Source organism: Lytechinus pictus, chromosome 8, assembly GCF_037042905.1.
Source record: "Lytechinus pictus isolate F3 Inbred chromosome 8, Lp3.0, whole genome shotgun sequence".
Classification (NCBI taxonomy): domain Eukaryota; kingdom Metazoa; phylum Echinodermata; class Echinoidea; order Temnopleuroida; family Toxopneustidae; genus Lytechinus; species Lytechinus pictus.
The window spans coordinates 9,487,330-9,559,418 of NC_087252.1; the positions used below are offsets into that span (position 1 = coordinate 9,487,330).

The 72,089-nt window shown below is 35.9% G+C and overlaps 4 protein-coding genes across 11 annotated transcripts in view; 1 reads left to right on the forward strand and 3 right to left on the reverse strand.

Annotated features, from left to right (window-relative positions):
• Positions 1-3,573, reverse strand: part of LOC135155054 (protein maelstrom homolog) — a 10,471-nt gene extending 6,898 nt beyond the window's left edge. Inside the window, exon 1 of the mRNA XM_064103545.1 lies at positions 3,327-3,573. Within this exon, the coding sequence (XP_063959615.1) occupies positions 3,327-3,464 (138 nt within the window). The 5' untranslated portion in view covers positions 3,465-3,573. The remainder of the gene's footprint in view (positions 1-3,326) is intronic.
• A 5,648-nt stretch (positions 3,574-9,221) lies between these two features.
• Positions 9,222-24,244, forward strand: LOC129266346 (beta-secretase-like). Its single transcript, XM_054904190.2, has 11 exons — positions 9,222-9,696; positions 11,811-11,899; positions 12,924-13,140; positions 15,150-15,308; positions 16,009-16,143; positions 17,292-17,396; positions 18,487-18,648; positions 19,076-19,157; positions 19,812-19,904; positions 21,000-21,071; positions 21,561-24,244. The coding sequence occupies exons 1-11, from the start codon at positions 9,418-9,420 to the stop codon at positions 21,788-21,790; spliced, it is 1,623 nt and encodes a 540-aa protein (XP_054760165.2). The 5' UTR covers positions 9,222-9,417; the 3' UTR covers positions 21,791-24,244.
• Positions 24,245-24,649: 405 nt separating this feature from the next.
• On the reverse strand, positions 24,650-58,148 carry LOC129266345 (beta-galactosidase-1-like protein 2). 4 transcript variants are annotated; one of them, XR_010294402.1, is made up of 19 exons: positions 57,934-58,148; positions 56,526-56,680; positions 55,186-55,254; positions 48,893-48,988; positions 47,669-47,777; positions 46,108-46,200; positions 44,411-44,495; positions 43,885-43,949; positions 41,014-41,242; positions 39,596-39,688; positions 38,611-38,717; positions 37,486-37,638; positions 36,628-36,702; positions 35,250-35,340; positions 32,902-32,989; positions 31,885-32,002; positions 30,525-30,641; positions 28,346-29,766; positions 24,650-25,956 (listed from the first exon to the last, which is right to left on the reverse strand). XR_010294402.1 is itself a non-coding variant. In XM_064103547.1 (18 exons), exons 1-18 carry the CDS (start codon positions 57,937-57,939, stop codon positions 29,653-29,655), a joined length of 1,863 nt encoding a protein of 620 aa, XP_063959617.1. In that variant the 5' UTR covers positions 57,940-58,148; the 3' UTR covers positions 28,247-29,652. The 4 variants fall into 4 exon arrangements, 2 of the variants coding, with proteins under 2 accessions (XP_063959617.1, XP_063959616.1); XR_010294401.1 differs by lacking the exon at positions 57,934-58,148 and having other exon boundaries at positions 56,526-57,673; XM_064103547.1 differs by lacking the exon at positions 24,650-25,956 and having other exon boundaries at positions 28,247-29,766.
• Positions 58,149-63,244: 5,096 nt separating this feature from the next.
• Positions 63,245-72,089, reverse strand: part of LOC129266344 (zinc finger protein 135-like) — an 18,340-nt gene continuing 9,495 nt past the window's right edge. For all 5 annotated transcript variants that reach the window (XM_054904188.2, XM_064103550.1, XM_064103549.1 and 2 more), the window contains 2 exons: positions 66,759-67,011; positions 63,245-66,360 (listed from right to left, as the gene is read on the reverse strand). In XM_054904188.2, coding sequence (XP_054760163.2) covers positions 64,859-66,360; positions 66,759-67,011 — 1,755 coding nt within the window. In that variant the 3' untranslated portion in view covers positions 63,245-64,858. The remainder of the gene's footprint in view (positions 66,361-66,758; positions 67,012-72,089) is intronic.

Here is a 72,089-nt window from a genome sequence, read left to right on the forward strand (position 1 = left end):
AGTTCCGAAACTGATTTTTATCCATTTTGTGGTCGACGAAAAATTGAACGAAATGAATGCTGAATATATTTAGTGTCTAGTTGAATACGATCGTGATGTCAGGCCGGTCGCTAAATGCAAAATTTTAAGATATTCATTATTTGTTTTATTTTTTTATAACCAAATAAAAACATGAATAAAAATTATTCTCACGTGAAATATATTTTTTATTTTTATTTATAATTCAAATGGAATCAAAACTGACCAAATGTAATAAAAAGTATAATACTCTGTACATATTACGCTGATTGGCATCGATTTCAGCGTGGTGGAAAACTCAGTATCGCGAACCTCGCGCGAGCATGACTCTAAACCGGAAGTGGTGATGACGACCCAACATGTGAAAATTATCTCGTCTCGCGCATTATGAGATTTTTGTTCCTATTTGGGGTAGCGAGAATTTCAGAGACAGTCTCCAGTTTTGGAGACCAATTTCCTTTGTTTACATTTGCTGCAAAAGGATTACCTTGGCGGCAAATAAAAATGTGATAAGGAGATTCCTCATGAAAAATTACCCCTTTTCACTTTCTACTTTAAAAATTCACCGTCTACTTTTGTTTTGATAAGGATTTTTGTAGTCAATCACACACAAAACAAATGGGCTTCTGACCTCAGTGAGACAAAATTTTGGGTGGAAAAAATCATGCTTTTGTTCGTGTTGTTTCTTTTGTCCTTTTGCAAAGCAAGTCTCCAATGTGGGAGATTGTCTCCCCTATTGGAGAGTCTCCCATATTGGCCGTGCGCCTCTACTGTCCAAGAAAATATCTCATGTCCCATGCACTTGTTCACTGCAACCACCTTGCCTGTGGGGAATCTACAGGTTGGACTATGGCATGCCAATGCTATACAGAGCACACACTTTAAAAAATGATTAATATATCACTTTTGTGACCAAAATTACTTATTTCCATACAGTTGCAATTTATTTTTCATTAGTAACTTGGGAATAATTTTTGTATTCACTAGAGCGCTCAAAAACTTGAATTTTTGGCATATTTTGTGTACGCCCTCTATTGGTGGAAAATAATATGGCAAGAATTTTTTCATTTTTTTATCTCTATTTTTAATTAAGAAAAAATAATTTAAAGAATCAAATTTACTTAAGGGCCAAGGTATATGACGAATAGGTGTAATGGAAACTGTCAGTGTAAAAAAATCAAGCATTTGTCCCAAAGAAAAAGAGAAAATAAGCCAAACATTGCCATCCTTATTTTGCCACACATGGAGATATAACTGAGAGTGAGAACAAGGTTATATCATAACCTAGACCAAAAGCTTCAGTCTCTGTATTTTGGTTGTTCCGCTGAACTACGTTGGCTCCACTCACCATACATAGACTGAAGGGGATGGGGCCCCGTACCTACAGCCAACGTATAGTGAACTAGCGTTTTATAGATCGCGATTTAAAACTGTTTTTTAAGCAAAATTGAAAGTTTCATGGTTTCCATTATCAGGGAAATATATATAACTTAAGTAATTGCATACCTTGGGCCGGAGTTATTGAAAAAAATCCTCTGGATGATTGAGAAATCTGTCATCTAAGACATTTTCACCTGACCTGACGGTTTTTCTTGCAAGTTGCCATCTTGAATGACGTCATTGTCGTTATTAACTTAATGTCTCGAATCGATATATCGCGATTATAACTAGTACTCGTACTAGTATAACTAGTATCGTTTATCTTCGGTTTCGTTCGCATATGGAGCAGATCGTATAATATCGAAAGCAATATCGATATCACATTCGTGATTGTTGACGTTCGTTTGTAAATATTTTATAGTTTGGCTGCCATTTTGACCATTTTTATCGTGTTCAACCCAATTAAACATCGGTAAAGTATATTTTTCATGCCTTTTTCATCTATATCGTTTAAAGTATTGAAATGTTGGAATATCATCAATTAAAAGTTTGTTGTTTATACATCCTTAGATTGTAAATTCGATGTGTAAAATTACATCAAACTTTGGACTGTGAATTGACAAAAGGGAGGGAATGAGAACACATGCGAGCCCACACGTACACCCTACCGTCGGTAAATGGGGATTACAGTAAAATGTCAGAAATTGTTGAATAAATCCCCAGAAACGACGGTTATTCCTGTCTAATCATAACCTTGTTCATTGAATGAGTGGATATAATCAACTTTCATAAAAGCCTTGTATGAGGAGACTTTTCACTTATGTCGACTTTTCATTTTATGCATGTCCAAATCATGTAACGTGAGTAACCCACACATTCCAAAGATTTGCCAGGAGCATAATAAAATTTCCCAAGTTTTATTTTTATACAAAGTCAAAGGATAGCTAGTCAGACTGTGTAGTATGGTTGGAACTACCCCTTATCGACCACCTAATCTTCTCAGCATCGTATCTGCGAAAATATTCATCAATTTTACTCAGTTTTAGTCCCATTTGTGCAGAAAATTGAGCAGATCAGATTCCCATGTTTCGCTCGGCGACTCCGATTCAATCCGCGTATATATCGACGAACAACGAATACGACGATTTTACATTTGCTCATTTGCACCCGTCTTTTGAAACCGACCACCCGCGATACACTAAGTTTACGGCCGATTCTTGTCGCGGTGGCGAAATATTTTTATTCTTTCAAATCAGTTCTATGATGTCAACATGCTAAATGATCGTCTCACTACTTCCACTGCGAGCTCTGGCACATGATTCGACGATTGACGACGGATATTTGTTCTAAAGCCGTTTCCTATCGGATTTCTTGGTTTTTCAGCGGGAATTGGGTCTGGTCAATACAATTTTGATTAATTCTACTAAATTTTTACTTTTTGTTGCTTCTTTTTTCTCGTAAAATCGATTCTTACCGTTTCTATGGACACTGCGCCTACTCTCCCGCGCGTATCGTTTGTAATACGCAATAATTTTAACGCGCGCAGGATGAAAATGGCACAGAACTGGAAGCCTGACTGCTGGGATCCACAGCACTCTTCCAGAATCTCGGGTAAAGGTAAAGGGTAAAGGTGGTGGGTTTCAAAAGAGGTGGTCGATATGTGGTAGTCTCACCATACAGTGTACTTTGTTGTGACTGATAAGGAGATGTTTAGTTCCTATCAATAGTAATGGAGTTACAGCTCCAAGTATGAGTCAAGGTGTCTCCAAATGTAGCGTGAGTACCCGTGGAATAGCCCATGTGCATTTTGAACACCATTCATTGTCGGGCCTCGGAACAGCTCCAGGCCACCGCGGACTCACTCATCATTCCTGCCGGAACTACCCCGCTACTACTAATCCCCCATACCGTTACCAAATTATACTCACTCTCCACTCGGGATGCGCAATCGGGACCATGTCTTGCATCGAAACTTTACGGCCTTCCAAACGCATTTCTTCCTGTTTTTCCAGCATGAACATGTAGAACCCATTATACTGCTTCTTTGGCTTCTTTTTAGGAGGCATTTTACAATCAAAGATTTAGTTGACAGTTGAAGAAAATATCAGATTTACTGAAAATTCGGCAGCGTGATTTCCAAGATATCACGCAAGTTGTAGTGTACTATGAAGCGCCAAACTGCAAATAAGGAATTTTCGGACCATTGACATTGTTTTTTCTTTAAAGGAGAATGAAACTCTTGGAGCAAGTTAGCTTTTGTGAAAGCAGAAAAATCAAAGAATAAGATCAACAAAAGTTTGAGTAAAATAGGACTAGCAATAGAAGAGTTATGAGCATTTGAATGTCGAGATCACTAATGCTATGGAGATCCTCTCGTTGGCAACGCAACCAAGATCTATGATATCACAGATGAACAACTCTCCCCTTTTGGACACTGAAAATATACCCCAAAACATCTCTTTTTGCTCTTTCTAATCATATGACAAAAGATTCATCAATGATATAATGTTGTGAAACCTCTGTACTTGTCCTCTCATAAAGAGAACACCTCACCTTGTGATAGATTCTATAAAAGTGAGAATATAAGTGAAATAAGTACTAACCCAGAAGGAAAAACCAGTTCCACTGGACCAATTAGACCAGTAGAATTTTAACTGGTAACTCTGGAAATTGGAACATCGGTTTACTGGTCTAACTGGTCATACTGGTCCAGTTAAAATTTTACTGGTCCAGTTAAAATATAAACTGGTCTTGAATTACTGGAATTTTATATACTGGTTTTGTTTCTGGTGCTTGTTACTGGTCTCACTGGTCTTCATACTGGTCTTCACAGCTGGTCTTTTACTGGTATTTTATACTGGTCTTCGAACTGGTCCTCGAACTGGTCAAACTGGTCCTCGTACTGGTCTTACTGGATTAATTTATTACTTTCATTTGGTTTGTTATATACCATGGTCAGTGAAATGTGATGGAAAAGATGGTTAGTAAATTAATATTTCTGCTGTTATTTTAAATGTGATACATGAAATTACACATTTCCATTGTGAATTAGTTCACACACTTATTTGGAAAGTTTTTAAACAACAATGAGTGCCATTGCAAGGATATTCCATTCTAAATCCTGATTTTTCTTTTTAAAATAGGAAATATGCAAATGAGGTAAACCACGTGATCAGCATCATCAGAATTACTGGTATTACTGGTCTTGACCAGTTCAATTTCAAACAATGAATTACTTTAGACCAGTTGACTATATCAGAGGAATATATCTTGCTTTGATCTTTATCATAATTAAAGGAAATAATTATTTTAATGATAATGTTAATACTTGATAATTATGATAATATTAATAATAATAATTACAATATCGATAACAATGATAACAGTAATAAGAATAATAACAACAATGATCATAATAATAATAATTATGATAATTATAAGAAGAATGATGATAACAATGATAACGATAATAACTTTCTCTGAATTGCAAGATTCATTTTCCATAATTCGTCAAATGATCTGACTTGAAATAAAGTCATTATTTATTGGACCAGTAACACCAGTTTGATGAAAAACAATTTAACTGGTATTACTACATTGCTTCAACTGGAATGCAATTGTTTGAACTGGTCTCCAGTTGATTTTTACTGGTCCAGTTAAAAATCAACTGGTCCAGTAAACATATACTGGAAACCAGTAAAAATCTACTGGAAACCATTTATTGGACCAGTAACACCAGTTTGATGAAAAACAATTTAACTGGTATTACTACTTTGCTTTAACTGGAATGCAATTGTTTGAACTGGTCTCCAGTTGATTTTTACTGGTCCAGTTAAAAATCAACTGGCCCAGTAAAAATATACTGGAAACCAGTAAAATTCTACTGGAAACCAGTAAAAATTCTTACTGGTCTTACTGGTTTTTCCTTCTGGGAAAGCAATGAGGGAGTTGTACGTGTGTGACATCACAGATCTTGGTCGCATTGCCAATGGGAGGATCTACATGGCATTAGTGATCTCAATATTCAAATGCTCATAACTTTCTTATTATTCATTCAATCTTCCTCAAACTTTCAACAATATGTTTCTTTGATTTTTCTCTTTGATATGGATTCAGCTGGTTTCAAGGGTTTCATTCTCCTTTAATCTCCCCAGATTAATAAATATGGACGTAGGCTTGGATGTGCCATGACTTCTCCCTCTGTATAGTTGATAGAGAAAAGGCTCTTCTATGTTGCCCAAGTGGTTTCAAGAAAATAAAAGTGACTTTACGGTACAGCAGAACCCCTTTTCGCTACACTGTTGGAAAATGTAATAGAAGTTCCTGCAGCAGAGTCTCGAGAACCGCACAGCTGTAATCTTACCAGATTGCGTAATCTTAAAGGAAATTGGTATATAATTTGGTGTATGGAACCTTACAAATTTCCTTTAATAAAACACCCTTTCCCCTTTTTAAACAGACCTGTTCTGTTAAATTGCAGAAAAATTCCTGTTTTATGAATTTACAGAATGATTCTGTTATTTCTTTCTGCAAAATCTTCTTTTTTTAGTAAATACAGTGGAGAAAAGGGGTGGGGCCGGGGGGTGGGGTAACTTCAAGAGCCCATGCAGGATGGTAGGCTTTGATGTGCCAGGACGTAGCTCCCTATAGAGAAAAGCTATAGGCTCTTCTATCCTGTCCAAGTTGTTTCAAGAAAATAACTTTACGGTACAGCAGAAAGCCTTTCTGCCTCAATGGGAGCTTCAAAATGGTGAATTCTCCGATAAATAGGCAAATATATATATATATATAATGTCAGACGTTGGCATCGACGATTGAATTCCTATTTTAATAAGATAAATAAAAAAAATCGTACATACAAAAGAAAAATTACTGATAATATATAATCTGTTAATTCATCGTTTGCATAACGTTTGTTGGAATTTATAATCTAATGATGGCAATTTCAGCTTTCACCAAAAGTTTTTGCGTATAATAATTATGAATGCCTTCCTTTACGTAAAATAAATATTGGAAAGAAACGTAAAAACAAACCGTGGATTCATTATGAACTTTTACAAATTATTTTTAAAAATTTCGATTTAAAAAAAAAATCATTAGGAATCCAACAGAATTCAGACATTCAGTGTATTTAAACAGTTTAGAAATAGAGTCACTTGTGACATAAAAAGAGCTAAATATAATGAAAGCTATGAATCAATGAAGCATTAGGTGTTGATTTTAGATCAAAGCAGCGAGTTGGTAGAATATATTGATGGTCAGGATGTTACAAATAAAAACCTGAGATATCTGAAACATTTAATGATTACTTCGTGAATATTGGCTTTAATCTAACAAGTAATGATAAATATTGTAATACTACTTCCCAACACCAGGTAATTAAAAATCTGCCTCCCTATAATCTGTATATAGGGAAATCGTTAATAAGTCTGTTTTAAAGAATGGAACTACAGTATATAGCAGAATGTGATGGCATTGATATTCATATATTATAAAACGGATAATTAATTTAATTTCTGCACCCCTTTGTTTTATGTTTAATTTATCTATTACAATTGGTTTATTTCTTATTCCAGTATTAAAGAACGGCTATACCAGTGACATGACAAACTATCGACCTCTTTCTGTTCTTCCGTTATTTTCGAAGATATTTGGAGAAAAAAAATGTTAAACAAACGATAAATTATTTTTTTGTCTTCATGGAATATTTGGTGGGGATTTTTGTTTTACCTGATTGCTAAGAAAGCATGAATGCTTGTAATCAAGCAACCAGAGGACCGACGGCTTAAGGTCCTCTCCGAAGGACCTGGTAATGAGGATTAATGCCTTACCAAAGGGCACTAGCGCACCAAGTGGGAATCGAACCCGGGTCACCGGAATACGAATCCCCCGCTCTACCGACTGAGCTATCGCGCCTCCTTTTTATTTTGCAATCAATATGGATTTCGTTCGGGTCACTTTGCATCTTTGGCTCTTTTCTATTTTATTGATAAAGTTTCAGTCTATAGATTCTAAGGATTTCATGATTGGTTTGTTTTTAGATTTAAGTAAAGCGTGATTCTTTGGATCATAATATTTTGTTTACTAAATTAGAAATTTATGGTATTCGTGGTAATTTGTTATCCTTATTCAGAAATTATTTGTCTAATTGCTTTCAGTTTGTTAATTTCGATAGCCAAAAATCTTCATATAGGTTGATTCGATGCGGAGTGCCCCATGGTTCCATACTTGGCCCTTTCCTTTTTTAAATTTACATTAATGATATTATTAGTTCTTCCACACTTCTGCATTTTATTTTATTCGCAGACGACATCAGTGTATACTCATGCCAAGTCCAGATTTAAGTCTATTAATAAATACGTTTAATGATGATTCAATCAAAGTGAATTATTGGTTGATCAACATTAAACTAGTAGTTAATATATATATAAAAAACAATTTATCATATTTACAAAAAGAAATATTTACCTAAATGATATCATTCTACAATTCAATGGTTAGATCATATCCCGAATTTCTGTGGTTAAATTTCATGGTGTGTATCGACGATAAACCGACCGGCCATGATCACATTGGTGTCGTGTGCAATCGGCATTGCAAAATATACAGGTGCTCTCTACAGACTTAAGCATTCCTCAGTGTATTTTAGTTATGTTATTCAATGATTTTATCACACATAAACTAGTGTAATATTGCATGGGCTGGTGGGAATGATTATTTTATTTCCAAATTATTCATACTTCAGAAAAGGGCGATTCTAATGCCCACAATGCCCACTCATCTCCCCTTTTCCCTACTGTATACGAAACGAATTATTTTAATATTTCCGCTTTTATGTTTCTGTGTTAAAAAAGATTGTTTTTTTGTAATTCATGTTTTATTGATCCTTTTCATCAAAATATACATAACACTGAAACATTCATGATATAATGGATCACATATAAAAGTTCAGATGACGTTGGCATATAACTGAATAACATGTCTAACATACAAAATAGTATACGATAAGAAAACATATATGTTTGTTTACAACAACAAAAATTCAGGCACTTGGCCTATATAAAAAAATAAACATAACAAAAAACAGCCTTCTGCTTTATCGCCTCTTTAAAGTATTCAGAATGATAGCCCATGCACTTGTCATCATGTTTTCCTAATTTGCATTTCCTTTGTGCTATGGTATGTTCAACAGTTTCAAATGATAAAAGAAAGTTACAAAAATGGGGGAGAGTAGGTTTTGTTTCGTCACATCGACATCTAAAAATATATTGTTTACCTGACAATCAAAAAGATTGTTACCACCTTACATATTTTCAAAATTTTCCCTAAATAATACCTTAATGATTATAATACTCGTCTTGCCATCAATTTTAATTTTCCCTATAGAACCACTGTTTCAAAAAATTCAATTTATTTTAAAGATCGATAGTCTGGAATAATATCCCAATACATTTAAGAAATATTCCTTCTTTAAATAGTTTTTAAAAAATAAGTCCTATGTTTTAAGTTTGCGTGATCTTAATTAGTTTACTATACGTTGTTAAATTCATCTTTGTTTACGTGTCTTCACGTTTATTGTTTTCTTCTGTAATATTTCCTTTAACTTAAATGTAAAAGGGGTCGACGTTTATAAGGCTTCTTGCTCTTGTTGTTGTCCGCAATTCCCATGAAACCATTTATTATGTAATTGTATTTATTGTCTTTTCACCTTTAATTGTTTCTGATAATTCTCTTGTTTATGTACTCATGTTTTTATGGTGAATGAAATAAGTGAAATAAATGAATTGTTATAATGTTGTACCTATAGCTGGCGCTATAACTATAAACAAAACCCGGAAGGTAACGTAACAGCTGATTTGGCGATTGACATGTGAAACCACATTATTGGCACTTACCGGTACTACTATATTTTTATCGACATTATTTCGGGGGTTGAACATGTATTTCATCGCAAGAAATTTTCATAGAAAACAACGAAGGTTTACCTAGTCCTACCTAGTCTGCTATTAACCAGCAAAGATGTATTTATTTCAACCTCCATCGAGAACAATTTTGTCCGCTGTTGTGTGGATTGTGATTGAGGCTAGTTGTATCGTGGCAAACTCACAAGTTTACACGGTTCCTCTATTGAAAGGTAGTGGCAAAGAAATCAACCTTGCTGAAACTGTGTTAGGGCAGTCGCCGACGGATCGTGTAATTTTATTAAATGTGTCAGTGGATGACCAGAAAAACAACATTCGAGGAAGACCAGGTTTAGGGTACTACATCGAAGTAGATATAGGGACACCACCTCAAAAAGTGAGCAGTTATTCCTTCCAGTTCCACTGGTCATGTCCACTGTGGAGTGTGAATTCTACAGAGTACAGTCCTACTCTAGTCTAGGCCTAGCTAAGTAAAAGACCTTTAGTAAAAAGGAACCTCAAATTTAAAATGACTTTCATATAAGTTAGACTAAATAAATTGAGGCCTAAATTGATCGCTGAAATGAGTAACTTTATCTAGATCTTGGTTAGATCATGGGCATAAATCCATGACATCATACTATTCAGGGGGGGGGGGTGAAAGAATAGTTCATCCGCATGCATCCCCTTGAACAATACATGTAGCTTGTAGGTGTGTGTGACTGTGACTGCTTTGATTTACACAAGTGACATGGATGTCACTGTTAAGGATAATTATGAACAAATTATAATGATTGTCATGATTTGAGTGTTATGATTACCAACATGAATCATGTGAATGTGTTTATAAAATACCAGTTGTAGACTTTTTAGATTTTTATTTTATTTTTTTTAGAATTAAAAAAGTATGACAAAGGTAATGAAGACAATAGAATAATGATGGTTATCAAAGTCAGAGACTTGTCACATTGGTCTTGTTCATGATATTTGATATATACATGTGTTTATTTATATTATTGCCTCATCATTTTTTAAATGTTTAATTTGATTATAATTTTTAAAAAATGATTGTTTTCACTGGACATATGGTGTCCACTGACTGCCACTAAAAAAGAATGAATCCAGGTATACTTCAAAGTTAAAATTATGTTCATGTTTATAAAAATGCAGATGTAGAACTTAAAAAAATTAATGTTATAGATTTTCTAGTGCTTACTTAAAGGGGAATGAAAACTTTGGAACGTACAAAGTAGGCTTGTGTCGAATCAGAAATTTCAAAGAATATTAGAACAAAGAAAATTTCTGTTTCTTTGATTTTTTTTTTTTCACACAAGCTATCTTTTTTCAAAAGTTTCATTCTCCTTTAAGAAAATCATATGGATTAGGCCTTGCTTAGAAATAGAATATAATTTTTTTTTTCTCTTGCTGTTTTTATCTGTTAAATTGTATTTAATGAAATGAAAACAAATAAACACATATCATATGTATCTGGCCACAACAACTAATTCTTACCCTCTTCACATACTTCCACATGCTTTATTTTATAAGATTTTGATAATTCATTAATCCCTGGGATGGATAAATGTAAAAATAATTGCAAGTTAAAATGTTATATAATTACCAATTGACTTCCCAAATGACATACTGCAAGTTGCGACTACTTGTAATTAAAGGAGCATTTTTGTCAGAATTTTTCGGTACAAAATCCGCTATCAGCCAGCCCGATGTAAGGGTATCAGTTGGTTAGATTACAATAATTGTGTTTAAAATCACAATTAACTTCATGAAAATGCTTCCAGTATTCTTTTATTGTAAGCTTTATAGCTGAGGCTGAAACTCAAACACTGTTATGTGTACCTTTCTTTTACCGGATCTATTGAAAAAATGCAGGCAGTTAGGTAGTCTAGTATTCAAGGAACCCGTTTCATAAAACTTGTTATAATTTTAATTTTAATAACAGTTAAAAGCTACTGAAATCCTTCAATCTCATTGGCTGATAGTAATAAATATTGTGCATTTGCTATTTACAATTTAATAGTCTAAATGGAAACACACCCAGGTCTATCACCGTTGCTATCTCCATCTAACTAAAATTGTGCCAGTGTGATCATGTCCCCCCCCCTTCTTTTGAGAAGCAAAATTAAAATTTGTAATGTAGAAATGCCATTAAAAACAGGTGCGCCCTCTCTTTTGAAATTGAAGACCTTTTTTTTTTTTTTTCCTGTCAAATTTTTTCGGGTACAAAATATCCTTATTTTGTGATCGAAAACATTTTTTTTTTTTGCTTACAGTCAAAATTTTCCTCCTTTCGTTAAATCCTGGATCCAGAGTTCCTTATCTGTTGAACCTTTTCACCATCATATATGTATCAGTGGATCGATTTTCACTATTCATCTATAGAATTAGATAGAAAAATTCAAAGTCACAAAGTTATTCAGATGATTGTGATATTATATTTATAGACCTGACATTAATTTGCCTTTGATTCTCCTGCCCCCCTTCTCATTTCAGTTAAATGTACTAATAGATACAGGGAGCAGTAACTTCGCTGTAGCAGCAGCTTCCCATGATGCAATATCAACGTATTACAAAAGAAATGAGTAAGTACTTAAGATTGTTTATCATGGTTTCCTTAGATTGCCCCCCCCCCTTTGCTAGAGGGTCTTTTACTTTATTCTGTTTATTTTGGTTCAGTAACTTTCTTAAAAAGTTTCTTTCATTGATTATCTCTTTGGCACTATTCATGTCAAATTTGTACTGTGTCTGTGATGTTTAATTTCATATACCGGTATACACCCCCCACTTTTACCCCTAGTTAAATAAAATGGTTTATTCGACAAAGTGTGTTTGAACTAGAAAGACCAGTATTAAAGACTTACAAGATATTGATGATGATGATGATTTAGTAATTATAAGTAGTAGGAGAGAAATAACTACTCCTCCCACTACTACTACTACTACTATTACTATACTACTACTACTACTACTACTACTACTACTACTACTACTTCTATTACTATACTACTACTACTACTACTACTACTACTACTACTACTACTACTACTACTACACTACTACTACTACTACTATACTACTACTACTACTACTACTACTACTACTACTACTACTACTACTACTACTACTACTACTACTACTACTATACTACTACTACTACTACTACTACTACTACTACTACTACTACTACTACTACTACTACTACTACTACTACTACTACTACTACTACTACTACTACTACCACTACTACTACTACTACTACTACTACTACTACCACTACTACTACTACTACATGTACTACTACTACTACTACTACTACTACTAAAGTATACTACTTGTACTACCACTACTACTACTACTACTACTACTACCACTAGTACCACTACTACTACCACCACTATCACTACTACTACTACTACTACTACCGTTACTACTAGTACTACTACCTCTTTTACTACTTAGTTCTACAACTTCTTTTATAACCAGTAATACCTCGATCGTTTGATCTTATCACAAAATTCATGAAAAGGCACAAATCAGGATGTTAAACATGATGACTGCAATTGAATAAAAAAATAAACTTTGTATACATGTATTGGATTTCTGTAGATCATCAACTTATTTAGACCAGGGCACTCACGTGAAAGTGCCCTATACCCAGGGTGAATGGAGTGGAGATCTAGGCAGGGACATCGTCCGGATAGCATCGCTAGCAAACCACAGCTTTCAGGCCAACGTCGCTGGTATCACAGAATCGCAACAGTTCTTCCTCAATGGTTCCAGCTGGCAAGGCATTCTGGGATTGGCGTATGCACGCATTGCAAGGGTGAGGATAATGGCCAGGGCCTGTATTGCAATTTACTTAATTTACTTTACTTTTAATTCAATGATGCTTGTTTGGACTATAATGCCTATTGATCGGTCCAAGGAAATAAACTGTCTGCTCCACACTATCAGATCAATTAGTTGCATATAGCAAGTAGTTGCATGTGGCAAGATAGAAAAGAAAATCCAATGTTACTCAAAGTCTCTCTCTTAGCTGATCCCTCCACTATTTGGAGATTCCTAGGGTCCAAGGAAAACAGATTTGTTCCATATGCACTGTCATTCTGGCTTAGGAGATTTGAACCATATCAGAACGGAATACAATTTAAGCAACGTCCTTCCAGTGATTATCAAGCCGATTCTCTAAAGAATTTACAGAGGGTGCTGAATTCACATTTTCTGGTAGACTGTTCCAAGAACTTATTACTCGAAATTTGAAGGGGAATTTAACCACAGTTGACAGATGTTACGGTAATAGAAAAAAGAGAGAGAAAATTCAAAGAAACGGACAGATTTGATAATTTTAAAAACATAATTTTTACTGATGTAAAATGATGTGTTGAGAGTCCATGGCAGTGTTGCAGAAAAAAAACTCAAAAAAATCAACAGCAACTTAAAAAAAACCTTTTTAGCCTTCCAAAGGCCTTTTATTGAGTCAAATCATTTCAAAATATATACACTAGCAAAATTTGTTATGCAATCAATAAATGAACTCAAACAATAATAATACTTGAAATTTCTCTTTAGCAAATAAAGAATGAAATGGCATCTACATGTATTTAGTATTAAATTTGTTAAACAAACCCGGTGAAGAACTAATATATCTCTCACTTTCATAAAACTGAATCTTTTTTTTTCCTTTGCATATATGCAAACACAGGATTTTAACTATTTAACTTTTGTAGAAATAAATGTTTTATTTTAATGCATACCAAACAATTCAATGCATCATTTCTTTTCTCATCAAAACCAAAGCTTATATTTTTCAAACTAAACATGATATGTACATGAGAACCTTCATTTATGTAAAACAGCAACTTGATTTCCAACCAATTAAAAATAGTGCATTATAATAGTCAGATTTTTAACAAGATATTTTTAATGAAACTGATGATGTTGTAAATTGTAAAATTAGATTGATTAATATAATGAAAAAAAAATATAACTTTAACCCTATCAAGGCCGTGGGGTGGGGGAATTCGGAGGCCCCCCTCAACGATTTGCTCAATATTTTCGCCACGCGAAAAGTCTTGCGCATGTTTTGAGACCAATTTTGCGTCACCTGGGTACACGGTTCCGAAATTACGAAACATGTAAGTGCATGCCAGACCAATAATTGCTCAAAAACGTGATTTGTGTACAAAGTCAATGCAAATTGTGTTTTCAACCAAAAATCATAAATGTATGATTATTTTTAGATTTGCTGGTCTAAATGTATTTATTTCATACTGTTTATGATCCCAGAAGTGTCCCCAACAAATTTAATTAAAAAACAATGAAAAACAAAAGGTAAAAAAACAGGGAAATACATGAGAAATTGCAAAAAACAACATAAGAAAGTGATCTGATATCGCAATTTTGTTCATGTACACTTGCTAAGAACACCACAAAGAGTTTCTATACCAAAAATTAGAACATTTGGAGCTTTATTTAGGGAGTTAAGAGGAAAGAGTATGATTTCGCATACTACTTACGCATAAATTAGCATAATCACTTAATGGCAATTCGCATGAAATAAATCACTATACAATTTAGTAGATTTTGTCCCAGACAACCCGCGTGCCAATTTTCTGCACGATTGCACGGTCGACGGCTGAGATCTCAAGGAGGGGCCTAGGAGCCCGCCCTCCCCCCCCCCCCCCCCCGACCATATGAACTCCCAAAATACCCGGGCCTAGATAGGGTTGATAAAAGTCAAAATCCTGAACACAATAGTCCCACTGTACAGGCATGCCAATGCAGATGATACTTATTTTTTATTTTTTTTTCTCTCTCTCTGTGCTGCTCCAGCCTGACAGTACCGTGGAACCATTCTTTGATTCTCTCACCAGTCAGACCTCAATACAGGACATCTTTGCTCTGCAGATGTGTGGAGCCTTAGCCTCGAGAAATGATACCAGTCTTGAGAGCTCTCCTCATCAACCTATTGAGGAAATGAGAGGTAGCATGGTGAGTGGAGGAACACTTGCATTTTAGAAAAAAAAAGAAAAAAAAATATTTATTTGCTTTCTATATTCACTTGGTCTACAAGCGGTTGGTCGACTTCTTAAACTGCTCAAAACTGGTCTAAATTCAGCATTTGAAAGTGATTCAAATGCTGTATATGTTACTATAGATGATAGTCTAGTACAGTGCTAGAGATAGGCTTTGATTGAAATTTAATCATTTACCCACTCTTTGCTGCACTCAACCCAGGTGAGGTGAATGGGTATCCAGTAGAGAGAAATTCCCGAAATGCTTGAGCACCTAGTCAGCCCGGCTAAAGCTGGGGTAATGATAGCATTATTGTGTTAAGCAAGGCCCGCTGGGAGAACAGTTTTCGGAACTGGAGTGTCTACTCTGGAGTGGTGCTAATCAGTTGGTGAACCCCACCAGAAAATGAAGGTATTTGAAAGTGTTCAAATTCTACCATCTTTTCTTTGATTGTGAAGTCTAGTGGTAAAATATTACATTGAATATCGTTTGTTTCTCTGGGCTCGCTGGACATTGTAGGTTTTGTTGTCTATGTTCAACACTCGGCATGAAAGAATACATTTTCTGGTGGGATTCACTAACTTTTTAGCACCTCTGCATACTGTATATGACATTATTGTTATTATCATTACTGCTTGCATTTATTTGAAAAAAATATTGTTGTCTGTCTTCACAGAACATAGGTGGAATAGACTCTTCATTGTACAACGGCACCATGCAGTATAGCCCCCTGAGAGATGAATGGTTCTATGAGGTCATCATGACTGATATCAAAGTAGGCAACGATAGTCTGAATCTAGACTGTAAAGAGGTGAGATGTTGCTTTTAAATGTGTCCATGTGTTCTTACCTAGAGTGGCAAAAGTGGGGGAAGGCTATATTTGAGAGCAGAAAGGACTTGCACAGCCCCTCCTCCCTCAAGCTCCGGGGGGGGGGGGGGGGCACTCATTTTTTTATTTATTTGTATTTAACTTGGATATGCCACTGCCACTCATAAAACAGGAGGCTAAGGAGCTAAATCTGAAAGAAACACATTATTGAGGGTTCAGGAAGATAAAGGGCCAGGGGAAAAAATACATGGGGGCTGGGGGCGATTTAGCCCCCTCCCCCCCAAAAAAAAATAATAATAATAATAATTTTTTGCCTGGAAAGAGCTCATGGGCAGAATTGATTTTGGAGTTTTCCCGGAGCTAAAAAATTAATTGGCAAATCCCATTTTGGAGGTACATAACTAAGTTCTAAGTTTGTAATATGTATGACTGTAGGTATCTGATGCAGAATATTTTTTATTGGTTTGGACGACCATAATTATAATATATTGAAGTTTCTACCTACTTCAAATTTGTTGACAGAAGAAGGTTTTGATGTTAATGTTGGTTCCATGACAGTTGCTCCTATGGAAACTGCACACTCTAAGCCTGACATAATCCCAAGCTTCAAATCTTAATCTAAAAGAAATCATAATTCTCCCTTGATTCTGAACCAAAAAAACCCTCTCACCCCCTGACCCTCCCCCTCCCTTATTTTTTCTTTAGAGAAATTAGTGGAGCAGCAATTGTCGTGAGAACAAATGCTGCAATGCTGCATTACCTCTTCTTTTTCTTAATATTGAATGAATCTAAACTCATTGTGAATGTCATGCCTTCAGTAATTCACCAGGTGGGTATTTCACAAAGCTGTTCGTAGGTTAATAATGACTTTAAGAACAACTGATGTACCTTTCTTACGCGCTAAACCATCGCCAATGAACATTTTGGTGTGTAGCATTTACCATAAGAAAGGATCACCAGTCGTTCTTAAAGTCGCCCTTAACTTATGATCCGCTTTATGAAACACTCACCAGTAAATGTGAGAACAATACTGCATTTCCTCTTCAATATTTGATGAAATTCAACTTATAGTGATTGTCATGCCTTCAGTAATTCATCAATTAGGTGTTTCATTTTTGTGAATTTGACAGTATAACTTTGAGAAGACTATCGTGGATAGTGGAACAACAAATCTAAGGCTTCCAGAGAGAGTATTTGAAGCGACAAAGAATGCGATTAGAGCCCACACAGCCAAGGTAAGCACATTGATGGATTAATTTCTTTTAATTTACTTATTTATTTCTTCATTTATTGGTGTATATATATATATATATGCCTACATCCTACGAAAGGGCAATGTCAATGAATGGGTTTATTCCGTCATAATACACATATAGACGTAAAGACGAAGGTAGAGGGCTTTAAGGCGCATTACGAACAACGAAAAAAGACAAAAAAAATTGGCTTAAACACAGATGTAGAGAGATATATATATACACACACTTGAATATTGACTAGCAGCACACGCTGAAGGGGACAATTTACAAATTCACGAAATACAATATAATTACAAAGCAATAAAAGCATAATTTTCAAAGACATCACATAGATGGAACTTAAGATGACCATATAACCAAAAGATGAGGGGTAAAACATAAAGCACTATATAGAGTGGCAGAAAAGGCAAACAACCAGTGGGCTACTTCTGCAAGGATAAACTGTTCATGTAAAGTACATGTATTCAATTATCTTTCAATGTGCACTTATCATTATACTTCGCTTTGTTATACCACAACCGGCAGGGGGTGGGGGGGATAGAGAAAAACTCATATATTCATTTACTTATTTAACAGGAACATCTTATTTATTAGTCTTTGTTCATTGGCTTTGCAAATTGCAATTGAGTTTGCTTTTAAATTTTCTTTTGTATTGGTATTACCATGGTTTTGCTCAGCACACCCTGGTGTATAGTTAGGTAGACCCATGTTAGCAGTGTATACATGTAGATTCATGTCAATGGGGAATAGTGGCCATTCAAGTATACACAATTCTATGCACTTGTATGTACTTCTCTGCTAGGCCGGGTGGGTATTTCATAAAAAGCTGTTCGTAAGTTAAGAGTGACTTAAAGAACGACTGGTGAACCTTTCTTAGGTGCCAGATACAGGTAATCATCAGTGAACACTTAATGGGGAATGTCATTTACCACAAGAAAGGATCCCCAGTCGTTCTTAAGGTCACTCTTACCTTACGAACAGCTTTATGGAGCAGCCCTCTGGTGAGAAACTTCTGTCAGTTATATCATATCATATTATTTGATTTCCCTTTGTTTTATCCTGCCCATAGGATATGCCTGATGTTCCAGCAGATTTCTGGACAGGACTGGTCCTCATGTGTCCCACCGACAACACCTTGCCTTACGAGCCTTATCATTGGTTCCCTACATTGACCCTTGACCTCCAGTCAACCAATCAGGGACAGGCATTCTCATTAGTCGTGTCTCCGCAGGTAGGCAGCATTTTTATTGGTCAATGACCATAGAAAGGGGCAATGCCACTGTATTTTGAGGGGAAGGGGGGGGGGATAAAAGTGGGTTTGATCTTGTGAATCAATACATGGGAGAAGGATAAGTATGAATTTAGTGGTAAAATCTACTATATTTTCAATATCCCCCTGATTCATTCAATGATTTCTTGTGTAAATTATATAAAATCATTCCCTAAAAGATAAAGTTAAAGTTGGCAGGTCTACAGAATTGGCTGATCCCCAAACATGATGCTATAATGCATGCATGTATGGTGCTTTTCATAGAATGATATGGTATCTGCAAATCGCAATAATTTCCCATGTAAACTTATGACATACTCACCTTAAAGATGGTATTAGACTTTGTGAATGCTTAATTCCCCATTTTCTGTTTTATTCGCCCTTTCAGCAATATTTGAGACGGGATTATGATCACGAGGATAAAAAGAATTGTTTCAAGTTTTCCATTTCTCCTTCATCAAACAAAGCTGGTAAGACTTACTGTCAACATTTTTTTTAATGAAGTTATGGATGACTTCTTGATCAAAGAAAGTATGGAGAGCCATGTGTTATGCTATAAATATGAGCCGCTGTGAAAGGTGATGGTTCTTTTAGAGTGGAATCCCATTATTATGGTACATATTTTCACAGCAGCTTTTGTACATTCCTCATTGGTTTGTCTATGGTCAGTGTGAGGGTAAGAAAATAAAACAAAAAGGCTTTTGAGGTTTTCCTCTGCGACAGTTGCTGCTCTAAGTTTTTCGGGGGGGGGGGGGGGGTTAGACACCATATCCATGCTGTTTATATAATGGTTGGTATAGTGTAAGTGATTTGAATTTTAAGCCAAGACCAGTTTAGAGCATTTGAGTCGCATATACATTGTATATAAAATACTGTTTCATCGTTCGTGACATGCCATATGTAGCATGTACCCTACTCAAGAATTAGTATATGTGTTATCAAAAAATTATATTTGTTATATTTTCCTTGTTTTGCCGCTAACTTATTTCTATGACGCTTCAAATGACAGGATTAAACAAAATTGAAAACATTCTTTGAAAGTGATGTAAACCTCAGAATGAGTCAATTGATGCTTTTAGGAATACTTACCATCAAATTTGACATGTTTTCCCTGTTGCATGTAGGCGCAGTTATAGGAGCCATCGTGATGGAGGGCTTCTACGTAGTCTTTGACAGGGAGAAGAAACGGGTAGGATTTGCAAGGTCTACATGTCCTGGTAAGACACATGAATTTACACCCCTTTCATATGACTTGATTGTGTTTTAGGCCCATATTCTGAAGTCAGGTTTTACTTATACCATGATCTAACTCCGTACTAAAATTATGGGAAGCCAAAGATGTCAAAATTTTTATTAACTTGTATGTTTCTTATATTTACTGTGCTCTTTCCTGATTCATGGAAGGTGAAGACAATCATCTACTTATAATTCCCAGTCAATTATGAGTGATTTGAGGGCAAAATGAGCTGAAATATGATATCTCTACTGTTCATGATTTATTTAACAGTTGGCTGTCCATACTTAAACCACAACTTTAAACCTAAGTTTAAGTTAACCTTTACTTCAGAAAACGTGCCTTAGTGTATAAAACTAGAATTTGGTTGGTATTCGTTACATGAGGTTCCCCAACTGCTAAATTTTTGTTATATATTCATTTGATTCTTCTCAGATGTACATTGAAAAATTGCGGCATAAAAAACATTCTTATATATTTTCCCTTTTTATTTAAAATTTCCAATGAAGTTCTATGTTTCCAATTTTATTTACCATCTTTCATTCTGATCGTAAACAAATCTAAATTTTTTTTTTGAATTGTGGCGAGAAACATAATTCGCTTTGGATTTACACATGAATTCACTCCTTTTTTTTTTTATAGCAATTTGGGGTCTGGCATTACTTTAAAACTCTTGCACATTAACTTGGGAGCCTTGTACACACATGTCACAAATTTTGTCTCAAGAGTCATGTGAGACTTGACAAAAAGTCATGAAATGTTGTGGCTTGAGATTCTCACTTAAAGGATATATCAGTATGTCACAGAACATTCACTCACCCCCCCCCCCCAGCTATATTAGGTAAAACAAAAAAATGCTTTATTCTTTCTGAACTTTCCTCATTGGGAAGATAGGTTCTTATGAAAAGAAGGGAAAATGTCTGAAATTCCCCTCTTGTTTCTCAAGCCTTAGACTTGTTTGTGTTGTTTCAAGTTCCATCCCTTTCAAATCCCATGGGAAATAGTAATGCAAAATTCAGTTGTCAAAAATAGCAAAAAATTATTATCATTTTTATATTTGTTTTATCTTTAATTTCAGGTTCTTGTGAAAAGAAGGGAAAGTGCGTTGGAAATTCGCCCCGTGTTACGCAATCCTTTGACATTGATTTTGGTAAGTATTTCATATACTAGTAAGTAGGTTTTCAAGTTATGGGGAATTGAATATTGGCAAAAAGGAACAATAATACAAAGTAACAGAAATGTCAAAACTGTAAAATAATGTTCAAAACAGAGTGTGGACTGGTATTAAAGGTGTGATAATGTGGATCTTAGTTTTTCAAGCCAAGTAAATAAGATACAAGTCAAGGAAGGGATAGGACATACAAACACATGTAGAGAGGGAAAACTATCCTTTTTAAAGTGTTAATAAAATGTTTGCCTATACGTATAATGCCAAGAAGAATTACCTCTCATGTCTGGGATTTCTTCATTTTTTTAGCAAAAGCCTAATTATAAAACTCAACAATTATATCATTTTCATAGAAGAGTCCATGATATTTGTCTGCTTTTGTATTCCATGCATAGGTACAGAGTAATGTGAAGTTTTGGGGTGAACAAATTAAAATTTATTGAATATGTCCATTTTTCTTGACCATTTCAGATGCTTCCGACTGCGGCTTTGACCGGTCAAACTCCTATGACCCCGCCCTGACCATCACAGCCTACGTCCTGGCAGCCGTCTGCCTCGTGTGCCTCCTACCCGTCATCGTCTTCGCCGTCTCACACCAGTTCAACAAGCGGTGTAAAGGTCACGGAGGTCGCGGGGTCGTGAACCATCACCGATTAAATCAGGAAAGTCTGGCTGAAAATGATCTTGATACGGAACCTTGATAGCTTGCCTAAAAACAACCTTTATTTGAATAGTATTCCATGTGGTACCTTAAAAGAAAGTATTATTAAAGCCTTATGTTATAGGACCCTGTAAATTCCTATAACTTTCATTTTTACAATCTGCCTCATACATAACTCTGGGGGGGGGGGAGGGGGGGACAGGTGTATCACAAAGATTTAAATGCGAGTAAAGTTGCTGCAATTCCCACATTGGTCAAATCATTGGTAAGATCGGCACAATATTTCACATCTTTAGAGGGAATACTTTTGATTTGGATTTTGAATCATTTATCATGGAAAGAAATTAAATTATCATCTATATATATATATAGTGTTCTAGCGATGCATTAAAATTGTGTATTTCAGTCTGCATCACTTGCCCGGGCATTATCAGAGCGTGTCCATTGAATGACCGAAATCCGAAGAATATCCCATATGCTCCTGTACAAAGTTTGCCATTGAATATGAGAGCATATTCAACGACCAAATTTGATCTTATGAAGTGATGATGCCATTATGTGATAAGTGATATGACTTGTTCAATCAAAGTTCTCCCTCTTGATTGGTAGGGGTGGGATAGATGATGATAATTATATTGAATTGCTTCATTTCATGGAATACCAAAGATATTCCACTTGTTATGGCCAATATCCCACTCATCTGCAATTCATGGAATATTTGCCCAAACTCTCTGGTATTCCATTGTGAGCCATCCAATATAATAATTATTGATGAACTGCTTTATAAAGGGAAGTAGACACATATTTTGAAGGAAATCCAAATATAAAAATCAATAAAGAAAAAAGATAGATTTCATGGCTTTTCGTCAAAAATCAAAATGCAAAATGTTAAATATCATTTTGTGTCATAAATGAATTGTGAATAAAACAGGAGTGAGTTGTAACCCACATCTGTATACATGTTCTGTGTAATGTTTGGGTGATGCCATATTATTTTCTTCAAACTCTACATGTAAAGTGCAATATTATTATATCCTAAGATAAATGTTTTTTTTTCAGATGTTCCTGTGAATCATATTTGTGGTACAGAGGTATGGGCGAAAAAGCATGAACATCTTTTTTTTGGCATCTTTCTAAAGGACGAATGAAGATATCATTTTCTTGTGATCCAAGAAATTAGTCATCTCTACACTTGATTCATTGTACAAATGCATACATTTTCTCCCCCTACTGAAAATGTACCCGATCTAGCTGCATATCAGAAACAGCAGAGCAAAACATGCTAATTAAAAGAAGTATATAGCGGCAGCGATTGCATGAATGGCCTGCACGTCTATAGCCTCTTTGAGGCGTTCAAGTGCAGTATTTACAAGACAAGATGATTTTAATAGGAAATATGAAAGAATATGACAAATTTAGATGTAGATTTGCAGATCTGATAGAGTCATAAATCTTTCTTTTTTTCACACTTGGTGTTACCCCTTGCCACATTTTTTAGTCTAGACAATCGTATGTTTATTTTTTAAATATATTTATAAATTTTCTTTTTTGAATGTGATGAAATGAAATATACAATAATTGAGAGGCTGAACAATTGAACTGGCTTGCCAAATAGTTCATAAATTTTTTTTACACAGATTTTAATCAAAATTATGTATTGTGCATATTCCTCTATGGTAAATTGCCAATTCATCTACTGCCAACTTTTCCACTCACCACATCGGCCGAGCTTTGACCACTGCAATAAATAATTACTTTGAGTTTGCGTTTGACTAATTCTAGTCGAGACAAGCACATGCCCATAATAGAATACATCGTGTATCATTAAAGCCTAAACGTTGACTCTAATAAAAATAATAATGGGCATTTATATTGCGCCATATCAAGTAATCTGTTCAAAGGCCCATTGTTATTTTAATTAACCCAGCTTTAGCTAGAGCTGCCTTGCAGCGCTCAGTGCATTTCAAGCAATTAATCCTGCTGGGTACCCATTCACCTCACCTGGGTCAAGTGCAGCACAACGTGGGTAAATTTCTTGCTGAAGGAAAACATGCCATGGTTGTGATTCGAACCCACGTCCCTCAGATTGAAAGACGAGAGTCATAACCACCAGACCACGACGCCCAGACTCTAAAACACTTTGGCAGGTATTTTTATAGAGTCCCTGTTGAAATTCCCCAGAGTGAAACTACATGTAGTTCATAGAAATGCCAGATTTTGTTTTCTAGATAATGCACATTTTTTTCTTCATTTCGACACGCCTTCGTTTGAATTCAAATTTTGAAGTGTTCCATTTATCGATATCTAGTTGGAGTTCATCCAGATATTTAAAGAAAAGTTTAGTAAAAATATTGTCATTGTTATTTTTTTGTAGTTATTTATAGGATTGCTATATGTATATTTGGAACAATGGTGATTGTACTGTTAATATTTCCGGGTCAGAAAAATGATTATGTTCAAGAATGTACTTTACTTGAATAAATTTTGTAGAGTATTTGCTGATGAATGTTGTCATTTTTTTCTTGTTTTGTCGTCACAAGAAGGGAACTCACAAAAAATAATTAATAATTAACCCATCGATTACCGAGACTGGTTGATCCTTGTACAATGCATATTTGAATCTCAGAATTAAGAAGTCAACAAGTTAATGTCTGAAGCCTGGTAATGAAAGATCGATTCATGTGAATTTCATACAAATATCTTGCATTCCATTCTTACAAATTTGTGTAGATCATTTTTTTATCTTTCATTTACCTATGAAATTTTAATTTGGCAAGTTATTAGATTGAGGGGGGGGGGGAGGCTTGACAGTGCCTTTTTTTGTATTTTTTTTGGGGGGGAGGGGGTACCATATGTGCTTTTCATAATATAAATCATTACACAGACACAATTATACAAATTATTGAAAGCTATTTCTTTTATTAAAGATCATCAAATAAATTATGTTTTTATTCAGTATGAAAAGGTAAACAAACACACATATACAAACACAGTCGACAAAACGACCAGAAAAGTACCAGTGTGCTTTATACAAAAACAGTCTTATTACCCAAATTCACACAATCACATTTATAAATTTTGCTCTAAGTCAGGGTTGCCACATGAGATGATAATTACAGACTACTTTTTGTCTGAAAAGTGGCACAGCTGCAGAAAATGTGCATCAAAATTGACATTTCTCCTACGGTGGCCGAAAGGCAAGTCGAAAACGGCTGTTTTAACATTTTTGCACCAGCTACATATAGGTGGTTCGAATACATAAAACGGTCGTTTTCGACTTGGAGGGGAAACGTGACTGCACCATTACAACATAATATACATGTAACTTGTGGCTTTCGTAAAGGTGGGTGAAAATATATATATTTTTTTACCAATTGTTCATGTACTCATGGTATACCCAATTGGAAAATTTATGAATACCTCCATAAAACAAACACAGATTACAGTGAGTTGAAGGTTCCCTTAATAATCCCCCTCCCCCCTTTCCAAAGAAAAAAACAACTATGCAGCACTTCAGGCCCCCGTCTTACAAAGAGTTACGATTGATCCAGAGCTACGACTGATCTGATCAATCATAACTATGGAAATCCATCCGTGTCATAATTTTTTTCCAAAAAAAAACTTGCACAATGTCCTCTGTATGCAAAGAGAAGCGCAGTGAATTTTCAAGAAAACAATGAATGCATGAATATAGATCACAGCTAGAAAACACTTTGAACAAACATGCATAATAGATGTTGACGTTGCTGGCCATCCATAGTTAAGATTGATCGGATCAATCATAACTCTTTGCAAGACGGGGCCCTGATCTAATTCTTTTTTTTTTTTTAAGCTGCATTGTGCACAGAACAACAAAAAAGAATGGTGATAGGAAGGGAATGTTTTATACTTATACCATCACACACATAATTATATCCTAAATGTACCATTATATGGCCACGTATAATACAACCACTTACATGTACCGTCTAACTGCCTATTCTCATTTCAAGACTAGATCCTATTGCAACGTACTTAGTACTTGTTTTCTTCTCATTCTTCATTTTTATCCCCACTTATTTATTTTATTACATTTTCATTCATTCATTTTATTTTTATTTAATATCTACCTATTTATTTATTTGTTTACCTATTTATATTTTCTAAAACTTTTATTTCGTTTTACTTATTCATTAAAAATTTTTTTTTTTTTTGGGGGGGAGGGACCTCAAATTATTGGCTTGCATACAACTACATGTAGCATGCAAGTTGCCCGCTGTACACAGGATATACTTATGAAATCAATGGGCCGAGGGTGGGTGGAGTGGTACATGGAGGTTACCTAAAATTAGTTTTTACAAAAATAGCATGCACGTACCCCAAAATAGAATTATGCATGAATAAGGTACCCTTCATAATGCATTTAGATTCAAAACTTATTCAGTTTACATCTGTACATAAGAAATCATTTCATTTCACATGATTGCCATAAATTAAGCAAAGTTTTGAAGTATAGATAACAGTGTCAAATTTCTTCTATGATGGTACAGAATTTCAGTAACAGAGATATTTTGTAACTTGGCTTTGCCTTTATCAAATTACATGTACATTCTGTTGCCCAACATTGAAAATATAATTCAAATATTTATAACAAAATTCAGTTTGAACAAGTCTGATTGGAACGCTTATCTGCTCAGGCACAAATACCCAACAGTTTTTTTTTTAGCCTCACAAAAGAGATATTTATTCAAAGCGATTTTACTCACATGAGCTGCAGAATTAGAAGGGGGTGAGAACTACACACAAAATCTCATTCTAAATGAGAACTGAATCCATATATTATCTGTTACTAAAAAAAAAAAGCAGCATGAAAGTTGAATTACCGACTCATAACAAAAATCCTATTTCGAACTATTATTTTGTTGTGTCGGTGCAAGAATGCCCTTAGTAAAACGTTTTGGCGCACCACATTTGCGCAGAAAAGCCTTTACGCAATGTCCTTATGCATGCTTGCTAAGGGCCTTTTTTCGCGTCCTTTCAAAAAGTGCATGCGATGCGAATATCAAGTATGGTGTTATGGGCATTCTTGCACCAACACAACAATTTATGGCACCAAAATATTTCACATCCTTTCAAAATTCATAAGCACCTGAAAGACTTTTCAACCTAGTACTAAACTATGCATAATAATCACTCATTCATTCCTATGAAAATATAGGGATTTGAAAGTAAAATAATGAAGAGATGAGAAAAATATTGAATACACTGTAGTAGTAAAAACTATGTATCTTAAAGGAGAATGAAACCCTTGAAACCAGCTGAATCCATATCAAAGAGAAAAATCAAAGAAACATATTGTTGAAAGTTTGAGGAAGATTGAATGAATAATAAGAAATTTATGAGCATTTTAATATTGAGATCACTAATGCCATGTAGATCCTCCCATTGACAATGCGACCAAGATCTGTGATGTCACACACATACAACTCCCTCATTACTTTAGTACTTATTTCACTTATATTCTCACTTTTATAGAGTCTATCACAAGGTGAGGTGTTCTCTTTATGAGAGGACAAGTACAGAGGTTTCACAACATATATATTGATGAATCATTTGTCATATGATTAGAATAAGCAAAAAGATGTTTTGGGGTATATTTTCAGTGTCCAAAAGGGGAGAGTTGTTCATCTGTGACATCATAGATCTTGGTCGCATTGCCAACAGGAGGATCTCCATAGCATTAGTGATCTCGACATTCAAATGCTCATAACTCTTCTATTGCTAGTCCTATTTTACTCAAACTTTTGTTGATCTTATTCTTTGATTTTTCTGCTTTCACAAAAGCTAACTTGTTCAAAGAGCTTCATTCTCCTTTTATTCTAGTACGATGGCACAGACCTTTTTAAAAGCACCATCAAAAGACACGTCCCCCCCCCAAAAAAAAAAAAAAAAAAAAAAAAATACAATAAATAAATATACAAATAATAATAAATAAACAAAATAAATGAATAAAAATAAAATAAAATAAAACAACCCTGCACCCTTATCTGGACTTATAATAATAATAATAACGGTATATTTACCCAGTTTGTTTTGTAGTCTTATAAGATATACTCAGTACAATGATGACTAGTTAATTTCTAATATATACAACATTCAAACCTCGATACTGTCAAGATAAGATGTTGCTAGAATCCTTCCAGGCAATTCTTATATTCATTAGAGATCAAATGACCATCACATTTCAACAGAAATTACAGTACACTTAAGTTTGTTGGAAGGTTTTTTCATGGTGACTGGTGGACACCATTTTTCTTCATGTGACACTTGCTCCAGTCTTAATATTTCAGAGGGCATAGGGTTAAAGCAGCGCGCGACACTGGCACCGGTCTGACGGTCCCGGACCGGTAAAAATTGCTGCCGGGCCAGTAAGTATTCAGAATAGCCAGATTTACTGGTCTGATATAACCAGTAAAAAGTATATGAAACTGATAGAAATGATATTTTCTCCTCTTTTGTAAATTATAAAAATGACTCTAGCATCTTAAAAAAGGCTCTTATGAATTATGTTCCGTGCACTGTTTGTTTGTGCGTTTTTTGTTTTTTTTGGGGGGGCAATGAGAGCAATAAAAGACAGCAAAATAAACTAAAGTCTTGTTTTATTGCTTTTCTTTACATTTTGGGGACCAGTATATTTTAGGTTTGGACCATTTAAAAATGGAAAAACTACTGGTCCGACCTGAACAGGTTGGACTAGTCGAAAAAAGGGTTAGTGTGGAGGATTGTAATATAGTTTTGATTCAGAATAGTGTGAAGATAAGGATTAGGGTTTAATTAGTTTTGGAGGTTAGGTTTTTATGTTTGGCTTAGCGTGCAGATTTTTCATCAGAGCGACTGTCGCCGGAGCAAATGTCGTGGGACCGTTGACTATGCTAATGTACATGGGCCTATGGCCGGAGATTGACTTCATTTTGAGTTTGAAACCTCTTCATTTGATGATGACGAAAATGAATGAAGTTTTTAAAGGCAACTTGACAAAGGTCCAAGTCATTACTACTGCAGAAAACAGTAGACCTTGAGCGCATTAATTGGTACCACAAAATATACATCATAGGTCAATAAAATGTGTCCTGGCACCCCACAACCGACAATAGGACGTCCAAAATGATTAATTTCAGAAATTTTTTATTAGAATTTAAAAAGTACATCCAAAGATTTAAAATGACAAATAACTTGTCAAAATTAATCAAAAACAATCCTCAAAACTGCTTGAGTGAATGTAAAAGTTATTCAGTGAGATCTTTAAAGAATAACAAGAAAACAATGTGGATTTGCTGATGCAGGAGATAAGCATACCGTACAAATCTCTGATCACAAAAATTTCCAAGCAGTCCGGAAGAAAAAAAATGGTGTCAGATAAACTTTTATCTAATTTTTTTTAATCTAACTTTATTTGAACTTCAAAGTTTGACAGCAGAAAAAAGAAGAATGACTCTTTTGATCGGCTAATTTATTTCACTTTTACTCTCTGAAGACCAAACTACTATTATGACTATTTACAGAGGATCTTGCCTGGTGACGTATTGTTGCTTTCGAGGTGGCCGCCCACACACAGCCATAGAGTTGGAATTAATCAGGGCCCTATCTTACAAAGAGTTACGATTGATCCAATCAATCTTAACTCTATGGAAATCCATCAGTTTCATAATTTTGTCCACAGGAAATTCGCAAAAAGTCCTTTGTAAACAAAGGAGAACACACCAAATTGTCAAGAAATCAATGAATTTATGGATATACATTCATATCTATAATTTTTTTTGAACAAATATGTATTTTATATATTGACTTTGCTGGCTTTCCGTAATTGCGATTGATCGGATCAATTGCAACTTTTTGTAAGACAGGCCCCTTGTAATTTAGGGGCTAGAGCATAGGTTCTATATCATCCTCATTGTTTATCTGTTGTTCTTCACCTAAGTCTGCCTTATCATCAAAGCGTATCGTCCCGTCTGCTTTATGAAGCTCAAACATGATGATCTAAATGAGGAGGAAGAGGAGAAAAAAACAACAGTAAAAATTAATGTCCAGTTTGTATTTCCTTATAAAAAATGAAAACAAAAAATTCCTACAGCAAAATAAGCACACATGCAAAATCAAATTTGCTTTTGCTTTTAATATGAAGCTGAAATATTAAAATCCGCATGAAGAAAAAGACACACACAAAAAAAAAAACAATTATATGTAATGTCCAGTGTGTTTATTAACACTAAACCTATAGAATTCTAATATGATTTATAAAACACTCATATAATTAATTTTTGTTTTCTTTATAGTGGTCATATGATATTACCTGTGTTAGAATTCGAAAGTGAAAGACATAAACAAAGAAGGTAAAAATGAAGAATGTCTAGTTTGTTTTGTTTCACTAAAATGGCAAAATATAATTTATACGGCATGCATAATAATCACGTTTGCCTTTCCTTCATGACACTCATATATTGTGGTGGAGGAAGAGAAGGTGGGGGGGGGGGGATTAGCGGGGTGGAATTAACGACAAATTTCATACATGAACCAAAACTTGCTTTTAGAAATATAATTTAAAGTATTAAATCATTCAATATCAAGCTCCCTGCCCCCGATGCGGATCCAGCCAGGCTTGGACACAATCACCATTTCAGAGGCCATATTATTTTTGCACGATAGTAGGCCTCTCAAAACTATTGTCTCAAATTCACTACCCCCCCCCCCCCCGGAAAAACAATGCTTTGTCGCGATCACAATGAAGGAGTTCTTACCTCATTCTTTCCCTGTCTTAGCAATGGTCCTGGTAGATAATAATTCTTCTGAGGGCCAACGTTCCAGTAACGACCAAGATTGAAACCGTTGATGAAAATGACTCCCTTCTCCCAACCCTAGGTAGACCAAAAATTAGTATAGGAAGAAAAAAAAAGCAAGCTAGAATTTTTTTTAAAGTCCGCACATTGGTATTCGTAATACACATAGCATTTTCGTTTATTTGATGTACGATAAAACAGCAATGGGGATAAAATGCCTCGCTCAAGGGCATAAGTGCCATGCCGGGAATCAAACTCCCGATCCTTGGATCTGCAATCAAGTGCCGCGCCTTGGACCACTCGGCCGCGGCACCTCCTAAGCTAGACGTTGCATTCTTCAGTTGAAGGAAAAATCTACCTGTGCATCAAGCATATGTTTTGATAGGGGCAGACAAATGAGAGTCCACCTTGTCTCGATATACTGTATAAAGCTTTCATCATAATGGCAATGTATACACATAGATGTACTTTAATGGTAAAATAAATATCATGATTTACGTTTATTTCTTCAAAGTACAAGAACATAATATTGTGGTATTAAAATTTATGTGATAATATCTGTATCATATGGTGACTTGCTCTCTTTCATAATTTTGTGATTTTGTATGCTAACATTTTCTTTATCCCCCCCCCCCCTCTTTATCTAACTGCGCCAAGAGTGTCACCTTAGATAGACATGGTGCATTATAAAATAATGTACTCTAAATATTCATTTTTATCACATACATCTATACATGTATTAAATAAAAACAGTCAGGGCACTTAATGGTGATTTTGTTATCTTATGTATGACCTACTACCTTACACATTATGTGAATTAAACTATGCAAAGTGCCATTACTCAGAAAATGGTTAATACCCAAATGAGCATACAATATATCATCAGACACATTATCATCAAAGCTGCCAACCTGTAGCCTGTTGCATAAAACTTTTTACCTGAGAAAACTCTGGTAAAAACTGAAAACTAAGGTAAGTCTGATTTCTGCCATTGACTTTAACACAGGGCAAAAACTCAGCAAAAAAATACCTGAGTTTTCTCAGGTAAAAAGTTTTATGCAACAGGCCCCTGAATGAGAACATTTTATTATTCTAAAGGCTGAAAATCAGAATTTGGGTGAGAAAATCAGCATTTCCAAAGAAACACCAATATATAGATAACTCATAAAACTGAAACTTGGAATTTAGAAATCAGTATTTTGCATAGAACCATCAGTATTCTTCTCATTTTTCAGTACTCCTTGGCAGTTCTGTATCCTGATCTACAAAGTAAGATCCCTGTCACAGTTCTATTGTAGAATCAATCATCACTACAACTTACCTTCATATTTACAAAAGTGTCTTTGGGTTTGCTATCCTGAATTTCTAACGTTGCTCTATAGAGGGCTGGCTGCTTCTCACGCCCTTCGAATGCACTCCATTTCTTCGAAGTTGAAACACTGTCAAAGTGAAAGGAAAGAAGAGACTGTGATGCTTGATAGGATTTCAAAGTTTACATCGATTTTTAAAACAGTGGCATGCATTAGGTCTAGAATATTGTTATTACCACTCATTGTTTAATTGAAGCAAAGTCTTTACAAAGAGAAATGGAGTTGTGGGGAAGGATAAAATAACCATTGTTTCATACACTTCATTTGACTTTATAACATACACTTCATGTGACATATAAAGCGCCAAATCCACTCTGTAGGGTGCTCAGGGCGCATAAAAGAAATTAAGAAGTAAAAAGAAAGGTTTTAACCCTATCTAGGCCGGGGGTATTTTTGGACTCGGAGTTCATATGGCCGGGGGGGGGGGGCCTCCCAGCCCCCCCCCCCCCTTGAGATCTCGGCCATCGACCGCGCAATCGCTGATTTGTGCATACAACTGTTTGGGGAGAAATAAGCAAAACTTAAAAATGTCATAACCTTCTTATTTTACATCAGATTTTGATGAAATTTTCAGCATTATGCTTCTTTGATTTTTCTATATTCATTCGAATCAACATTTTTCTGGGGGTGGACTTGACCTTTAAGAACATTTTGGGAGGACTCTACAGAGTTATAATTTTTGATGTCTTCAGGAAGTCTGGTCTTCCTTTTAGGAAGAATATGAGAAAAAATTGGTCAACTGCAAGGATTGTTTTGCCAATCTTACCATGATATTCTTCCTTAATAAAATTTAAAAAGACTTACAAAGCTCAGAGCAAATTTTTCACCATTCCCCAAAGAGTAGCCCTTTAGTGAATTCCTTGGGGAAGAGGGGGAAGGAAAATAAAAACATGGCAAACATCGCTAATGTACTTTTACCAAACAATTAAAAAAATCTTGAAATGAAAATGAATTTTCAGGATACTTACGCTTCCATGAAGTGTTTTGTAAACTCCAACGGATACATCTCCCATTTTACTTGCTTTTTGTCATTGATCATTACATCCCCTAACAGACCTGAAACAGGGAGGCAAAAGAAACTGATCATGAGAGAATTCTGTCTTCAAAATAGTACTTTTCCTTCTGAAAGCCTTTCATGAGGAATGTGATCTCCAACATCATCATTACAAGATGGTATTCTTCATCTTGTCTCGTGCCTTCATTATTAGACTCGTTGAAAGTAAATGTGCAACGATCAAACAACATACAGGGTTCCCACAGATATTTGAAAACAGAATTCCGTGACTTTTCCATGACTAAATTGCTGCTTTCCATGACTTCCTGTGACGTCCCGAGAGTTAAGTAGAATTTGGGATGTCACAAAACTGGGAAAAATGGAAATCATGAACACCACTTATAATAGCAGTGTATGATCAAAAAGTATGAGAGTTGCGAGATATGACAAACTGGAAAGCTGCCATAGCCAAGAGGTAAATGCAATTCCACGACTTTTCACAAATTTTCCAAATTCCCTGACTTTCCATGACCACAATTTTTTCCAGGATTTTCCATGACTGTGGGAACCCTGAACATATCACTTATTAAGAATCAGAAGAGATAAAAAGAAGAGCGAATGAAAGCAAAAGAGGAAGAATGAAGGACAAGAAAAGGAACTAGATTTTAATTCGTGGTCTGTCCTTATTCTCGCCATCATGATCACTATCACCATGTTCATGCAGATCAATATGATCATCATGATGACAACTGAATGTTCATTATGGATAGAATACTTGTGAAAGATGGGAGATGATAAAGCACTGTGAAAAAGGTCTCTTTAATATATGACAATACATGTGATATGAAAAAAAGTAATTATAATGTGTTTTATCTTGCTAAATTTTAACTTTTATACCTTTTAATTGTCATAAAGGATCATGTACGAGGTGGTAAAAAGGAAAAAAAAAATCATCTTGTTCACCCCAGGACTTGAACCTGGGACCCCAAGGACGTAAGTCAAGTGCGTTATCCATTCGGCCACGATATTCCCCATAGAGATTACACGTAAGCAAATTTGAGAATTACAAATCCAATTTTGCAAGCGAAAAACGGGCATGATCCCGGCATCTGATCAAAAAATGGAGGGAACACTTCCGAAAGCTTAGAATCTCAGCTACAACACATCAGAGGCTCAGAGATAACTGACAAGAAAAAATGGAGATATCGCTCACGAAATAGAGGAATGTAAAATCTAGTTTTGAGAAATAGTCATGTCCCATAGAGATTACACGCAAAATGAGTAAAAATGACATGCCTTTATTATGTGCAATTTTTCAGGATGATCCGTTTACTGAAATGGAAAGTAAAGGTAATAACTCAGAAAGAGTAAGACCTAAGCTACATCATATTGAAAATTGGGCAAAAATTGACCAATATTCACAGAGTTAGAGTCAAATTTGCATAATTATTATGACGTCATAACAAGCAAAATTGATATTTTGACTTCCGACGCCATTTTGGTGACGTCATGATCAAATTGAGGGACAATGGTGACATGAAATCAAACTTACAACTCATACTCTATCAATATATGAAAAAAAAATGGGGGTCAACGGAATGTTTAAAGAGCTACAGTGAATTTTCAATAGGCATGTTTTTGCCCATATATGGCCTGTAGTGAGAGCTCGCGCGCACACGTGCTGCAAACTTTAACGGATTTTAATTTCGTTATTAATGGTCGTAGAAGGTTGATCAAGGTATGAAATTGTTCAGAATTATATCATCAATGCAATGATTAAAAAAACTGTGTTTCTGCGTTGCGTTATGGCGTTGAAATGCTTAAAATGACCTGAAACGTACCCAAAAATTTTTATAGGCCATTTTGAGGATTTTTTTTAGCTTTGACGCGCACGTCATGACCTTTACATGACCTTTGATGACATTAACAGATGACCTTTGACCTAAAGTTTATGTGATGTAAATATGGTTGATTATTGATGATGACGTTATGTTGATGATCAAATTGAGAATTTTACAAAATGGCGCGTAGATGACGTCATCATTATCAGATGACCTTGAAAAGCTTAGTATGCCGTCTCTATGATAGGCTCTATATTTGACAGAAAAATTAGCCAAATTGATTCAGCCAATTCGGAGAAAAGTTGGCGACAAACATAGGTGCGAAAAATAAATAAATAATAAATAATAAAGAAAATTCTGACGAAATTAAGAGGTGATCTATCATAGACAGAACATCTAAAAAGAGAGAGGGAAATGAGAGAGAGATAGAGGAAAAATGGGGGGAGGGTGACATGAATATATTTTTTTAATAATCACCCACCTTTTTTCTCGGTCTGGATATCCTTATCATAGTTGACTCTCCCAAGATTCTCAACCAGAATGTCAAGTACATTGTTGGCATCTTTTCCATTCTGTACAAGACAGAAAAAAAATTGTTTTCATAGAGGGCGGTATTCTGATAGCCATGGCTTAGTTAAACCTGGGATTGGTCCCTGGTCAGTATTTTAAACCTAATGCGCGTGTAACATTGATATTGATTTGTCAGTTCATTTAGCGATTGATCACTAATCTTTGTGTTACGGAGCCCTGGTTTAACTTAAAGCGTACTCCTACAGAGTGCCAGTTATCAAAGAAGTTATTCTTCAATTAAAAAGCATTCTTTTCCTGCAACAAAAAGTTGTTAAAAAAATGTATTGAATCATGAAATGGGAAGAATATGAACAAAATAAAATGAATTTTCATGAATTAATTGGTATATAACAATTTCCATGAATATGAAAGAATTATTAAGAAGCCCAGCATTCCATAGAACTGGTTTAAAATTCTAGTTCAGACTAGGTCTTGCCCCTAGGGCTAATTAGCAGAATACCAACAACAAAAAATGTTTCTTCTTCCATCCCATCATACAAAATACACAGTTCCTCTCAGGTCTGTACATGTAGCTCCAATTCAATGCAGTGTCAGCTGCCTGGGTTAATAATTGAAAAGTAATTTGCCAAGTCCGGCTCCAGCTGGCTTTGCAACCTCAATCCCCCTTTCAACCTAGCTGAATACTGAATGTATCCATTTAACGTCATCAGACTCTGGGAGTGGGGGGGATAAACCCGTTACATAAAAGCTCTTGTGCAACTGTTATGGTCAAAATAATACCCTCCCCCGGAACTAACAACGGAGAATACCCTTAACACTATTAGATTAATCATCTACGCACTCTTCCTTAGAAAAGCATCAGAAATTTAATCCATGTATTCTCACCCAGAGAGAGAAAAAAAAATTAAGCAATCATTTAATACCATCATATATTGTTTACAGAAATTTGGCTCAGATCTTCACAATTCAAACACACTAACAATGTGTATTGTGATAAAATAGCATTCAGATTTTTATTTTGAAACTACAAATCTTTCATACAACACTAAAACTCAATTGTAGAGAGAGAGAGAGAGAGAGAGAGAGAGGCTAATCAATATCTTTAACCAATTACCTACTGGAATCAGATTACCCCTGAACAAAGTCTTTGAGAACCAAAGAAAGGAGTAATGAACAAGGGAGCATTTCATGACACATTCAGTCAATGATTTTCACAGACACTAATGAAATAAGCTACTGAAATCCTTGCATCTGATTGGCTGAAAGCACATTAGCCAGTGAAAACCACTGACAAACCTTTAAATGAAACACTCCCCAGGTTAACTTACAGTGAGCTCAAGACTCCGATCCTCCTCTTCCGTCTTCCTCATCAAAACGCCGACCTCATCTCCATTCAAGAAAACCTATATGCAAACAAAGAAAGGTGATGGAACAAGTTTCCAAGATATGTGAGCCTCTCTCTGTTTTTGCAAGTATTTCCTAAAAACCTGAAAACTCTGCTTTTTAATCAATAACCTTTTCATGTATTGTCATCTTTGTATGTTCCGAACCACTGTGTAAACCCTGTGAAACAATGTTATTTCATATTAAGAGTGATATAAAAAAAACATATTAGTATTATTAAGTGTACATATATATTTGACAAAATATCATGTGGGCTGAATGTCAATTAGATCAAATTTATCCAAGAACAAGCTGGGTATAATCACAACGTAAACCTCTTCTCCAATTAAAAAGGTATAAACCATGCAATATGATCTTTTGACCCCTACATGACATTTGACCTTTTGACCCTAAGATGGCATTTGACCCCATCAATACACATGTGGTCTTATCCAAGGATCATATGTACCAAGTGTGAACATAACTGAAGCAGAAAAAGAAATGAGAGCAAGATGACCAAAAACTTGACCTTTTGACCCCTGACCCCATCATCCTTACGAGCACACATGTGGTATTACTCAAGGATCATATGCACCAAGTATGAATATAATTGATGCAGAAATAAAGAAATGAGAATAAGTTGAACAAAAGCTTTAACATTGTTATAACAGACCAACAGACTAATAGACCAACAGGAAAAGTGATCTCTAGGTCTCTGCCGAACTTCATTCAGGCGGAACAAAACCCTAGCCCAAACCCCTTGACCCAAATGAACCAGCTCTCTCAATGGATAGACACATTACCTGAGCTCTATCTCTTGGAGATCTTGACAAGGTCAGTTTGGTCGGTTTGGTATTAACTCTGCTCCTGTAAAGCAGGAATCCAAAACTCTGTCCACCCCCGTTGTTGATTGGAAGCTTCTCCATGGCAAGTATGTCATCATTATAAATGGGTTTCTGCATTGTCAAAAAGGGGAAGGGATGAAATGTGATATTTAATAGTTTAATCTTAAACATTAATTCAGATGTAATCATGTGACTTACACCGGTGTATTCATGTGACATACCCAACTGTAATCATATGACTACCGGTACTTGATAAATAATAACAAAAGTACTTGTACAGCGCATAGCATATTATGATTGTAATGCCTCTATGCACTCCCAAAGGACTTGGATATTATTACCCTAGTTTTATCTTGGTGGCCGTAATTACTTAAATGTATGCATTTCAAAGAATCAATTCCTGCCACGGAGTGACAACACAATACAAGGTGCAACCTGGGTTGAGTGCAGCACAATGTAAATCAATTTCTTACTGAAGAAAATCAAGGCCATGGCTGGGATTTGAACCCACATCCTTCTGTTTCAAAGTCCGAAGACTCTTCCACTGGGCCATAACAAGATCATGTGTCTTACCCCAGTGTGATCATGTGACTTACCCAATTAACTCTTTGTGCATTGACGTGTTACTTATCCAAGTGTGATGAATGGACTTACCCCACTTTGTGATCATGGGAAATGCCCACCTGTGTGATAAGGTGACTTGACCCACAGTATAATCATGTGACTTACACCACTCTTGAGATAATATGACTTAACAAATAGTGTGATCATGTGACTTACCCCACTGTGTGATCATGTGACTTATCCCACCAGGTAATCATGTGACTTACACCACTCTTGAGATAATATGACTTAACAAATAGTGTGATCATGTGACTTACCCCACTGTGTGATCATGTGACTTATCCCACCGAGTGATCATGTGACTTATCCCACCGGGTAATCATGTGACTTATCCCACTCTTGAGATAATATGACTTAACCAAATAGTGTGATCATGTGACTTATCCAACTGTGTGATCATGTGACTTACCCCACTGTGTGATCATGTGACTTATCCCAATGCGTGGTCATGTGACTTACCCCACTGATCTCTAGCAATGCAGCCAGTGACATGGTTTCTTGAACTTTGACTTCCGAGTATGCCACTTTACCTATAGCAACAGGAAGCTCTGGCAAGGTACTGGGAACTGAAGGAAACAGACAAGATTCAACATTATATCAGAGAGATCCACTTCTCAGTACTCTCCATCAGAGATGCAGTCAAGGCCATATTTTACCGCCTTCAGCCTCGACCCGAGTCACATGTACAAAATCCATGGGAGAACACTTTCCCCAATGGCCTTGTGACTCTGATCTACCAGCCTTTACTACATCCCTGCTCTCCATTATAACCAGCAATACTAACAACAATAACATGTTCTTAAAAACTACATTCATTTATCTACATTGTACTTATTTATTCATTTTAGGTTTTTCACCTCCGGTGCATAAAAATGGAACCATTATCAAGCTAAGGACGGGGTATTATGCTGCATTTGTTATAAAGGGCTTGGAGACCTGTGATAAGGGTCGAGCGATATGTAAGTAAAACAGAACAATTTGGATAAGCAATTGATAAATATTTTCCATACCAGTGATAATTTCATTTTAGCAGAACCTAATCATGGTCAGACTAGTATGGTAATCTTCAGTATTAGGATCTGACAAATATAACATGGATTTTTTTTTAAGTTCCTAACAATACAAATTAGACATGATCACGAAATTTCAATTAGTAAAAAGTAATAATGGAACTTTTTTTAGCTGCAAATTTTGTGACTCAACATTTTTTGGCCTGAAAAATTGAATTTTCCATGAATTTTTGTGCTCTTCCAAAATTCTGTGCAATTTTTTGCATTATCTGTATCGCAGAAGCCTAACAGACTTGGGAGATTTCCACTGGTAAATGGTTTGTTTTATTTGATTTTCCTTTGAATTTCATGAATTTTCAGTGTAAAGTTTTCATCAAAATTCCGTGAAATTTTTGCATTTTCTCTCCCGCGGAAAACTATGGACTCGATCCTACCTCTTCCCGTAGGAGTGTGCTTCTGGATGACTTCTTTGATCTTGAAAAATTTCTCTGTAGGCTCGCCAGACTCGGAGAGAGGCGCATCATAATCTGAAGTATGAAATGAAAAAATTTCCTGACGCGATTAATTGAAATTTAAAGACAAGAGAAATTCTCTTTTTTAATCCTGAAATTGGTATAATGAGATGCAGATTGGCCCTGAAAAGACTTGGGGTCTAATTAAATTCAATTCAATTCAATTTAATTTATTTGTAAACATAATCAAGAAGTTACAAAGTTAAATAACAGATACATAGGACTGAGCCAGGACCTATTAAATTCAGCCTGTGCTTATACTTGAGGCCCTAAATGACAATCAAGAAATACAATGAAATACAAAAAAAAATAACATTAACTTTGTTTAAAAAACATTATTTTTTTCATTTCTAAAATGTTACATTATGCTGACATGACTTTTTCTTTCACTCAATAAGTATCATGAAATAGGTCCCTACACTTTGGTAAAAGCTATGATGAAATTTAGAAAAATAATGCCTGGGTATTAAGATTTGGCCTATTAAACAGCACTTAGTCTACATATGATTTATAGATTAACTGAAGTTTCATTAGTAGAGGAAGTAAAAATAAGACCATCTGTGCATTAGACCATTTAACAATTGGATTAAGTGGTTATCAGACCAAGATAGTGTTGTGTAGACCGAGCGACAATATGACCAAATTGACAGTAGACCAAATGGAAATAGCCCATGCGGCATTGGACGAAGTAGACCAAGCGCTTGTAGAACAAGTGAATATGAAAATAAACCCCATAATTTCATTTCATTTCGTTAATTTCCATTTTCAACAATTACAGTTTGTTTTGTACATTTTGACATACAAATAACAAACCATATTACAAGCATCCCTGTACAAAAATTATATTCAAGATTATTTAATACATATCAGGTTGGAAATGAAGGAGGCTGCTGAAAATCGGAGCTTGTAGAGTGCAGCCTCCTAATAAATATTCTTGGAGTTACATAGCATATACAAATCAAAATAACAACTTGAGCATTAACCAATTAAATTAAAAAAATATAGGGGGAAATTAAAATAGAAAAGGAAATAAGAAAAAGATTAGAGGTCTCCAGAATCCAGCCCCAGTACTCACAAACAGACCTTGCTGATCAACAGGAAAACGAAAGAGATGGAAAAGTGTACGTCACACGATAATCATGTTTGTTTAAAAAAAATACAAGAGTTTGAGTGATGAAGATGTAATTCAATGGTTATTTAATTAGACCCAGCAATAAGACCAAAGTGATATTAGACCAAATAAGATTAAATAGCCCAGGTAGTACAAGTATTAAGCTTTATTTATGAGTAGACCAACTGCTTATAGGCGAAGTGGGTACAATCCCACATTAAGATCATACCATAGCTAGTTATGGTGGGTTTGTAGATGCCCTTATCTATGTTGCCTCCGTTCATAAACCCAAAGTTCGTCCCGCCGTGGTACATGTAGAAGTTAATGGACGCTCCCTTGACCAGGATACTCTTGGTCAGCTCGGCAATGCCATCGGCTGTGTAGATGTGATGCCTCTCACCCCAATGGTCAAACCAGCCCGACCAGAACTCCATGGTCATCAGTGGGAGATTGTCACCCTGATAAAATGAAGAGAGAAAGAGAGAGAGAGGGGGAGAGAGAGAGATGAGATATACATGTACATTTGTATGATGGTCCTGTGTTGATAAACAAATAATGAATGTTTATGACTGCAATGGACAAAATACTTCATGAGGTGAAAGATGAAAAGATCCATTCAAATGAGGCATAGCCGAGTTGAATGGATCATTCATTTCATTTTTAACCGAATGAAGTATTCTATCCATTGCACGAATGGAAATAACATTTATTATTCGGTTTACTGTATATGACACCTAAAAAATATTATTTTTCATATAAATTTTATGAATTTCGATGCAAAATATGCGAGCTCGGTCTTTTGATTGTCGCGTACATACAGCATGCCCGATGCAAACACGAGTGGTTTTACTTGTAGTGCCTGTAGTCTCAGTGCACGCGTGCAATGGACAAAATTGTATGGATCAAAAATTGCACGGTCGATGACGTCACTTTAAAATTGGCTGAATGATTGATATCAAACAACCAATAATCTATCTAGGTGTCATATAATTACAGTTGTATCAATACAAAAAGACAAAGGCCTGTATCCTGAAGTCAGGTTTAATTTAAACTCTGGTCTAAAATCGTGCCTTTTATACTATGGACAGCCAATCGTGACATAAATCGCAAACAGTAGAGGTTCAATGTACCAGCTACCTACTGTCTGGGAAGATTAAATAAGATAGTTGTCTTCACCATTAAATAATTCAGAAAGGGCACAGTAAAACTTACAATGTAAACAACATTTTGACACTTTTGGCTTCCCATAATTTTAGCACAGAGTTACACCATGGTCCAAGTTAAACCAGACATCAGAATACAGGCCCATGTATAAAGTAAATCAATTGTACACTGTCAGAGTGTTAAAACAAATGCAATTTTAGTTGAAGGAGTTTAGTGATTTACATTTTTTCAAGGTGTTTTCTAGTCACCAGCAATAGTATATAATATTCAACTAATGGGTGTAGAAAATGGTCTCTTTCTTCTGGGGAACATTAGAGGAGTATAAAGTCTGTGATTTTTTTTCACTGGCAGCTTGTTATAAGCTAATGAAGTCATTGCATCTGGTTGGCACAGAGCAAAATTGTCAGCAAAATTCACCGACAAACATGCTTTGTCAAACACTCCATGTAATTTGTATGATTAAAGGACTCTGTCTCAAGGCTTGTTGGGCCAAACTACACAATGTGGTCACTAAACAAAAGGTGAAGTAGCACGAAAATATTTGCAATAAAATGGAAATTTCTGTTGCAATTTTCAAATAGGGAGATGAATTTTAGCTGTTGCAAATCACTTAACTCTCTCTGTTGCAAGGCCTACAAAATTTTGCAAATTTGTGATTAAATGCAAGACATGTGTGATTTTTCACTGACAGTTTGTTATAAAAGCTCCTGACAACATTGCATCTAATTGGCAGAGATCAACATTGTCAACAAGTATCACTGATAAAATGGTTCATGAAGCACTTGAATGTAATTTGTGTGACTTAAAGGAGAATGAAACTCTTGGAGCAAGTTAGCTTTTGTGAAAGCAGAAAAATCAAAGAATAAGATCAACAAAAGTTTGAGTAAAATAGGACAAGCAATAGAAGAGTTATGAGCATTTGAATGTCGAGATCACTAATGCTATGGAGATCCTCCCATTGGCAATGCGACCAAGATCTATGATGTCACAGATGAACAACTCTCCCCTTTTGGACACTGAAAATATACCCCAAAACATCTCTTTTTGCTCATTCTAATCATATGACAAACGATTCATCAATGATTTAATGTTGTGAAACCTCTGTACTTGTCCTCTCATAAAGAGAACACCTCACCTTGTGATAGACTCTATAAAAGTGAGAATATAAGTGAAATAAGTACTAAAGTAATGAGGGAGTTGTACGTGTGTGACATCACAGATCTTGGTCGCATTGCCAATGGGAGGATCTACATGGCATTAGTGATCTCAATATTCAAATGCTCATAACTTTCTTATTATTCATTCAATCTTCCTCAAACTTTCAACAATATGTTTCTTTTATTTTTCTCTTTGATATGGATTCAGCTGGTTTCAAGGGTTTCATTCTCCTTTAAGGACTCTGTCTCATGCACATAGCTTGTTGGGCAATAACACAATGGGTGATTTCAAGTTCAGTGTTGACCTTTTGGTGTTGGTGTTAGGTCAATTTTTACACGATTATAACACCAAACATAAAATGAAGATGGTCCTGAAAAGTCAGTCACTAGTTGTTGAGATGTCAATAATGTGATCTGGATAAGTCTTACAAACTCTGAATAAGTTTTGGAGCTAGGGGAAGCGATTCAAATTTTTAACACGAACACCAACACCAAGGCCAACACCAGACTTGAAATCACCCAATGTGGTCACTTTATCGAAGGTGTTGCAAGAAAATCGATGCAATCAATTGTAAATTTCTGTTGCAATATTACAATAGAGAGATCAACTTTAGCTGTGGCAAATCTGTTAACACTCCGTGATGCGAGAGGAGATCAGTAATCGATTACAAATTTGTGATTAATTGCAAGACATATGATTGATTTGGATACCTACAATAAAGTTGCAATTGATCACACATTGATTGCAAACTCCTGAATTGGTTTCTATGAAAGCTTACCTGTAAAGCCTTCAAGTCTCCAAAATGCCTTTCCACGTTGTCCTGAAAGTTTGCTGTCATCAGAACTGAAAAAAAATACACAAAACTGGAATGTATCTTCTGCTTTATTATTATTTGTGGAGCAATGGCACTGTGGCCCAGTGGATTGGTCTACGGACTTTGAAACAGAGAGTCATAGGTTTAAATCCCTGCAATGGTGTAATTTCATTCGGCAAGAAATTGATCTAATTGTCCCAGTTCAAGCTCAGAGTCAAAACAACATGCTACCTGGTTTGAAATGCAGAAAGAAACATAGACCCTGTTATTAGATTATTTTATTTTTATCCCGGGTAGAAGTAATAGTACTAGTAGTAACAATTATAGGAGTGTTAGCGGTGGTGGGAGAGTTAAATTGCCATAATTAAATATACAGGTACATGTACATGAACATGTACGTAATACATACATGTACGAGTTGGAAGCTATTCATGCAAGGTCACATGACGACATGTGACCAATGAAATAACCTATATTTTTCATGACTTACCACCTGGCAATCGTCCCTTTTTCATAGCCTTCTTTGAGTTATCGGATGTAACTAGTAATTCTGTCACACCTTTCGTCACCATAGCCTGAAATGATCAAAAGCAAATGATTTTATTTTTCCAGAGAGAGGTGGAGGGAAGGGAAGGTCATACTTTAATACAAACAATTAATTGGAAAGAATACTATCTGAGAATGTCCGTCTCAAACAAGAAGATGCAAATTTCATATATACCATATCAAATTTGCATCTCCTTGTTTGAGATGGACATTTTGAAAAAGGATTCTTTGTAGTATGCCTAATAAAGAATTGGAACTCTTGTTGGAATGGTCCCCAGGGAGTGGAGAAAGTGCATACAATGGGTGCAGGCATGCCAGGATGCAATGACTGGGGTAATAATATCTACAATGTAAAGCACTATTAAGAAACATAAAGTATTAAAAGCACTATATAAATGTATTAAACTATTATTATCATGCTAATAAAATAATTAGAATTGAGAACCATTTAAAATCCTGCTTAAAATAAAGTTTGATAAACACACAAGAGAATGATGACTGTGCTGTAGATGCATGCATTAATTCTTACATGACATATTCAGGCAATAGATTTTAAATATTACGGCTATACAGTGTACATGTACATAACACTCTTTGAAGAAATACCTACATGTATACAGCTATTGTATTATCTCAGTCATCAGATTTGTCTAATGCAAATAATCCAAGCTATAAATATTTCCATTACATGTACATGTACATTGCATGAACAGCTGCTCCCAAATCAATAATTGTTTTCCCATTCACAAAACATTCTTGCCAACAGATTGCAAATAGAAGTTGGCAGCTCGGCTTCAATTCTCAATATCAAATTATTCATTGAAGATAATTTAACTACTTGGCTTTAAACATCATAATTCAAAATGCATTATTATATTAAAGTTAATTAACAATGATCAGAGAAATGAAACAGTGCCAATTTATCTTGGTACAAAATTTTCTGTCCTCCATGAATTACCAAATTTAGGGATTTTCAGCAAAATTCATCAAGAGATAACAAAATGAAAAAAAAAACTACATGTAAGGGGGAGTGAACTGATCAAAACATGTAGTCTATCCTTGACTGTATATAGGCTAGTCTTATTATATACCCTTGAAATAGTTATATAAAGAGAATAATTAGCCTATAATTTCATTTTTGCAGACACTAGAATGTTTTTTAGAGGAATTCAATACCTGTTCTCTCACTTGCTAACATAATCGTGCAATGTGATATGAATAAAGTAATGAATTAGTATGTTCTCATTCAAGTGAGTCTCTGTTACAAGACTACATTCCTCAGAATGTTCCTAACTTCCTATATGTGTTTGGAACCTGGCCAGATATGATTAGTAAAGGACCTGAGGTGGGGCTATTATCAAAGGCTGTTGGTTTGTACACCCTTTAATTATTTATTTATTAAAAACAACAAAGTTATATCGCGTTTATAAAAAAAATTACATAAAAATACATTCAACATCCAATCAAAAAGCTCAATTCACACAAATCCTACATCATAAGGAACAAAAAAAAAAAAAAAAAATGTTGTTTATCATGTTGGGGACGCACGTGTTTGATCACGATAAACCAAAATCTAAAATACATGCAGCTAAATAATATAAAAACAATGAATTCTGACTGATCAGATTAAATTTGACTCACCTCTTTAACAAACTCCATATATGCCGCGCTGTCACCATAGGACCCATATTCATTCTCCACCTGAAATGCTATAATAGGTCCACCCCTGTTGTACTAAATAAAATAAAACAATTATTTAATTTTTTTTTAAATTAAAATGATTGTAAAATGATTTTCTTACAATATGAAATATTTCCAGTGTTTGAATGGGTGGGGTGATAATCTGACAATAAATGGACAAAATTATCACTTCAAGTTAAACTTAAGACGTGACAAACTATTAAAGGATACTTTAATTCAAGAAAAATTAAGGAAACTATAATTTTTTTTTTAGGGGGGTGGGGGCCTGAGGGGTGATTAATTTTCACTGATTTTTCTCACAATCACGTGCTCAACAGCCATCACCTCTAAGGTAGGGGTGGACTTTGATATTTCACAACCCACCTCCCTCTCCCAATACAATTTCAATACAGCCCTGGGGCCCGTTGCAGAAAGAGTTGCAATCAATTGCAACTCTAAAAATCATGCGCAACTTGATTTTCAACAGCGCGCATTTGGGACTTGCGATTGATTTTTTGACTTGCGTTTAAACGCAACTCTTTCTGCAACGGACCCCTGGTGGGCGTTTCATAAAGCTGTTTGTAAAATACGAGTGACTTTACAAACATCTTGTGTTAAATGATATATCGTTATGTAATAGCACCAAAGAATTAGAATATGTTCCAGACTTCCAGTCACGTGTAAAGTCGTGAATAGCTTTACGAACAGCTTTAGAAAACACCCACCTGGGTCCTGTCTTACAAAGAGTCGCGATTGATCCCATCAACCACAACTATGGAAAGCTAGCAATTCCAACGTCTAAAAATGCATGTTTGTTCAAACAAATTTTGAGATATGATGTGTACTCATATATCCATCATTGTCTTGACGATTCAGTGTGGTCCTATGTCTTTACAATGTTTTTCCCCACTGCAACAAAGTAGGAAAAAAAAAATTATGACAATGATGGAATTCCATATAGTGGAGGTTGATATATAGGCCCTGTCTTACAAGGAGTTGTGATTGATCCAATCAACCGCAGCTACGAAAAGCCAGCAACGTCAACATCTAATTGATGTATATTCATACATTCACTTTTATTCTGGACAATTCAGCATGCTTCTCTTTGTTTTCAAAGGACATTGAGCCAATTTCCTGTACAAAAAAATTATGACATTGATGGATTTCCATAGTTACGATTGATGGGATCAATTGTAACTCTTTGTAAGACGGGGACCTGGATCCCATCTTACAAAGAGTTACAATTTATCTGATCAACCTCATTATGGAAATCCATCAATGTCATAATTTTTTCTACAGGAAATAATCACAATGTCCATTGTTAACAAAGAGAAACACATTGAATTATCAAGAAAACTATGAGGTACATGTATAAATATACATAATTTCAAGAAAAAAATTTTGAATGAATATATGCATGTTATACGTTGACATTGCTGGCTTTCCATAGTTGTGGTTGATTGGATCAATCTTTAACTCTTTGTAAGACAGGACCCTGTTAAAGGGCTAAGTGTTGACTTACTTGAAGTGGGACAACCTTTGGAATGAGGTGATCAAAGTACTTGGTGACTGCTTCGGTAAACAGGGGATAGGTCGTCCTTACTTTCATTTCATCATCTGCCAATAACCAGCTGTATCAAAGGTCAAAGGTCACAAATTAACAAATGTACAATGATTTTACATGCAGTACATGTAAACATGAATCTAAGTAATAATATTAATAATCATACTTGCTTATATCGCTCGACACTTACTTCATTAGAAGTCTCTATTAAAGGTAAATGCTAGCTTTGGTAACGATATCAAAATGAGTTCGTACAGAATCCAATGAAATGACCACCAAAGTGTCTGTTTGTATGAATAAAACGCATGTGCCAAAGGATTCTGGAAGAAATTGTGTAATTGCTGAGAAATCAGCAAATAAGCACAGGATTCGGGTAGAGCGTCGGGCCCGACGCTCAAAGCAATAATTATACACTGTCCCACGTGCGCTTATCTGTGTTGGGGAAGTTCAGTCTGAACATTATTCAGCGTAGATTTCAAGATTTCACAAAGTTCAGTTTATGTAACTGTACCAGATCTAGATCCTCGATGATATACTGACAATTAAGCCTGGTTTTACAGACTTTCTCATGAAATCAGTGTTTACTGCAACTACTGGAATTTCTCTTTAAGCGCTCTACTAAGTCAATAATACAGCATAATTACCCTGGCTTTAGCAGAGCAGCTGTTACGCGCACTGCCTTTCAAGGAATAAATTCCTACCAGGAAACATTCACCTCAACTCGGTTGCGTGAAGCACAATGTAATTTCTTGCTGAAGGAAAAGACACCATGGCTTGGAATCAAACCCACATCCCTCAGATTGAAAGACTGAAGTCATAACCACTAGACCACGATGCCCCCATAGTACTTTTCTACTCTTTCTTCTTTACCACCTTTATAGAATACAAAATGACAACAGTAGGCCTACTATGAAGTAGAAGAAAATAAATTTTTATAATATTATTTTCATTTTGCTCCTTTCGTTTAATTGTCATTGTAAGTATCATAATAATCACTACAGTTATACATTCTCATAATCATTAAAATTAAAAGTAATTTTCATGACTTCTGTGACCTTTATCGGTTGACCTGAAAAAAATGGGATGAAGAGACGGACAAATAGATGGACAGCCTCTCTGGCATACACCGTTAGTGGGCAAGCGAGCGGGGGCATAAACAGAGAAAATTGAAGGAAATCTTACCTTGGCAGACCACCAAGTTCCCATTCAGCACAAATGTAAGGACCTGGTCTAAAAATAACATATAGGCCAACCTTTTGGGCTATCTTCAAGAACTCTCTGAAAATTGAAGAAATATAAAAATTGCATTTTACAATAATGAGAAATACACAATTGAAAAAAAAACCATAGAACAAACATGACATACATGTACCCCCCCCCAAAAAAAAAGAGAAGCTCATTCTGATGATAATTTGTCTACCCTGCAAAGTTTCTTGTTTTGATGCAGGAAAACTTTCATTTGAAGGCACAAAAGTTTTAATCAAAATGATAAAAAAGATGATTATAATCCCATGGCACTCATTGAACATGTAAATGTGTACATTTTATGTTCATACTACCGGTATGTACAAGCATATCACGTTAAACAATGTTTCATTACAAAAATATATCAGCTCATATATTGAATTCCATTCAAGGGCAGATCCAAGCTATTTGACTTGTGATGTACCAGGACCTTTAGAGACTTAAAAGTTAACATTAAAAAAAAAAAAAAGAACAGGGAATCTTTTATGGATTTTGGAAGGCCAGATGTGACCTCTTTAATTAGTAAAAAAAAAAGTAATCTACAATTCCATTAATGATGAAATATTAAATTAATGTGCTCTTTAACATACCGGACGAGACAAAAACTGATTTCTTTTTTTAGCTTGTCATTAAAACTCTGTGAATTGGATTGGCCCAAAGCTGGAAATCTCTCATTATTTTCATCTGGTATCTTATGCCATAAATGAAATGATAGAACTCGTTATTATGCAATAGCTCAAAATGTAAACGTCCGCGCTGTGACGTACGGGACATTTGTCCAAAAACAAATGGGGAAAGTGAAATTTCATCAAAATTTATACTTGATGTATTAAAACCAAAGTAAGTTAAGTTTTACATAGATTATCATGATTGATATATATATATTTCTATAATAGTATACACAAAACATAGCAAACACTTTACGACCTTATAAATATTATGAAAGATGTCTTGCAAATATTTCCATGTGTTATTGAATGGGGAAAGTGAAATTTCATCAAAATTTATAATAAACTGGATATAAACCAAAGTTAGTACATTTAAAATGGACTATTATGATTGATATTTATGTCTCTTATGGTATGTGATGAAACAAAACATAAACACTTTTATATGAACTTATAATAATTTATGAAAGATTTAATTGATGACATAAGACCTACATGTATGTGAGCAAGGATGCTAATTATATATGCACCCTTGTTATTTATTACCAATCATAACTTTGTATCAACCTTTTACCAATACTCGACAATTGATATATTTCAATAAACTTTATCTTTGCTTCTAATTGAAAAATAACCCTAATAGGAAATACATAGAAATCATATACTGTGTGGTGTGTCCCGTACATGTACATTGTACGTCACACAATTGTCCCGTACGTCACAAAGCTTAATTAGCTGATATAATTACATGTATGAAATTAATTCAGTAAATTCACTTCCATTTTTGGATACAGAACTCTCCAAAGTGTGAAGAAAACTGTTTAACTTTAGTATCTAAATGCCTGTTGGACACCAGATAATTAACATAATTAATTAATTTTCAAAATCTTTTTTTTTTCTCAAATGTTTGCATTAACTTTTAGCACTACATGTACATGACCCCAAAGAAATATTTGCTAATTATAATTTGCATTATCTGCAGATAAAAAAATGTGATGTCCCGTACATCACGCTAATTCATGATTTCTTGGAATCATGACCTTGGCATTCATTATTAAACTTAACGTTTTCAGAAGCAAAAAAATTCAGAGTATACAGAAAGCTTAAAAATGATGTATGTTACAAGATAGGCAAAGATTTAATTTTGGCTTCAGAGAGAACAATAGCTTGGACCTGCCCTCAAACAATGCCTCTTAAATTTCAATTCATAATTGGGAGGGAGCCAAAAATAAAATATTAACATTTATTTACAGCACTTTGATGGGATCACAGGAAGGATTCAATTTCAATTAGAAGTTCGGGGAGACCGGGGTTAGTTGGAACGCGGGGTAAGTTGAAACATTGTAATTTTCTTTAACGCCTGTAAAATAAATTAATGCAATACTGCCCCCAATTTATTGCTATTAATAATACAACAATGTTGTATTATTAATAGTGCTAAGTTGAGGGCAGTATTGCATAAATTTATTTTACAGGCGTTAAAGAAAATTACAATGTTTCAACTTACCCCGCGTTCCAACTAACCCGGTCTACCCTACACATACATGTAGTTGTATGATTTTTCATTATACTTCAGAGTCAGTATGATGGTGGTCCCCAAGTCTGCGCACCTCACGATATGAGTTAAGATTTAACATGAATTTCTTTTTATTTCACCATATCTTTCAGTAAATAATGTTCCTTTATTATTATGATTAAATGTAACAAATATCTCATAAAAATTTGAAAGAAATATAGGATTTTCTTGGAAAAAACCTTGGGCAGTCATTTTCAGACTGGAAAAAAAAATGAAACCCCATGTCTGCGCACCATTCACTTTGCACAGGATTCAGGGATTTTGATGAGAAAGTCTGCATTTTGAGGCCGTCACATGAAATTCCCAAAATTCATCATTTTCCACCATTGTGAGTCAGATTTTTTAATGAATATATCTGTGTATATTGCATGTGTAAAGTTTGTGTTCGTCCACTTCGTCACGTATCTTCTTTTACTAGAATCGCGCATGTACGCAGACAAGGGAGACTGCACACTGAGAATTGGGGGAACTTGCCATAAATATTTTTAAGAGAGATGATGAAGGACAATGGACAAGTATTTCAATGGTTAGTTTTTACTTTACACATTTTTTCTCATAAAAATGAAAGTTAAAGCTATAATATAAAGCTTTTTTTAAATCTTTTGTTGTAACTGTTCATAATGTAGTATGCTTCAAGTACACTGTAGAAGAACAAAGTCATGCAGTTAACATGTACACTGATTGAAGAAGATTAAAGAGTACACCCAAGATAACATGCGACTGTGAGTCTGGTTTTCAAGTTTTCCTTGATATGTAAATACGGAAATATGATACCATTCATTTTTTCCCCATAATCAAATTAAAAGGCAACTTTATATCAAAATTCAGACTGAAAAGGAGTGCATTGGGGGGAAATTTCAGCTGATGTTCAATTTCACTTTATGTGCTAATATTTACTTTAATAACAAACTGATTTAAATTCCTTCATTTTGCCAGCAAAATATATTCTGGGTTTTAAAGGTTTATCAAGGCTACACCTGGCTCCACCTATCATTCAAGTGTGGTATTATGAAATGTATGGTATAATAGGGAAAACTTCTATTGTCAGGTTTGTTTTACTGTTCACTCTAGTTCATTTTTGCAGCAACATAATCTCAAGGTTCAATCATAACAAGCACAAGAGGGGATTTGAGGGTATTTCAAAAAATTGGCAGTTTATCCACTGAATGGATATTTGATACCTGTCTATCTTAATAAAAAAATAGTCAAACTAGTTAACAGAGTAGGGTATATAATAATTATCAACAAAAAAAAAATAATAATAATAATATAATAATAGATAATAATAATAATAATATTAATAACAACAGTAATAATAATATAAAATGATGATGATGGTAATAATAAATGATTAATCTATAAAAAATAATACACAAAAATTGAAAACTAACAACAATCAAATATAAAAATTATACTAATAACCCCCCCCCAAAAAAAAAAAAGATATATATATATAACAGTAGTTTCTAAACTATTTTCATTTAGTAGCCAAATTTAAATCCTGTAGGCTATTTGTAATGGAGAGGCATGAAAACAGAAAAATAATATTTGTCCTAAAAAAGGATGAAGCCATTGCCTACCACTGTACCCAATACCCATTGATTTCTGTCTCCTCTCCTCTCCCCTCCCTCAACCCAAATAGCCGGATCCTTTCATTAGAACATTTGCATTACACAAGACGCCCCTGCTGTTAGTGTTATACTTGGACTTCAATGTGAGCAATACCAATATTGAACTTCCCTGCACAATCACAAGCACCTACATGTATAGGCAAATTTGACAGTGCAAGTTGAGTTTGAATGGATAATTTAAACACAATGGAAAATAAACGCATGATGCACAAGTACTGTACAAAAGCACAGTCTGTAATGCTCGAGTTGAAAACAAAATCAAAGAATACTGATAATATTCAAACAGTGCACAGGTAAGGAATTGGAAAACCGGCCAAAGTTCAATTTGGGGAAGAAATGAAAAGCATGTAGTACAAGTAAATTACAGTAGGTTTTGGAAAATCATTCAAGGGAATGTTTTTTAGGGTATATTTTCATTTTTTTTCTGTCATCTTCCAATGGAATCCATAATTGTTGGCATTCAGCATAAAGGCGATTCTGCAAACATATCTTCGAAAGGACTATTACAGAGACACTAAATGTACAGTGCACTGAGATGTCTTGCAAAATCCTTTTTTTTCACACTAAAGCTTTAAGTTTCACATAAAAATATAACAAGTGGAACGCCTCTGGCAGTCTCGCCTGCATTACGCGATTTAAGCTCAGCAGTGCTAACTTTGAAAACTACTATAAAATAATCATTCACAAAAACTCCATTCATATAATGACATAATACCACGTTCATTGACCATAAATGACATTTGAACGGTGACTTAAGACTTGTCAACTACATCCATGTCCACATTTCAATCACTCTATCTATAAACTTTCAAAGTTATGATGGCAATTCAACAATTACCCCAACATGGCCTAAGTTTATTGACCTTAACTGACCTTTGACCTTGGTTTTGTGACCTGAAACTCACAGGGGATGTTCAGTGATACTTGATTACTCTTATATCCCAAGTGAACTAGATCCATAAACTTTTAGAGTTAGGATGGTAATTTAACAAATACCCCAAACACGGCCAAAGTTCATTGACCTTTAATGACCTTTGACCATGGTCATGTGACCTGAAACTCGTACAGGATGTTCAGTGATACTTGATTACTCTTATGTCCAAGTTTTATGAACTAAATCCGTAAACTTTCAGAGTTAGGATGGTAATTTAACAAATACCCCCAACACGGCCAAAGTTCATTGACCTTAAATGACCATTGACCATGGTCATGTGACCTGAAACTCGCACATGATTACCCTTTTTACACACGCTAAAATTTCCTTAACCCCGTACTATAGGTGGGGCTAAATTGCCATTTAGCCCCACCTATAGTACGGGGTTAAGCTTAGCCCACTTTCTTTTTACACAGCATTTTTGCAAAGTGGGCTAACCCCACCTTTAGTACGGGATTATTTGGCCCTGCAAAAAAGCAGGGTTATCCCAGCAATTGCGGTGCTAAGAGCGATAGTACGGGGTTAAGATCGCTAGTGTAAAACGAAAGTGGGCTAAGCTTAACCCCGTACTATAGGTGGGGCTAAATGGCAATTTAGCCCCACCTATAGTACGGGGTTAAGGAAATTTTAGCGTGTGTAAAAAGGTACGAGTGAAGTACTTGTACTACGAATGATCGACAAAAACCACTAGTCCGGGGTTAGCGAGTTTCGTGTGTGAAAAGCAAGCATTCCTTATCCGGGGTTAGCGATAACAATTTGGCATGTGTGAAAAGGAAAAATAATAGTACGGGGTTAAGGATAGTACGGGGTTAGCGATAGTCCGGGGTTAAGAAAATCCTGTGTAAAAAGGGTAGATGTTTGCTAATACTTGATTAACCTTATGTCCAAGTTTCATGAACTAGATCCATAAATTTTCAAAGTTATGATAGTAATTCAACAAATACCCCCAACTTGACCAAAGTTCATTGACCCTAAATGACCTTTGACCTTGGTCACGTGACCTGAAACTCGAGCAGGATGTTCACTAATACTTGATTAACCTTATGCCTAAGTTACATGAACTAGGTCCATATACTTTCTAAGTTATGATGTCATTTCAAAAACTTAACCTTCGGTTAAGATTTTGAAAATAATTCTCCCAACATGGTCAAAGTTCATTGACCCTAAATGACCTTTGACCTTGGTCATGTGACCTGAAACTCAGGCAGGATGTTTAGTAATACTTGATTAATCTTATGTCCAAGTTTCATGAACTAGGTCCATATACTTTCTAAGTTATGATGTCATTTCAAAAACTTAACCTTAGGTTAAGATTTGATGTTGACGCCGCCGCCGCCGCCGCCGTCGCCGTCGGAAAAGCGGCGCCTATAGTCTCGCTCTGCTATGCAGGCGAGACAAAAATGATATTAAAGTCCACTTACACAACATTCAGAATGCCTGAGAAATCGAAATCCCCTCTGACTTGTTCATGTAGATTCCAAGGGACATACCTGATGATAAGAAAATTAAATGTCATCTTAAAAGCTTCTTCTTAAATAGATATTGCACTCACTTGTTATTTCATTTCTTAAACTAAATTTTTCTTTTTTTAACAGGTGAGTTTTTTTTATGAAACTTAAAATCACAGAGTTGTGGCTGTGGTGATTAATATGCCCAGTAATTATCATATTGGCAGGAATACCTAGGGGAAAAGGCCAGAGTACAAGGTTCTGCCATCAATCGCTCATGTTCTCCAGCAGTGGTGAAGGTGATGGGTCAGAGATAAATCTTGTTCCGTATAAGAGTCTGAATTCTGCTCTCTTTTGGTTGATCTCTTTTTTTTTCAGGTTATGATTATATTACAATCATTTATGAATGAAAAAAACTATAGGAAGTACTCTTGTTTTTTTTAATGGGCCTAAATAATTTTGGACAATAAAATAACCCTAAAAAAATTGACTTTATGTTATAATAACTTTATAGTTCAGCCGATTTAAGGCTGCTGGGCAAATAACCATGTTGGCCAGGGATCTTGAAAATTGTAAAAACTTTAGAAAGTCTCCTTGATCTTGATCAGTAAGAAATGACATCTGTGACATCTACTTTGATGGGAGGAAGATTCCCCTTCCATCAGTACCTACCTTTGCAAAATAATCTGAAAAGTTTGAATGTTGAATATTAATGTTTTGCCAAGCTTTATCACAACTTTATGAATGACAGGTACATGAGAAGCCAAAAGGGTGTGTGTCCATAACTTTTAATATTGCTAGAAAAGTCATACAAATGTTGGTCAAATTTGCAACACTTCTCAAAGAAGGCCTACATTGTCTGTAAAAAAAACGAGTTGCCTTTACATGTCAGAAAATATTATTTGGACTCATTTCCAATTTCTCACAGCTTCACAATATAAAATTTAGAATTCCTCCACATTGAAGCACACACTTGCGACACTGTGACAGAGTAGTGCATTTTATCTGTATGTAAAATACTCTTTCAATTCTTTTACAAATTTATACACATAAAGACACCGTCATAATGCTATAAGAAATGGTAACTATTCACAAATACAAAATTATTAGATCAATTGGTAATCATTGGTCTGGCGGTCCCGGACCTAAATCACAATATATTTAATGTACACCTCTGTAAATCTAGGATCTTGAACCTTGATAATTTATATCAAAATTTAATTGTGTGAATATTTTCCAACATTCCAAGTTTGTACGAAGAAATTATTGTCTTTTTTGCTCAAAATTTTAAAGAATTTTGTAGTCATACTCACGTGGTAACAGTGTTGAGTCCACCACTCTTCATCTTTCGGAGGCGATCCTCCCAGTACTCTGGCACGACCCGGAAGTAATGCATGCTCCCTGAGAGGATAGTGACCTCCTCCCCATTGAGAACAAACTCTCCATTCTGCAGCTTAAGGCTCGGTTCCTGCAAAGATTTCATGTAATCGAGCTGAAGGTTCTTGTTGCGTTGGAAGTACCACAATATCATCAGAGCGAACATCCCAATCAAAACTAACCATCGTAACAGATGCACACCTCGTATTGACACCGTCATTGTGTTTTAAGAAATGGTAACTATATTACTATTCACAAGATAGAAAATTACAAAATTCAAAGTCTACTTTCAGAATTCAGTTTCAGTTCACGAGGAAGTTCAAAGCCAAAGCAAGGTAAGGCCCAGAAGATCTAGGACAAAAATTAATTCTACAAATTTTGTTCAATTCGACCTCCCCCATCTGTCTAAATCACACGAGTGCTTCCTCTGCCTGGCAAATACAGTGCATGCCAATGTCACCAACACTCATTTTTCTAGAGTGAGTGGGTCTTAGACTTTAACAGTTAGAGACATGACATGTAAAAAAAATGCATGTGTCATCTGGCATCCTGTATGTATCAAAAAATGAGTGGATTCAATTATTGGGGGGGGGGGGGCTCCAGTCTAAAAATAAACAATCATATGCTATGAATAATCTAAGTTAAGACTTTCTTGTAAGTTGTATTAATGCTTCAGCCGTGAAAAAAAAGTCACCATCTTTCACTTTTTCAGCAGATAGATCTGGGCGTAATAATACAAATAGTCTAAAGCTAGCCACCAGCGAATTTCCACATTGATGTTCGCCGCAACTCTCGGCACACGTAGCGCGGACGATCCCGTTTAGATCTCGGCGGTATATCACTTCAAGATCCCAATCCAATTTCAGCGTTGAATAGAATAAACGTAAGCTCGATATTTCTGGTTGGCCTTCCAAAAGTGTGTTCAAATCATTTACGTTGTGCTATGCCAAGCAATACAGGGTTGTATAGCTCAAAATATAAATAAAATGGCATCAGACCACCACCGTTCATGGGCATGCTCTCACTCTCAGAAAAAAATGATATTCGGTTCCTGACTGTACTAGTCTTTGTTTCAAACCCACCTAATTATAATTTTACGAAGTGGATTGATTTTATATACCCTTGAAAAAAAAAAGAAATTGCAAACATCGGGGCAACAATTTATCTCAATCCTCGTTATATCCATATAAAAATATCTTACAACCAGTAAAATAAAATACCCTGCAGTGCAGATATTCTGTTTTTATTCAAAGCAAAATTATTAGTTGAGTTTGCATAATAGACTAAAGTGGGCGCGGCGCGGGCGGGGCCGATGTGGGGCGGGGCGCCGATATTAAAACTCACCGACATAACGATTTCTTGGTTTTCTTCCGTAAGATGCAGCTTCTCCAAAAACTGCTATCCGATCATTCGGAAAGCAGAAGACAAAAGCAAATTCAACTGGTCCACGCCGTCCCAAAATCTGTCAACCGTGTCACAGTGCGAACGAGTCGAAATCTACAAACTCCTTCCACTTTAATAATGTGCCGACTAAAGAAATAAGGCGAATTTCGAAGAGCAAATGATTATCTTGATCAACAGATATTGTTTATTCTGCTCGAAGAAACTATATATACCTAGACCGTTCAAATGCAAATAAGACCCGGGAATAAGATGTTTGAGTCCGAAGGTCATAAACGGCTATCTCAGGGACGGATATCCGCCCCCCCCCCCCCACAAACACACATCCACATTCCCCTCCCAATTGCAAGTTGGCGGCGGGATGTGTCTATTATGAGAACAGTTTTGTTGAACTTTTTTTTTTCAAGTTTAAGCTTAAGTTAGCATATTTTGGCAAAGAGCTCTTTTGGGATTCATGATTTTGGCGCTTATACCACGCATCATTAAAGAACAAGTCCACCCCAACAAAAAGTTGATTTGAATAAAAAGAGAAAAATCAAATTAGCATAACACTGAAAATTTCATCAAAATCGGATGAAAAATAAGAAAGTTATGACATTTCTAAGTTTCACTTGATTTCAGAAAATAGTTATTATGCACATCCCGATCGGTATGCAAATGACTAATTTTCTCCTCATTGTCCTGTGAAACAAAGTTTTATTTCTCCCTGAACATGTGGAATTACCCTTGTTCAACATTTTATGGTTCAGTCAGTTTTGTCCTTCTTGTCAAATTTGTAAAAATTGAAATATTGTATAATTCAAACAATAAAAAACAAAAGAAATAGTGAGTGAGGGACATCATTGATTCTTTCCTTTGCATGTGCCTAAATAGTGCATATAACTATTTTTTGAAAAATAAGCGAAAATTTAAAACTTCATAACTTTCTTATTTTACATCCAATTTTGATGAAATTTTCAGCATTATGTTTGTCTGATTTTTCTCTATTGATTCAAATCAACATTTTTCTGGAGTGGACTTGACCTTTAATAATCCAAGTTGTGCATTGTGATCAGAGATCTGAAAATCATACTTGATGTACCAATAAAAACTCTGTCTTGATTTTGAGTTGCGATTTAAAAGCTATTTCGACAAGTTAAGGTGATCAACCAATAGACCAGCCAACATTATGAAGTCATGACTCTGCATTTAGGACTATACATAGATGAAGAATTGAGAAATAAAACATCGATAGACAATAATGAATCACCAAAGTTCAATAAAGAAACAAATATCTTATCGACAAAGAAGACATTAGAATTAACGAAAGGAAGTGGAAGAAGGAGAAGAAGAATTAAGAAGATGAACAATTAAGGAGAAGAACAATTCAGAAGAAAAAGAAGAAGAGGAGGAGGAGGAGGAGGTATAGGCCCCTATATAGGGGAATAGAAAGAAAGAAAACATAAAGAAAAAGAAGATCAACGACGTAGAAGAAGAAGGAGGAGGAGAAGTAGACGAAGAAGAAGAGGAAGAAGAAGAAGCGAAAGAAGAAGAAGAAGAAGAAGGGAAAGAAGAAGAAAAAAATAAAGAAGAAGAAGAAGTGTGTGAGGAGGAAGGGAAACCGGAAGAAGCTAGAAAACAAAGGAGAAGAAGAAGAAGAAGAAGAAGAAGAGAAAAGAAATTAAAGAAGAATTAAAAAGAAGAAGTGTATTTCACGTACAGAGAAAAAAATCATATTTCATATTCAATCATGGTAAAAAAAAATAATAATAAAAATAAATAGTGTTTATACTGTTGTGTGAAATCAGGCGAAATACTATTGTCTAGGCCTACATTAAAATTAATAAATTTCTTATAAATTCATATGAATTTGAAAAAATCAAATGTTATGCTTGTTTAATTTCCTCTTGTTATTTTTAACAAATTTTGAGATGTGGTGGACTATGGCGATATCAGAGTTCGAATTCATCTCTGATGGTAACTATAGTGTTCCTGTATTTTAATACAGGAACACTAATGGTAACCTTGTCACAGCGCCCTCGCATTACGGTACGGTCACGCTGGACATCGTGGGTCACTGCGCAAACTCTGTCTATATCGGCGCAACGAGCAAACTTTCCTCCAATCAAAATGCATAACCAAGCAAAGGCCTCATAGACCTTCGCGGGGTGCAATTAAGTGCTTAATTGGGGTCCGATTCATCATCATACAATTGCGTTTTTCCCTAGCTCTATTATGGCTGCATATCACATGTTTTGATTTGCAGGCGAGGCCAGGGAAGGGATTGAGAGGCTAATGGGCAACGACACCAAACGACACCACCCTTTTTCTTTCTGGGACCGACTGAATACTTTTTAAATACTATTTGTTACATTTTTGGTTACTTGCTGACATATTGACATATTGGTGATTTTGGGTGGCTGGTCACATATCTCCTCCCCCGGGATTTACGCCCGTGCCAATCACATAATTCAAAATGCTGTTTTATGGTAAAGTGGGATCGGAAAAGTGTGGGGGTGGTGTTAAATAAAGTGGAAAAATGGTTGGCGAAGAAAATAAGTTCTGCGCCGCTCCATTTATTTTAGGTTGAAAACCTTTTTTTTTTTTTTGGTTATGCTTGTCAAATTTTTCGTCGGGAAAATGTCCCCCCCCCCTTTGGAAAATACTTGATCCGCCCCTGGTTTCACGTGTTCATTCATGACAGGGGCCACGAAAGCGGGGAGGAGGGGGGGGGGGGGGGCTACAGCCCCCACTTTTTTCCAAAACCGTGTACAAAAACGTAAAAATTACCATATGATTGTGATTTTTGTCTCACCTGCATAGCAGAGTGAGACTATAGGCGCCGCTTTTCCGACGGCGGCGGCGGCGGCGTCAACACCAAATCTTAACCTGAGGTTAAGTTTTTGAAATGACAGCATAACTTAGAAAGTATATGGACCTAGTTCATGAAACTAGGCCATAAGGTTAATCAAGTATTACTGAACATCCTGCCTGAGTTTCATGTCACATGACCAAGGTCAAAGGTCATTTAGGGTCAATGAACTTAGACCATGTTTGGGGAATCAACATCAAAATCTTAACCTAAGGTTAAGTTTTTGAAATGTCATCATAACTTAGAAAATATATGGACCTAGTTCATGAAACTTACACATAAGGTTAATCAAGTATCACTGAACATCCTGCATGAGTTTCACATCACATGACCAAGGTCAAAGGTCATTTAGGGTCAATGAACTTTGGCCGAATTGGGGGTATCTGTTGAATTACCATCATAACTTTGAAAGTTTATGGATCTGATTCATGAAACTTGGACATAATAGTAATCAAGTATTACTGAACATCCTGTGCAAGTTTCAGGTCACATGATCAAGGTCAAAGGTCATTTAGGGTCAATGAACTTTGGCCAAATTGGGGTATTTGTTGAATTACAGCCATAAATTTGAAAGTGTGTTGGTCTAGTTCATAAAACTTGGACATAATAGTAATCAAGTATCACTGAGCATCCTGTGCGAGTTTCAGGTCACATGATCAAGGTCAAAGGTCATGTAAGGTCAAAGAACTTTGACCACGTTGGGGGTATTTGTTGAATTGCCATCATATCTCTATAAGTGTATTGGTCTAGTTCATAAAACGTGGAAATAAGAGTAACCAAGTATCACTGAACATCTTGTGCGAGTAATAGTAGTTTTCAAAATCAGCACTGCTGCTATATGGCGCGTGATGCATGCAGGTGAGACGGCCAGAGGCATTCCACTTGTTTGCATAGTCAGCCCCCACTTTGAAAACCAATCCGCGGCCCCTGCATGACCCTGGGCAGCGGGAGGTGTTACATTATTCTTCACAGGCAGCACCCCCTGTAATTCTGGTAGGTGTGACAATATTTTTTGCTTGTCATATTTCTCGGAACCAAAATGACCATCTTTTTTCTTTTCTTTTTTTTACAGTGAAACCCCCATTTTCTGCTTGTCAAATTTACATCAGCGGATCAGCATCCCTTGTAAAATAAAATGGTCCAAGGGCCCTGCGTTCATTGGTACTAAATTCTATAAAGATAATATTTACGAGTATTTTTTATACTATGGAATATTTATGTTCATTACTGGAGAACCGGGAGAAAAAACAAAACACAAAAAATGATACATGTAGGAATATTCGGATTGCAGTGATTTTGCTGGCGAAAATATTGTCTTTTACCCAATTTCGTCCCTCTCTCATATCTTACTCTCACCTAACTCCCCCCTTTCCATCAGTCTCACTCTGTCTTCTCCACCTCCCATGTGTCACTCTCTCGCTTCTCTTCTGCCCCCTTTCTAACTCTTCCATTCCCCCGTCTCCATTACTCTATTTCTTTCTCTATTCTCCTATCCCTCCCTTATCCGTTTTCTGTACGCCATCGCCCATTCTTCAATTCTGCTTCTACCCCCTCTCTCCGATCTGTAAACCTCCTTGCTTCCCTCTCTTCTCCTCCTATTCCTCTCGTATGCCCCGTCTCTCCGATCTGTAAACCTCCTTACTTTCCTCTCTTCTCCTATTCCTCTCTCAACTCCTTTCCCCCTCTTACCTTCTGTTTATTCTCAATTGCTCACTTCTCTTCTCGTTGCTTTCCATCTCTCCTGTACCGTTTCTACCCCCTTCTCTCATTCAGTTCCTCTCCCTTCCCTCTATCTTCCTCTTTTATCTGCTGTCTGTTCTCCATCGCTCACCTCTCTTCCATTCCATCTCCTCTTTTCTCTGCTCTCCCATTCTGCTTCTAAACCCCTTTCTCTTCACCCCCTCTTCTCTCCAAATCTCCCATTCTTTTCTGCCTTTTGTCCTCTGTCTCACACTATAGTGGGAGGGGGGGGGGGAGGGAGTATGGGGATACTGCCATTACAAGATGGACACCGTATGCTCGTACACAAAATCATAAATGGGTTGTTTTCCACGGTTGGCACATACCATGAAAACTGAAAAGAGCACTTGTTTCACCCTATAAAAAATGCAATTCTTGTTGCTTTGTTTAGGGTGGGGGAAAACGCGATTATTAATGGTCTTAGTTGGACTCTTTGAGATGGAAGAAAGATTGCTTGTTTAGGGTTCATTTTGAAAGTCTCTGTTCTACTGTATATGTAGCATGGTATTCACCTCCTTAAAGGCCAAGTCCACCCCAGAAAATTGTTGATTTAAATCGATAGAGAAAAATAAAACAAACATAACGCTGCAAATTTCATCAAAATCGGATGTAAAATAAGAAAGTTATGACGTTTTTAAGTTTTGCTTATTTTTCACAAAACAGTTAAACGCACAACTCAGCGATATGCAAATGAGAGAGTCGATGATGTCCATCACTCACTATTTCTTTTGTTTTTTATTGTTTGAATTATACAATATTTCAATTTTTACAGATTTGACAACAAGGACCAACTTGACTTAACCATAAACTGTTAAAATAATGGTAATTCCACATGTTCAGGGAGTAATAAAATTTTGTTTCACACGACAATGGGGAGAAAATTAGAATTTTTCATATTTCATATAATGAAATACAAAAGAAATAGTGAGTGGGTGACATCATCAGTCTGCCAATTTGCATACCTTCCAGGATGTGTATATAACTGTTTTTGTGAAATTAAGGAAAAGTTTAAAATGTCATAACTTTCTTATTTTACATCCGATTTTGATGAAATTTTCAGTGTTTTGCTTGTTGGATTTTTCTCCTTTTATTCAAATAAACTTTTTGGTGGGGTGGACTTGTCCTTTAACAATGCGTGTGGACACTGGGGTCCCACCCCCCCTCTTTATTTCTTTTGTTTCCTTACCTACCACTAAACTTTGCCAAAAAATTCAACCAAAGAAAAAAAACAGTTATGCATGAGTAAGCACACACAAAAGACAAACTACTCCCTTTTCAAATTCAATGGAGACATTTCTATTATTCATTAAGAGTGAAGTTTGGTATCACAAAGTAAATGTAAAGACAAAATAGATCAATGTTGATCTAATATATGGAAAAAATATTTTGTGTGATTTTTCTAATTGACATAGTATTAAAATGGCATCAAGACGTGTAGGCCTGAAGCAACATTGCAAAGTTATTGCACTATAATGTGATTGCTCAAAACAAGTTTCTAGTCCTATCATTATCTTGTTCAATAAAATATAATCTTAAAATCGCCATAGACATAATAGCAATAGGTTATTTAACCCTATAAGGACTGGGCTATTTGAGATCAAATGAGGACTGGGGGGGGGGGGCATGATGGCCCCCCTTCTGATCTCGGCCGCCGTTCAAACGATCGCGCCGAAATTTGGCACACACATTCCTTACCACATAACCTACAAGATGGTATAAATAAAAATCCGAAAATAAATTATGAATAAAATATGCAAATTTATTCATGAAAAACATTATTTGCATTTCTAACACCCAATTTCACTTCAAATTTTCTTCTTTTTTTTGCAGATCTCATCTTTTTAATCTAATTTAAAGGTTTCCATAAAGAAAAATTGCGAAAGCCAATATTTTCTTATTTCTTTGTTTTTTCATCTTTTGTTTTTCAATGGAAATTATTACAGACCATTTAACAACTAAATAAAACCCTAAATTAATTAAGCAAACCGATTAGAATGAAAAATAATCACCCTTTTATGAATTTCATCTCCCATAGACTTTGTACACAAAGTATAAAAATGAGCCATTTTCGGCATGACATTGCCTCGTAAAAAGTCCAATGACGTCGCTATGCTATACCCGAATGTCGCGAATTTGGTCTCAAAAGTTGCGCGAGACTTCAAAGAAAAAAGTCATAAAATTTGTGGGCGCTAACTTTTTGCGTTTCGGAAATATCGCACGAAGCGTTGAGGGGGCCGTCATGCCCCCCAGTTCTTTTAGGGTTAAACTGCCATTCCTCTAAGATTGCTGTTGTTGTTGGGATTGTTCTGAAGGTTCCCCACCCTGTATCTTGTGCCTGAACATGTGAGACGTAAAGCTATGATTCAAGGAGAATGTCTTCAAGCAGATGTGACAGGTGAAGGGTCTCTTCTCTTCATGCATACTCTGCATGTGAACCTGTAAGCTATGCTTCACAGTGAATCCTTTCCCGCACACCAGGCACACAAAAGGGCGGATACCCTTGTGGCGTCTCTCATGCTTGGTCAGGCCACCTTTGTCGGGGAAGCCCTTGTTGCAGACAGTGCAGAAGAAGCGCATTTGCCGTGTCTGGTGCATACGTCTCTTGTGCTGGTAGACGGCGTTCTTGACGCGGAAGCCACGTCCACAGAGGTCACACTTGTAAGGTTTTAGACCGTTGTGTTCTCCTTGATGGTTGTTCAAAGCAGTCTCTGAGGCGAAGGATCGAGCACAGAGATTGCAGCGGTACAACCGATGTTGCTCATGGTTCTTGACATGATCCAAGAAACGGGCTTCGTTCATGAACATCCTTCCGCAGTCTGTGCATTTGTACGTTCCTTTTCCTTCGTGGACTTCCTTCTCATGCTCATAAGCTTTGGTCTTATCAACATACCTCTTGGAGCAGTAGCGACACTTGAAAGGTCTAGGTTTGATGTAATAGTCAGCCGCTTTACCCAACATGTCTTGGGGTTCCTGGGGTTTACCCTTCGCCTTTGCCTTTGGTTTCCGATTACGAGGCTGCATGGGCAACCTTTCAGTGTCCCTACTGGTTTTATTGCTAGCATTGTGAATTTCCTCTTCTTCAGGAATGGATAATCTTTCTTCACCAACAGAATTCGATCTTCCAATATTTTCAATATTATCATCAATATTTTTTGTCTGTGTTATTCTTTTATCAGGCTCTATGTTCATCTTGCAAGCTCTCTTCTTCGGCGTGCCTACGACATCCTTGAATTCTCTGTGTGTCATCTCATGCTTCAAGCACTCAAGCTTTTTGGCAAAGCGAATGGGACATATCCTGCACCTATGGTTCCTGACCACTGGTATACCATGCATATCTCGCTCATGTCTGTACAGCGCTCCTCTGGTTTTATAAGCTTTGTCACATTTGCTGCACTTGTGCGTCCTAATGACGTGCCTTGCCATGTGTTTTGTCAGCATGAATGTATTCCTCTGTCTCTCTCCGCATACTGGACAGGTGTGGTCTTCGGTGAACTCGTGGAACATGGCATGAGCCTCCAGCCTTCCCTCAGTTGGAAAGTTCTTACCACAGACAGTGCAGGTGTAGTGCTTGCTTGGTTCAGTGCTGTCTTCTTTCTCATTAGCTTGTTCAGAACTTGGACTAATGTTCTCAACGTCAGTCTTGGCTTTTACCATCCACGTTACAATGGGACATAGCTCCTTTGAGGAATCAGTCTCATGATCAAACTTGACGTGTCTTAGCATTCTCTTGGCAGATGGGAGCCTAGTGCTGCATTGCTTGCATTCAAATTCATTATCATCTGTGGAAAAGAGAAAGAAATCTTGCTTAAGATATCCTTTCCACACTATCCTTACCCACTTTACAACCTGACATATACATGTGCTTCAACCTTCATGGGGTTTTTTCAGGATTGTTTGAAAATGTTTCACTCAGTGGTTTGGGTTTTGTGGGCCTTTTCAGTAGGTATACAAAGAACTGATCAAAATATTTATTGTCCAGAATAATTTAGCAACTTTAATACATACATGTAACCACATGGGGGGGGGGGGGGGGGGAAGGCCTAAAGGTCACATAATTTACACTTACATGTAGGTATACAGTTGTCCACTCAAGAAACTAGCCCTCTTTTTTTTCACTGCTTAAACTATCATTGGGGGCAGGTTGCCCCATGCCCCACTCGACAATTAAAAAACCTACCTTCATGATAGATAAGATCATCCAATTTCATTTGAAATCCTACAAGGTCACTGTACACCTCACTATAGAACACCTTGAGCTCGTCTCCCGGCTCAATCGTCTTCATTGCTCGGAAGTAGACGTCACCAAACGACTGGATGGCCTCCAGGTTCTGTTCAGATTCATTCCGGGCGCACTGGACATAGGACATCATGTGTGAACGACCCTTGCCTTTGCCATCGATGTACAGAAAGACCTTGCCTCGTAAGCAAAGCTGTGATGACACAAATTAAGAAAAAAAACTGTTTTATACAGTGGAAATATTCAAATTTAACCACACTTCTGGAAAAAATATAATTACAAATTTTGATGATTGAATCTCCGAGTTGATGGATAAACCTTAATATGAGTTGTTAGCACCAGAGTTTGCACTGTAAACTTTCAAAAATACTGTATATCAGCAACTAAACAAGATATCATATATTGTTGTCTCTGAGACGATCACAATGGATTTCCAAAAACATTTTTGCTCCAGCGACATTTTTGGGATATCAATAACAATATTGTTGGATATCAATCACAGCCCAATTCTTGTTGTTAACAATCATCTGAATACAATATTTATATAATATGATATATTTTTAGCAAAACACAAATCTTCTCCTTCTCGAGGGTAGGTCTATCTCATCTAGAACAAGAACAGACCACAAGTAGTATGTAAAGTCATACAATTCCTGGAAATGCCCCCAGGTGTCTGCAGGCACAGACCATAGATTTTCGCAATTTGCATAGCGCATAATGCATGAGTCTGAAGTAGCGAGACTAGATTTACTATGTAGGCCTACTGTGAATGCCTCTCATACAGACAGAAGCCTGTATTCTGAAGTCGGGTTTAACTTAAACTCAGGTTTAAAGTTGTGGTTTAAGTATGGGAAGCCAAAAGTATCAAAATTTTTATTAAGTTATGTTTCTTACGTTTACTGTGCTCTTTCCTGATTCATCGATGGTGAAGACAATCATCTATTTATACTTCCTACCCAATTATGAATGATTTGAGAGCCGAATGAGCTAAAGTATGATATCTCTTCTGTTAGTGATTATGTAACAATTGGCCTTCCATAGTTAAACCACAACTTAAAACCAGAGTTTAAATCAAACCCGACTTCAGAATACAAGCCTTTGGATTCTAATTTGTGTCAAATTTGATTCTGCGTTTGCAGACTACGCCCTCCGGTTCCATGACAATTGCTCCGCCGACAATTGCTACGCAAAATACGACAACTGCTCCGCCGACAATTGCTCCGGACAGTTGCTCCGCCGACAGTTGCTCCGTCGACACTTGCTCCGCCGATATTTGCTCCGTCGACATCTGCTCCGCCGATATTTGCTCCGCCGACAGTTGCTCCGCCGAAAATTGCTCCGCCGACATCTGCTCCGATTTTACGACAATTGCTCCGCGACAATTGCTCCGCCGATAATTGCTCCGCCGAAAATTGCTCCAATTATACGACATTTGCTTCACGACAATTGCTCCGCAGTCTATTGCTCCGCCGTCATGTGCTCCGATAATACAATTGCATGAACATCTTACAAATTGTTTTGTTGTTGTTTTGTTCTTATTATTTTTATCTATTTATTTCATTCTCCCCTATCATCACAGCTTTCTGCTTAAAAAAACCAAATTGTTCTCCCTGCCGCCGCCACTGTCTTGACAAATTGTAACGCAGAAGGGGAATGACACACTCCCCATTGGAATTGTGAATCTGGATTTTTGTTCATATATTATTATCATTGGTTTCAATCCGGTCTTGAGCGGGGAGAGAATGGGGGGGGGGTGCTGGACACAATATCTCTTCCATAGGCGGATCCAGGGGAGGGGCCGAGGGCCCCCCCCCCCCACTGGCTGAACAAAAAAAAAAGAAAAAAAGGAAAGAAAGAAAAAAGATGGAAAGAGAAGAGTAAAAAGAAGAGGAGGAAGACGAGTAAATAAAATAAGATGAGGGAAAGACTTGGAAAATAAAAAGAATCTTTCATGTCACTGTATAAAATTTTCCCTCGCGCTTCGCGCTCGCATTGCCTGTTCAATAATTATGGAGTTTAAATATCAAGTTTGGAAGTCAATATACAAAACATATTTCACCTCGGGAATCGAACTTTCATTGTTTTGTGTGATTTACAAATTGATTTTTAAAAAGTGCTCTGTAAAAATGTCAGTTTTATGGTCTGAATTTTAACATTTTCTACTCGCGCTGCGCACTCGCAAATTTTGATATATCAGGTACCTATTATTTTCGTGTATTCCGTAAAGTTTTCAAAATATCCCTTTTCAGGTCCGATTGTCAAAACGTATCAGCTAGCGCTGCGCTCGCATTTGAATGGAGAGTTATGTATTTCTCAATATTGAATATACAAATAAACTACTTAAAATCCCCATTTAATGAAATTTGCTCATTTGAATATTCACAGTTTAATTGCTAAAATTGATGAACTTAGATTACTTCTGAGAAATTCATCATTTGATGTTGTCGGATTGAATGAGACACTTTGCGACTCAATGATTGATGATTCTGAATTGCGTATTGATGATTATGTCTTATTACGTAGAGATCGTACGAGACACGGAGGTGGTGTGGCTGTATACATATCGAAGAAGTTCAATTACAAAAGAAGGGATGATCTGATTTCACCAAATTTAGAATGTATTTGGTTTGAATTGCATTATCCAAACAAGTCTCCAATTCTGGTTGGGGAGTTTTATAGACCTCCGAATTCTCATGTTGATTTCTTTGAAGAATTAGACAGAAACTTGGATGCTGCTCTCTTGGAAGATATGAGCAGTATTATTTTGGGTGATTTCAACTGTGATTGTATGCCACAACTAAATGATGTGAATGGGGAAAAAATAATGTTTTATACAAATATGTACGGGCTGAGTCAGCTAATTGATACTGCTACAAGAGTTACAAATACCTCTGCCACTTTAATTGATTTGATATTTGTATCAGACAAAGAACTATACAGTGAATGGGGAATATTTGAAACTAGTATAAGTGATCATTATTTGGTGTATACAATTCGCGATTTCAGTGCTAAGATGTATAAAGATTCTGAATTTGCAGAATTTCGTTCATTTAAAAATCTTGATGAGGAAACATTTTATAGTGAATTGAGAAATATTCCTTGGCAGGTCGTAAAAGATATAGATGATGTTGATGTTGCTTGGGATGTATGGTTGACATTTTTCAATGATGTAATCAACAGGCACATTCCCTTTTGTAAAAAGCGGATAAGAAAAAAAGCTTGTCCTTGGATATCTGACGAGGTTGTCAAGCTAATGAAGGAACGTGATAAGGTTCTAAAAACAGCTAAAGTTAACAAAAATAACGATATTTGGGACACATACAAATTTCTGAAAAATGAAGTTATTCATCTCATGAGAAAAAGTAAAAAAGAATATAATGCTAACCAGATTTCACAAAATCAAAAGAATAGTAAGAAAATGTGGAGATGTTTGAGAGAACTTGTGCCCAAGTCATTACCTATTTCTCCCAACACCATAAACGTAGATGGAACAGATGTGTCGGGCAATGCAAATATTGCTGAAGCATTTAATGAATTTTTCATTTCAAATGCTACTAATATTACTAAGGACCTGCAAAGGGATACGTCTCAACAGAGAGTTCAAGTAGAAGATGATACAAATGTTGGTTCAATTCACTCTCAATTTGAGCTAGAGTTGATTACTAGAGATTTTGTTTTGAAACAGATTGATAATCTGAGTATAGATAAATCAACTGGGGAAGATAATGTTAGCTGCAAACTTTTAAAGATGACAAAAAATGTTATCGCAGAGTCCCTTTGTGATATTATTAACAAATCCCTTACTACTGGAGTTGTTCCTCGTGAATGGAAAAAGGCTCGGGTAGTACCAATATTTAAATCTGGTGATATGTCTTCGTTGAATAATTACCGCCCAATTTCTATATTACCAATCGTGAGTAAAATTTTAGAAAGGGCTGTTCACCAACAGCTAAGTGAATTCTTGGACGTGAATGATTTATTACACCCAAATCAATCTGGTTTTCGGCCTATGCATTCAACAACTACTGCCCTTGCAAAACTTGTAAATCAGTGGTCGTTAAACATTGATAACAATTTAATTTCTGGAGTTGCGTTCATAGATCTTCATGGACCATGAGCTGCTTTTAAAGAAATTAACTTGCATTGGTTGTAGTAAGAGGACTATCACTTGGTTCAAATCATATTTATTTGATCGACAACAAGTGACACAATTCAAAGGAGCCAAATCGCACCCTTCAATCGTCAAATTAGGCGTGCCACAAGGGTCAATTCTAGGTCCCCTTTTATTTTCAATATATGTTAATAGTTTACCTGAATGTATTCATGAAGGTATTATAGATATGTACGCTGACGACACGACACTTACCGTCAGTGCGAATGATGCGACAGTTTTGGAAGAAAAATTAACTGTTGCATTAAACAAGGTCATGGCATGGATTAAAGATAATCAGCTCGTCCTCAACACTGAAAAAACTTGTGTCATGATAATAGGTTCTCGTGCTAATCTCAGGAAAATAGATTCTTTCACGATTTCGTTAAACGGTGATTTGATAAATAGAGTTCAATTCACCAAATGCTTAGGAGTTTTGATAGATGAAGAACTGAAATGGTCAAAACAAATTGAAAATGTATGTAAACTTACTCAGAAAAGCATTGGCATAATAAAGAGAGCGAAAAGTTCTTTGCCTGTGCAGTCCTTAAAGTTGCTTTATAATAGTTTAGTGTTGCCAAGATTTGATTACTGTTCTGCTGTATGGTCGAATAGATTTCAATCCCATACAATTAAGCTGCAAAAAATTCAGAAGAGGGCTGCAAGAATTATATTGAACAAGACATACGACACACCGTCGGCTGATTTGTTCACAAGTCTTAAATGGATGACACTAGACAAACGATTTGAGCTCAGTCGCGTTTTGATGATATTTAAATGTGTTCATAATTTAGCACCTTCTTACCTTCAGGTAAACTTAACCAATCCAAATGATGTACATGAACATCATACCAGACAGAGAGACAGTGGATATTTACGCGTGCCCAAGTTTCGCACTGATTGTTATAAGTGTAGTCCAATCGTATCTTCAATATTTGAATGGAATAAGCTTGATAATTCAATTAGAACAGCTCCTTCTGTCATTTCATTTAAGAGAATGTTTAAAAGAACTTGTAATTTATAAATAACTTGCAGAACATCCACTGCTGTGCTTATTTTGTGTTAGCATGACCTTGATGATTTGGTGTATATTATCAGTATTTTCAAGATGCCCTTCTTAA

Bases quoted from the DNA above. Each gene is read 5' to 3' on its own strand.
- LOC129266346 (XM_054904190.2), top strand. From the start codon at position 9,418: ATGTATTTATTTCAACCTCCATCGAGAACAATTTTGTCCGCTGTTGTG. The intron at 13,141-15,149 runs GTGAGGATAATG...GTGCTGCTCCAG, and splicing joins CGTATGCACGCATTGCAAGG to CCTGACAGTACCGTGGAACC. The intron at 19,905-20,999 runs GTAAGACACATG...CTTTAATTTCAG, and splicing joins TGCAAGGTCTACATGTCCTG to GTTCTTGTGAAAAGAAGGGA.
- LOC129266345 (XM_064103546.1), bottom strand. From the start codon at position 56,809: ATGACGGTGTCAATACGAGGTGTGCATCTGTTACGATGGTTAGTTTTG. The intron at 41,243-43,884 runs GTAAGCTTTCAT...TCATTTTATCAG, and splicing joins GAGACTTGAAGGCTTTACAG to GGTGACAATCTCCCACTGAT. The intron at 32,003-32,901 runs GTAAGTATCCTG...TCACTTTGACAG, and splicing joins ACAAAACACTTCATGGAAGC to TGTTTCAACTTCGAAGAAAT.